At 37.9% G+C, this 72,089-nt stretch overlaps 1 protein-coding gene across 5 annotated transcripts; it reads right to left on the minus strand.

Annotated features, from left to right (window-relative positions):
• Positions 1-17,519: 17,519 nt before the first annotated feature.
• Positions 17,520-48,636, minus strand: CD36 (CD36 molecule). 5 transcript variants are annotated; one of them, XM_041405300.1, is made up of 14 exons: positions 48,503-48,636; positions 40,750-40,986; positions 32,891-33,051; positions 30,764-30,908; positions 29,447-29,629; positions 29,215-29,306; positions 28,733-28,779; positions 26,300-26,369; positions 24,484-24,671; positions 23,161-23,279; positions 21,783-21,856; positions 21,016-21,070; positions 20,647-20,811; positions 17,520-19,928 (listed from the first exon to the last, which is right to left on the minus strand). In XM_041405300.1, the coding sequence occupies exons 2-13, from the start codon at positions 40,867-40,869 to the stop codon at positions 20,647-20,649; spliced, it is 1,419 nt and encodes a 472-aa protein (XP_041261234.1). In that variant the 5' UTR covers positions 40,870-40,986; positions 48,503-48,636; the 3' UTR covers positions 17,520-19,928. The 5 variants fall into 5 exon arrangements, with proteins under 5 accessions (XP_041261234.1, XP_041261238.1, XP_041261235.1 ...); XM_041405304.1 differs by having other exon boundaries at positions 40,750-40,983; positions 48,503-48,525; XM_041405301.1 differs by lacking the exon at positions 48,503-48,636 and adding an exon at positions 44,151-44,308 and having other exon boundaries at positions 40,750-40,983.
• Positions 48,637-72,089: the final 23,453 nt, after the last annotated feature.

The following is a 72,089-nucleotide window of genomic DNA, read 5'->3' on the forward strand; positions in this document are numbered from 1 at the left end:
GTGGCTTGCTGAGCCCTTCTCATGCACCCCCAGTGAGTTCATGTGCTGTGAGCCCAAGTACAACCACACACAGACACTTACCAGTAGGTCCCAGATATGCAGGTGTGCACATACCTACCTGCATACAGAGGAGCTTTGCTTTCCATGCAGTACTTAGCTTTTTTTAACATTAATGTGTGTCCTCTACTGATTCCACGTGGGCAGAATCAGTCCTCACAGTCCCAAGACATCAACAGCTTGTAGGTATTGCCATTACCAACTCTGAGAGCATTTTAAAGACAAGTAATTAGTCAACAAAAACTCTTCTATTCACTCTCCTTTCCAACTTACCTTGTTCTGTACCAAGAACTTCCTTTTAGCATCAGGAGACTAGCACAGTGTAAGTAATGTGCTGCCATTTAACATGTCTAATCTAAACTAAAGAGATTTAAAGATGCCTTGGCATTCTGAACACACCAAGAAGGAAATTCAACACAGCTGGCTCAGCAGTCAACAAATAATTACTCTACAGTGATAGACTGTCCTACATCCCAGGATTCATTATTGAATTCCATATACAGCTTTACAAAGCAAACAGCATTTGTGTATTCTTAGCACTCTATCAGCTTCATTATTCCTGATTTGAATGCCTGATAAACAAACAGCCTCATATGCTGGCCTTATAAATGAACCTGAATGTTTGCTGAGCTCCACATTCAAGGCAGTTTAGGCAAAGGGATTTCAACATATCCAACATTTTATAGAGCCATATTTTTTTTCCAAAGGATTTTAGAAAAAAAAAAAAAAAAAAAAGCCAAATTAAAAAATGGTCATTATTGTTTTCTGTGGTAAATGAGAGTGGGAAAAAAAGGTTTGTTTTCTAGCTTGTACAGCAACATGCAGTGTGGGGAAGGAGTAAGAAAAATGCATTTGCTTAACCTTGGGTTCACAACCCTTTGGATAGTTGTTGCTCCTTGGCTCTTTGCAGTAGTCCTTTTTCCAGTATCTGCTCTCACTGTCTGCATTTCAAGGCCCCTAAGAGCTATGCAGTTTTTACTTTTTTTTCAAACTGACAACTTAGGACATCATGTCCAGGGCATTCTTTCAGGCTTTTTTGTATAATAAAACCTCAGTAAAAGCTGTATTACATACAGGTTTGCCTATGATATTTGCCTACGAAATTTCATTATTTGATGCAATATTTGGAAAAAAAACTTGTAGTATTTGTGAGGCTTTGCTGAAAATGGCACAGAGAGAAGGAGAGGACCCCGGAAATAAACAGAGCAATGGAACATGCCATGGTCTTTTCATGAACACTGTGAACATTTCCTCACTGCTGCATGCTGTTATATGATGGACAAATATTATTTTTATATTAGCCTAGAAAGTCCAATTTTCCCGTAGGTTAAAGCTCACCAAAACTAAGGTCCTTTCACTGCTCACAATGACATTCTGGTTAAGAACTTTGAAGAGCTTTTATGCCCCCCTTAATTTTGGTTAAAAATTAGGCCATTTCCTCCTGCAAAACTCTTCTTCCTGTAGGGTTCTATTCCTCCTTCTCTCTATGGGCTCTTCTTTATTCCTTTTCTTTTCCTCAGCTAAACTCATGCTAATAGTCCCACTTTAACTCTTTTCATTATAACCCTTTCTTACACCAATACTCCAAAATGTATTACCTTTTATAATCTTCAAATGATGCCACACTTTATTTGTTTCATCAAGTTTTTTTTTGCTTTGTAGTGTCAGCAAACAAAATATAAAAAGTATGAAACCCCTCCAAGGTGTTTGTAGCCTTTGAGCTTAAGAAGAAAGATTGGAACTAAACTACTAGCTACATGTATATGTTCACACTCAAGAAACATTAAAATAATATTTTGTTCTATTATTTTCAGCACTAAATTCAGTTTGCAGAGTGTTCTTTATTCCATACCTGACAATAAAATATCCTATTTAAAGGACTTCGTTTTGGGGAACTTGAGATAATAGTTAAGGATATAGATTTAAAATATCAATAGATTATATTATACAGGTCTATTTTTCAGATTGCCAGTCTTAAACACCTTCAGTTAAATTACTTGTAGGAGAAATTATTTTGTAACTCAGGTTAATAATGAAGATAATTAGTCCAAGCTATCCAAACCAGTGAGCACAAAAATTGTCCGTAAGACTGTGTTCTTTGGAGGGGTAAAAGCTTTTGCCACAGAAGAGAAAGTTCACTTTTATTCTTACAGCAGCAAATCCAAGTGCCTTCTTCACATATATGGGACAATAAGGAGCTTACAAGTTTTCTTCCCTTTGCAAGTTTTTTAAGAATTAGAAAGATTAATATTTGCCTATAAATGGGTTTCTCCTGTGCATGGATCTGTCCTGTGCTGTGCCTTCCAGCTAGAGATGTCTGAGCTATGAGGAAATGGTTAAAGCAGAGAATACCATGCCTGCTGAGCTATCCAGGGCTCCAGAAGTAAGGAATAATATTTGGTGCCATTTGGTAACCACCTGGCCCTCTGGAGAAAGCTAGCCATCCCCCTCCCTGCAGAGGGGCTGTTGTGGTGCAGTACACACAGGCCAGGGAGCCCCACATGGAGGTAGAGACAGTTCATTTGCTAGTGTTGCTGGAGACCAGCTAGAGATTAACAAAGAAAGAACTGCCTTGCCAGTTTATTCGTTCCTGTCAAGAAGGCAAGCTGTTATTTTGAAAGGAGCTAACGACACGATGGCGAAAACCATATAAGCTGAACAGAAACTTCCCCTGTATCCTCCAGCCAACTGTAAATTCAGCCAGCAGAAATCTTGGAAATGGTACAAGCTTTCCTGCTTTGAGAGCACTCAGGTTGGGGTGCCAAGAATAAATCTCCCTCTGAGGGAAACCTCTGAAGTAACTGCTGTTGACTGAGCTGTTCCTGGCTGTGAAGGCAGAGATGAGTGTGGCAGACAGTGTCATGCCATGCCAGATGCTGCATCCCCCAGGCTCTGTTTACACCAGATTTTGCCTTACTTGTCAGTGCAGGAAGAGAAGGAAATGCTGTAGTCCCCCTTCCTTTGCCTCAGACTGGCAGCTCTGGGCCTCTCCTTCAATTTGCTCCAGCTACTCTGTGCTGTCCCAGAAAGCTGAGACAGTCATAAGCATCATTTAACTGCTTGATTAAGTCAATTCATGGCTGCTTTTCATCACCAGAATTTTGCAAAACAACCATTGGGCCTCGGCCATTACTTTGAGTCCCACTATAAGGACAGAGCACTAAGTTGCACAAAGACAGTGTTGGGTCATGCCAGCATCCCAAAGAAGGGTACGTGCAGCAAGCAGGAGCTCTGACTTTAAAATAATTCTTGGCAGTGACCTTTTTCAGATGTAAGATGGGAGAATAGTTTCTTAAATGTTTACAGCATGCTGTTCACTTGTATTTTACTAAACAAGATGCAATATACTTTCAACTTGAAATTTAGATACCGGAAAAAAAGCAGAAAATATGTAATTCATGAAAGTACCAGAATTTAAGTCAAGGCAGTTCATGCTAAAATACCCTGAGTCTTAAGCAATGTCATAAACTCCTTGGCTAATGCATTCATAATCTAGCAATTCCTATCCACAGATCCTAGGAAAGATCCAGCAAACATTTCCTTGAAGACTTATTAAATTGCAGCCCAGTCCAATGCAGTCCCTTTCTCAGTTCCTTAAGCCAGGCTCCTCGTGAAAACTCCTACTGACGTTACTCAGCTTGGATGAGTGAGGGTTGAATAAGGCCTGTGGGATTTAGCTTTCTAAGAACCATGCTCAGTCTCCTTTTCCTTTGTCCAGGGTCTTCTGAATTGGAAATCTTTCTCACCACCTGGTCAAGGGTGATCTATAAACTCTCTTCATAAATTCATTCTAAATCATTGAGAAGACCATTTATTTTTTGTGTTATTTATTTCAGGTTACTATGGTCATAGTTACCATACACAAATTTAGATTATTGCAAACACACAGTAATGAGAAAATATTCAGAATATATGGAAAAAAAAAAAAAAAGGACAAAAATGGTCTCAGTAACATTAAGAAAAAATCAAACCCCAAAATTAGAATTAAATTATCCCCTACATATTCTGGCATTACGTAGAAACTAAAATGCACTCTGATGCTGATTTTTTTTGACAGATCTCTGTCATAACTGCAATAATTTTATTCCTTTCCATCATCTCCACACCCCAAAGCCCTGGATTATTTTCTCTCCTCTGGGTGATTAGTAAGGTTGCTAAACAGTTTCTTCACTAGGTGTTCTCCCTTGTAGGGAGAACCACATTTTTTCAGGAGTGAATGCAGTCCTAAACCAAACGGAGATACATGGATGAATTTGTAACCCTGGCTGTCCTGTGACTGTGCTGTTTAGTTCAACAACTCCAACAACACCATTGCTGCCAGTCTGATGAATTGTGGTATTTGGGACCTGTTTTCTGCCTTGAAGTTGCCTTTAAAGCTGGCTAGATGGTGCTAGAACACGCTGCATTACATTAACAAGCATATGGCTCACATTCTTCTTACTGCTGATCAGAGACTGCTTAAAACTTGGGTTTACAATGTGCCTCCACACTTAAAAATTGTAAAATGAGCCAGTTCTGCAGTTCAGTCCTGGACTAGAAACTATTAGCAGTGCACTGCTAACTAAATAGTGTTTCGGTTTTAAAGATGAATTTTTTCGTAATGTAAATTTAAACATGCCTTCCATTGCCATAGGTAACAGCTGCTTGGCCTTGTAATAGGGCTTTGTACCTGTGAAGATTTGCCTTCCTTAATAAAGGCATTTCTACCAGTTGTGCAGCTTAATTTTTCTTGCTGCCACAAATCTTGACCCTTGATCTCTCTAACTGTCTTTTTAGGGTGGTTCTGTGTTTTTCTTTGCTTGTTTGCCTGCAACCCACTTGGGTCCATATGTAATTTAATTAATATGGCAGAGCTGCAGACACAGTTGAGCACAGCCTGAATTTATATTTTCATTTGGCTGGTCAGAAAATTGGTTGCAATTCAAAAGGAGTATGTCATTCCAGATCTCACACTCTGGTCTGTGGACAGCTACACACACATAGCAATAGCTAAAATGAAAATGCAAGTCTCAAAGGACATTTAACCTCCAATTTTTTCAGCTTCTCTTATCACTACTGACCCCACATTGCATACTGGCCTTTCCACAAAGATAAAAAATGGGTTCAAGCTGATGAAAAAGGAGATATAGCAAATAAACACAATGTATATCTATACAGCCCTCATATTCTCCTTGTAAGCAAACAACTGCTGATATTTTATAACTAGCTTTGGGAGGATGATTTGGACCTTTGCTGGTGTGTGCTAGCTGAGTGCTGTAAAGCCTGCAGGAGCATCCTACCCCTGCACGGTGATTTCCAGGCACATGAGCAACCTGACCAGAGCTCAGCCACTGCCATGGATGTAGCTCCATGTTTGTAAAATAACAGCAGGTTCCCTTTCACCTCCAGTTTTAAATCTGAATTTACAAAGAGATTTTTTTTTGCAATCCATGTACTGGAGAAAACACACAGAAAAAGAAGAGAACTGACACAGAGAAAACACTTTTCTGTTAAGGTAATATTGATACAGCTGTTTATTGCCCAGCACACTGAGGGAAACAATACCTCGATGAGGTCAAAGGGCTTTCAAATAAACATTAACACACTTTCTGCAGGAGTAAGTTTCAAATTATTGCAGAAGGATGTGTCACATGAATTCAGATCTCACTGATCCATTCATTCAGGATTTGCTGCTGTCAGCCCTCCTTCCTGAGCAAGAGGTGTTGAGCAAGTCTCAGGCCACAGCATTGGGCTGCTCTGTGTAGTATGAACTAGGAGAAAGCTCTGGGCTGGATTTCAGAGCAATCAGAACAAGAGGGAAGTTTAAATGCTCAAAGAGAAGAGAGTGTTGGTTTGTCAGGTGACAGTCCTGAGCAATTTGCTACTGAGGCTTGTGAGGTTTCTTTTTTCCTTTTTTTTTTTTTTTTTCATGCAAAGCCAAACAACAGTGGCACGAGATACTTAGATACCCCTGCTCAAGATGCAACAAGAGAGCTCATCTCAAACTGATTGAGACAAGAAAATAAAATCTCTTCTGGCAATTGGCATTTGAGTTAGGCCATGACCTGTGACTGAAATGGGAGCAAGAGAAGATTCTTCCTCTGGATGTGTTTATCTGGGCTTGTACATCATCTGAGAACAGCTGGAGATTCATGCTTTTTAATCAGAATAATACCTGCTATGGAAAGCCTCAAAACTTCTAAGAGCTTAGGTGACTGCTGTGCTCACTTGTGGGCAGATAACACTTATCTGATTGTGACCAGAAAGTAGGTCAAGTGGGAGTTTTGATTTAGGCACCCAGAGAGAGAGAGATGTGACATATTGAAGAGACAGTTCTCCTGAAGATAGGTCCCATGATCAGCACAAAAGGTTAATTCCAAGAACTTTCTGTCTAGTGTTGGGCAAAAACCCAAAACTTTCTCTATAGTGCTGGGCAGCCTTAAACACAGCAAATATTGTGAATGGAGCTACTTCTTTCATATTGCAGTGTGACAGTCCCAGGCCAGGCCTCTGCTCTTGACCCTGGTCAGATAACAAAAGTGATGGCCTCCTTCTGGGTCAGCAAGGCAGGACAGCTGAAAGGCTGCAGCAGTAACTAAGTTGCTCAGCAGATAACACATGAATGATCAATGACCTCTCTGTTGCTGGGGATCTGCTCTCAGGAACTGCTTCCTCCACCTTATCCAGCTTCCAGACCACTGCAACAGGAGAGATACACAAACTTAATGTTCTTTCTGAAAAGTAACTCAGACTACCCACCACACCTCTGTGACCACAGCACCTGATCAAACTTGATTTTAAATTACCTAATTTAATTGTAGGAAATGGCCTTTGGCCTTATGCCACTGCTTTTAAAAGGATTGCTTCAGCTCCAGTCATTATATTTATGCATGAACCACCCACTTTGATATGGAAATTGTTGCAGCCCAAGGGGATTTCATTAAGTAATTAGGGAGGAGAGCATATAATGTCATTTGCTGTAACTGGATCTACAGAGTCAATCAATAAGTGACCATATGTGCAAGAGCCTGGAGCATTTCAATACCCTTAGCATCCTTGTGAAAAAGAAAAACAATGCAAGAGGGATTTCCTTTATCTGTGACACAATCTTGCAGTATAGGGCGTATTTTCATTACTTAAAAGAATTGCACGAGCCATGCTGTCATATCAGACTGCACAAACCAGCCAGATTTATTGTCTGCCTGGAAATGCTCTGCAAGCAAAGAGCTTTGTGGTTCCAAGTCCAAAGCTTGACAAGTACTGTAAGAATAAAACCTGCTTTCTATCAGAGCTTTCAGAATCAGGCCATGTTTTGCATTTATATTCCAAGTCTGATACTCTTAAAGGTCAGTTTTGTTCTTGAGTCTGAAAGAAGTTCATGTTATTAAGTGTTAATGCAGCTGTAAATACAGCTTTCTATCTTTTTTTTTAATCATTATTTGTTCTCCTGTTCTGTTGGCTAAAACCCTAGACAGCTGGTGTTTGCTACATTGCATTCTTAGGGTTTGTCCTGCATACACAGAATGTGTTCATTCCTCAGGAATCAAGTGACCACACCAGAGCTAAACAATACATAAAGCATACAATTTCTTTTGGACTATGATATCTCCAGATGCTTAAAGCTGGTACATTTATTAACTTTTGACTACAAACCACTGATTTTCAGCAGAAAAATGCATAAAAGAAAGAGCAAAATCCTTTACTGGGAGGCATTATTTGGAACTTTGCTAAATTCTTGCTGCTTCTCATTTGCAGTAAAATCTCTGGACATAGAAACAAGACAAAGTGGATGAATTTTCATTTGCAAGAAACCTGTCAGTAAGGCAAATATCTTGGGCTGACACTGACTGCACTAAAGGAAGAATTTCCATTGGATTTTTGGGAACTGGAGTGGGCCATCTACTTGAAGGCAGAGTAGGTTATCACATGCAGCAGTTAATGGCTGGTTTGCCATCCAAGCCTGTGCTGTTTAAATGGTAGGTAGGTTTGGGTTCTACTCCTCAGCTGCTCTTTGTGTTGCGTGGGTGTCTGTAGGCATTGTGATCCATTGCCTTGGGCTCACATTTTCATGGTTCATTACAACCAGAGCAACCCGAGCCTTGGGCCTGAGGTCTAGGGGTCCAGGGGTAGCTGACTGACTGTTGTTACAGGTCCACTGAAATTGTTAGGAGTCATAAATGCAAGCAGTGCTGCAGTGGTTGGATCTCTGGGAACATTTGGGTGTGAACACTCTGCCCGTGGAGGTTTTAGCTGCAGAAGACAGAACTGAGGCCTGAGGGAAGTCCCTCTCTGAGTCCCACCTGCAACGACCACGAGCAGGGACCATGGCCTGGAAAAGGGTTTTATCCTTTGGTAGCACAGTTATAAAACACCTCAGGTCCTGCCAAGAAACCTGTGACTCTTTTCCAATCCTTTTCCTAATCCTGTAGTGTTCAGAAATTGATGATGCCAGGAAATGGCTGTGCTTTTTGCCATCAGACTGCCAGCACGAGGCTGCCCATCTCAGACCCTGCAGCTCTCTCTGCTGAAATGTTGCCCCATGCTCTAGCTACACTGTTGGCACACACTGAATAAAACCCTAATACTCCATGTGGAAAAGCCCTGGACACACATATTTTCACTGAAACCAAGGGTTTTTTAGGCAGAGGGGATGGTGGGAACTTAAAGACATTATCAGTCTTGTGTATGGGGCTGCATTATGCAGGGAAAATATAGATCATGTCCAAAACCATATTTGTTCATATTTTCCTCTACTGAATTCAGTTTAATTTTGTTTATTTATGATGGTAAAGTTGCTCAGAAATGTGAGGCCACACCTAACTAAAGGGACAGAATACATTTTTTTCTTTCTAAATGTGTTTCTGTTATCTCACTGCCATCTGACTTTGAATGTCCAATCCTGATTAACTGGGGATTCCAGGTAAGGTTGTGCAGGGAGCTGGAGAAATTATCAAAGCAATGGGTGGTTATCAATTAAAAAAAAAATGGGTGAGAAGAGTGTGATGTAGCCCAGGATGTCATGGGTATGTTTGCAGACAGTGAGATGGAGAGTTCAGCCTCATACAAGGTGAAGCAATTTTACTTTTTGTTCTTGTTTATGAGGGTATGCAGTAACGATGTCATGTGTGCAGTGACTTCTCCTTCACAGTATGTCTTTTTTTTGCTGGTTATCAGTGCCTGGCTGGAGGATCCCATGGCAGCCACTCCTGAGGGCTGGAGGAAGCAGAGTAACGGGACAGAAGCCCCAAAAGAGTATTCTGTACATCAGCAGCTGTGTGTGCTCCCTCGGGAGCCAGCAGCTGGAGATGAATTCACACCATGGCAGCTGCCCATGAAATCTCCTTTGGCAAAGTCAGTAATGGAGAAAGTTTAATGCACATTGTAAATCTGTCATTTTAAAACGCTTCCACTACCTCCTCAAACCTGGGAATGCTCTCCCTGCCCTCCAGGCGATAAACTACCATGTGCTGAGCTTCCATCAGGGAAGGCTTGCTGCAAAGCTCATTTGTGGAGCTGATTTGGATAATGGATACAAGTTTCTAAATCATTTAATGCACAACAGCACAAAAGTCTTCTCTGTGGTTGGTACCAGGTTCCCCACAGGATTATCTCTGTGCCAAGTTCAGCTTGTATGGGTAAAGATATTTAACTTCTCTTCAGTGAAAGGCAGGTGTGACAAAAACTAATTTTATAAATAAAGGAGACTGGTATGCTATCTCCATAACTCTGTGAAATACCTAAATGTTAGGTTTAAAAAATATACAAAGAGGGATTGGTAAATACATTATTTCTGTAAATAATGGACACAGGTGAACAGTAGTCTAATCTTAATTTCAACTAGACCTGTACAGCTTGCTGAGGTGCTGCTTCTCACCAGGGCTTTAACTGTTGCTTTGACAACAAGGGTCAGAAATGGCTCATAGACTGCTTACTCTGAAAACCCTACAGAACATTCTCTAGACATAGTTTTGAAGGCAGACTAAAAGTAAAGTTTGCAATGTACATAGTTTTTTGTTGTTGTTGTTGTTTGTTTGGTGTTTTTTTTTTTTTTTTTTTTTTTTTTTTTTTTTTTTTTTTTTTTTTTTTATTCCAGTCATTCATGACTGCTGTCATGGGCGTCTTATTAACTGGATATTGTTGTCATAATTTTTCCCAACTTATAACTATCTAGCCATTTATTTTTTTGCAAATATGTTTGTTCTTCCCATATATAAAATATAGAAACACAACCTCCTTGCACTGCAACCAAACATGTTCTGCAGTAAAGGCAATATATCATTTAATAATTAGAGCTTTGATTTACAACAGAATATCTGAGCAGGATATTGTATCCATATTTAAGCAAATATCTTAAATACAAAATTACATACATCCATATAGAGCCATTTCTAGACACAACAGCATTTCTAGCAAAACTAAGATAAAATGCTTGTGATCATAGTCAGGTGTCCTTATAGCCCCAGGAAGCAGGAAAAATCACAGCAGGTGAGTTTTTTTGGCTGGAGAAAAGAAGGAAAAGTGTGAGCTGATGCTCTGATGGTATGGTAAAGGCTCTATAATATCCGTATCATGGAAATGCTGCAACCATGCACACTGTGTGAGGCAGTGATGTGATGCATGGTTTTTATGCTCTGGATTAATGTGAAATAAAAGGGTTCTCAGCTGAAGGTTCAGTACATCCAAGTGTATCCGCCCAAAACCCGGTGCAGCATGAGCTGTTCTGTTCAGGATATTCCAGGATATTTGGAGAACTTGGGGTTGCCTAGATATTCCATTGCCATCTAGTGAACATCGCTGAAACTGCATGGTGAAACCGGGAAGTTGAGATTCCCAGCACTAAGCAAATGGAAAAAGAAGCAGAGGCTTCAGAAATGTTCGGTTGGCCGATCATTATGCAATGGCACAAAGAAAGTCTTATTAGAACTCCCCAGGCTCCTTCCTTCTTTTTCTGAAGGAGGACGAATCAATTTTTTGAGGGCACAGTAGGAGAAATTTGAAACTCTCAGCTCTTTCATTTTCCTTTCCTGGATATAGGAGAATTCAGGGAAGAGTCCTTGGTACTCCCTTCCTGTAAATACAGAAAGGACAAGCTGCAGGTGTTGCACATTTGCACAGTGTTTCCTCTTTCAGCTCAGTATTTCCTTGAAAATAGAAGGCAAATATGGAACTCTCATTTCTCATTCACAATTTTTCACTCTTTGCCTTTGGGAGTGCTCCACAGTTTGCACATTACTCCCACTCTGTGAGCTGTGACGCAGAGAGTTGCAAAGCATTGGTCTCTGCCACTTTCTGCTGGGTCTGTGGCATTCCCAAGCTTTGCTGCATGGATGCATGTGGACCATTGTGGCTGGATGTCACATGCCTACCAAAACCAGTGTATCCCTGTCCTGCCCAGCTGGGCAGGGGAGAGGAAATATGGAAAATGAAAGGCTTGAGTGTCAAAATAAGAATAGGGAGAGATCAGTCACCAGTTACTGTCCTGTGCAAAACAAAACTAACTTGAGGAAACCTATTTAATGTATTACCAAATAAATCAGAGTAGGGAAATAAGAAATAAGCCCAAATCTTAAAAATACCTGTCCCCCACCCCTCCCCTCTTGCTAACCATATCTTTATTCCCAACTCTCTACTTCAATCCTGCAAGTAGCAGAGGGGGACAGGGAGTGGAGGTTGTGGTCAGTTCCTTACACATTGCCTCTGCTGCCTCTTCCTCCTTGGGGGAAGGACTCCACAGAGTCTTCTCCTGCCCCAGGGTGGGCTCCATCCCATGGGAGACAGCCCTTCACAAAGTTCTCCAATGTGGAGGCTGCAGCTCTTTATGAACTGCTCCAGCATGTGCCTCTCCATGGTCTGAAGTCCTTCAGGAACTCAATGCTACAGCATGGCACAGGGTCACAAATCTGCTCCACTGTGGGCTTCCCACAGTGCCACAGCCTTCTTTGGGCATCCATGTGCTCTGGCACGAGTTCTTCTACACTGCAGGTGGATCTCTGCTCCACCATGGCCTTCCCTGGGCTGCAGGGGCACAGCTGCCCCAGCAGAAGCTGCCCAGGGGCTGCAGGGGAATCTGCTCTGACACCAGGAGCACCTCCTGCTCCACCTCCTGCACTGACCTGGGTGTCTGCAGGGCTGCTTCTCTCAGATATTCTCACTCCTCTCTCCAGCAGCAATTTCTTCTGCACAGCAACTTTCCCCCCTTCTTTGCTATGTTATCCTAGAGGCACTACCACTATCGTTGATGGCTTGGGCCTTGGCCAGAAGTGTGTCCACCTTGTGGTCATCAGGCTCTGTCTGACATGGGGAAAAAATACTCAGTCATTTCAAAACAGTAAAATATGCCTTTTTTTTTTTTAATGGCATTCAGAGTTTCAGGCTGCAAGAGAGCATTTATTCCAAAACACTGTTTTGGAATATCCAAGAAGTGACTGTGAAAAATAAAACAAAAAACTTAGAAGAGATTAGCAAGAGAAGTTAATAGAAAAATTCTCCTGAATTATTTAGTTGGGTATTCTTGCAATTAATTTCTTTTGCTTAGAAAGAAGAGTATGGGAGGTACCATAAAAGGGCTAAGGTCTGAATATAGAACAGGAAAGGATTTAAAATTTAAATACCTAGTCCCATACCAGTGAATAATGTAACTTAGCTGCTCATCAAGGGAGGACTGGGAAGAGTCCCTCTGACTTTTCTCAGAGGGACTCTGCCAAAGCTAGTCATATAGTCTCAGTAACTAACCTCCTGCATGACTTTTGTGGTTTCCTGCACTCATGACCTCCCTTTCTGCCTGGTTTTCAGCTCAATAACTGTGTTAAAAAGCCCAGTCCTGAAAATGCAGGTATAGAAAAAGATTGAAAAATTACCTAGCAAGGCTTCTCACAGGACATCCTCCAGGATATTTAAGGTATATGAATGACAAGTGGTATGATATGACCTCAGTGGGAGATCCATGACTTCCTAAACCAGATACTAATAAAAAATTATATATCCTGATATATTGCATTATACTGATAGGCAACTTAGACCCTTCTGAGCATTCCTGCTTTTCCTGGTTGTTTTGCACATGTTAGGCACACACCCACACTTGGTCAAGTATCAGTAGTGAGCAGTTTGGGGCTGGTGGGCTGCAAACTCACCAGTGGTACAAGGTTCATGGTGTCCCAACCTATGCAGTGCCCAAGGCTTTCTGTGATCAGCTTTCTAGTTCATCTTGTGAGCTCTTCACCCTGCCTTTCACCTTATAGTTATCAGCCTACAGATCCCTACCTACATCTGCAGCTATTCTTATCCTAGTGTTCCATAGTGCTGCTATTCTCATTATTTTGCAAGGGGGTACTCAAGAATTGCTAATATGGCTGTCCAGTTGGGTTTTGTCAAAAGTCATTCCCATCACATTTGAGATGCCCTTCATTCTTCACTACCTCTGCATTTCATTCCTACTTTGCAATTTTTACTTTAAAGCCATATATTAGGGAGGAGGTAGAGCACAGTAGATGAGTTACTGAAATAAACAATTAGCATTTCTCAGTAATGTACACACACAAGGTTCAGCAACCAATTCGAGCTGCAAAATCTATTCCAGACTGAAGCACATCTCAGTCAGCTCTTTTAGCACAATGGCACAATAGCAAGATAACATATAACAGCATTTACTTGGAAAATAGTATTTACAGGCAGTGCTTTACTGGAAAAGATATCCTGAAAAGGATATTCATCTGAAGGGAGCTCTGTCATTTCTTGTAGTCCCACCACCTCCTATACTTTTTTGGGTTTTGTTTCAGAAGAGTTACTGTTACACTTTCTGTATACTATGAGCCACAAATACATATTTCATGTAATACATGAAAATACATGAAAATAAATACCTATTGCCTGTAAACAAATTTCATCATCCTTTGTGCAATACTGAGAACTTCTGGTCTTCTAGAGTTGATGACCAAATAGGTGAATTTAACCCCTTGTCAAAAATGTAAGCACTCATAAAACTGTGTAACAGGTCTCAGTCAGATCTGATTGATCAGTGGTAGTTGCCGAAATTGTCTTCTCTGTATGCTGCATTAGAAAGATTTAAACACAATGTCAAATGTACTAATTCAAGGTAGAACCACTCATAGATGGCTTATACTCAGATAACTGTTTGACTTGTTGTGTCTCAATCCTTTGTGAGAATATTAGTAAGATTCAAATTTCAGATTTTAGTGAATAATGAAATATTAGATATTATGGAATAATGGCCTTAATTTGCTATCTGAGAGGCTTTGTTGTGTTGTGATCTAGCCTCTACCACCACAGCTAGGGCTGCTGACCATTCATGTTCCTGAAGCTGTGAAGTAAGGCTTGCAGGACTCTCTTACCAGATGAGTTTGAGACAAATACACTCTTGAACGTTTTCACAGCAGCATGAGGCATTGCCATGTGAAACTATCTGTGTATATTTGCCTTGCTTTATTTTTGTGTAAAATTTCAGGGGCCACCAGCCTCTTCACTCAGGAATTCCAGACAGAACACCTCCTTTGGGGTGAAAGCAGCCTTTAACAGAAGTACTTAAATGTTTTGATAGTTGGTTCTCCAATGCCTAGGGAATGCTTGGCTCCAGAAAGGAATTCAGGTGAAACACAGGGTAAAATCTGGCTTTTCATCTGGATTCATAAAATCTGGTGTTCTAAGAAACAGATCATCTAAACTCCAAAAACTGATCCAGCTTTCTCCTTCCTTGAGTAGAAGATGCATTTAGCACTTGTGTTAAGAGGTTTTGCAGCAGGATAGAAAGGGAGATCAAGTTTCTGGCTCTAGGTCTTTGACTACTTCTGAATCTTAATTAAATATAAATTATTTATTAAAGAATTAAAAATAGCAAAAAGAGTCCTCTATCTCTCAATCAGTAACCAAACAAAGCTAAAATCCCCTTCATCTTTGTGGATTAAAAGTCATCTTCCTTTAGGACTTTAGCTTCATGTGAAAGAATAACCTCAACCATAGCATATTCATCTAAGTTAGTGTAGTCCAAATGGATTCACATCAGAATAGGAGCTTTCGGAATGCACATATTCCACATTCTGGCTGATAACTCTGGCCATTAACTTATTCTTACTGCTAGAAAAATCATGTAAGTCTATTAGGCTTGTTCAGGACTGTACCAAGATGACATATATGTACATCCATTCAGCAAAGGAGGTGATGCTCCTGGGTGCTTAGGGAAGTCTTTGATGCCTGGAAGATTAGGTGTCTACTGGAATAGTTTCCTGAATTAAGCTCTTAACTGCACTGACTTGTCATTGAATTAAAGTATATGCTTTGCCAGAAGTGATTTCTTAATGCATTCCCACTACTCATAGGAAAAATGGAAATAATTAAGTGGCTTCTGGTAACCTTTTTCTCCTTGTTTTCTGTCAGAGTGACTCTGTGAATGTCAATAGTGTTCTTCATTTTCTCCTGCTGAAGACAAGCAGGCTGAGCTTGTCAAGGCTGCAGAATAAAATGTAGCTCCCACCACAACACAGTGCGTGTTTGTGGAGGGGGTGCGTTCATTGTAGTGATAACTTCTGAGTTTACAAAACAGACCCAGTGTTTGACCAGCACAAAGATAGTTACACCTGTGGAGTGAATGCATGGAAAAGGAATGCTTCCACATTTCTAGTAAAAACACAGGAAATGTCTGTATCCAAGAGTACCTGCACCTCCAGCAGACTTTTACCTTCTGCTGCTGAGTTTAGCTCCTACCATGAATGTATCAATCAAGAAATTTAACTTCAGAAGCGTTCACATGGAGGCTTTCAGCTGGAAAAATTATGAGGGCAAAGTAAGGGCAAAAACGTGACTTTCCCAGTCCTATGCACAGATCTTCTGGTAAAACAAATATTGCAAATCTAAGTCACATGAAAGAGCACAAACAGAGCTCTGTGTAACTCCTGATTCATCCACACATCCTTGGTGCTGCACAAAGGATGCTGGGCAAGAAGTAGAGTCCTGGAAACTTGGGGTGGGCTTACTTATATCAACCATGTATTCTGTAAAAACACCAATTTGCATAACTTAAAGGAAACCCTGGTCTTAGTAAAACACTACAGAATATTAATGGTCATTAAAATTTGTCTTAGAGCTGCATTCAAAAATCTGTCATCTAGCAGACACTTATGATGGACCTTTTGTTATACTGCTTTAAAAGTGTTGTAATTCTATCTGGTGATGTTAACTCGCAGAGGTAGCAACACTTCATTACAGCCAGCACAATTTTTAACTGCCTATGCTGAGGTGAAGCAAGAGAACTTGTGAAAACTTGGATGTCCTTTGGGTGGCGCCTGCTGCAAAGCATTTGTTTTCTCTTTAAAAATAGAAGTAAAAAAGGTCTCAGCCTGGTGTTGCCCGGGTGGGCTGTAAATCCCTTCCTGCTTCGGGTACTGCTGGGAGAGGGTGAAACCACTGAGCATCAGGGCCAACTGATAGGCAAAGAGGGAACAGAGAATGCAAAATAAATAGCATGTATTTATAAATGCAGTTTGCATTTGGTATGTACAAGTCATTTGTCTTTCTGGTTTCTGTTTTTATATGGCTACTGAGAAAAAAAAAAGGTGTAAGCATATTTTATTAGTTATTAAATTTATTTCTTTGTTATGCTGATGTGTAGACCTGTGACTAAAACAAGCCCTTCCCTACTTTCACAGTTAAAAGAACATAGAAGTCATTAATTTGCTTTCTTTTCCAGGGTATAGCACCATGTTTGTATTACCTTAACAGACAGTGTTAGACTAGGTGGGAAGAACAGGTTTTAACACATGCTTTGAATGCATAATTACAATTAGAGATCAGGAGCTGGCACACCTGCTCTGGGCTGTAAGTGCGTGGGCTGTTAGATCTTTGGCCAGATCTGACTTTCACGAGCAATTTTTGCACATAAGGACCTGGCGTGGGTGGGGAACGTGAGGAATGGGCATAGCCAGTCCTGCCTGACACCCAACCTGCTGGGCCAGCAGAGCCAGGAAACGCTGTTGTAATGTGCACATGGATGTGCAAACATCATCCTGCCAACACATCCAGCTCAAGGGATTTGAAAACAGGCCTCTCTCCGAGCTTGGATTCCTGGGTTTGTTTTAGAATTGCTTCAGTTTAGGTGTGCTGGTACTTACCTTGTTCCACAAAGTCTTCTTTTTGTGATCCAGAACATAAATCACAGAATCAGAATATACTGAGGTGGAAGGGACCCACAAGGATCGTTGAATCCATCTCTTAAGTGAATTGCCCACACGGGGATCAAATGCACAACATTGGTGTTATTAGCACTGGGTTCTGACCAACAGAGACAATGAATGCTGTATGCCACTGATATTTCTAATGTAGCACACAGCAACATGCCCTTCTAGGAAGCTGCAGTGTGCCTGAGTAAAATGATTTAACAAGGTTAGCCATAGCCTCAGTTATTCATCCATTTCCAAAAGAAGTTTTCTAGAAAAAGAAAAGATACCCCAAAATACGAAGAAAAGAGACACAAGAACTTCATTATTCAACACAGAAGGTTTTATTTACAATTAAACATAAGGATATCAGAAAAAAGATTTGAGCTTTATTTTATTTGCATTTTCATTAATGTTTCTAATGAAAGTTTACCCTGCACTGTTTGAACAAATGCAAATAGTTAACATTAGCCTTAGTATCATGAATTAGCACTAACTGTAACTGATGCTTTGGATGAAGTAACTACAAATTACAATTCAAGTGCAGTGTAGGTGCTGGACATAGCTTAAAAGCCCAAACCTGCATTGAGATCAGTGAGATTATGCATATGGACAAACCATATAAAATTTGGCCCTGAGACATTTAAAATCATGGCCAGACTTGCTGGATCATTTCTGCTGGAGCACCACACAGCACTAAATAACAATAGTAAAGCAAACACTAACTTACTGACAATGTACTTGAAGTCAAATAAAATGAAGTTGAAATGTTAGCATATCAAAAACTACAGAAGCACTTCTTTAATGTTAGACCCTGACACAAAAGACATTTTATTATAAAAAGTTGGTGTCAGGTCTTGAACCACAGCAGAGCTGTGTTTATCTCAGAGATGTGGCTTAAGGAATTCAGCTGCCCTCATACTTTTTTGACCAGTCCATAGGACTCTAGGGATAGCTTCAGTTAATGTCAAATTGTCCCCAGACTAATATGGGAACAGAGCATCACATATGACACCAGCAACAATGTGAATATGAGAAAAAGGTGTTTTTCATTGACTAGCTGGCACCATGAGTAATCAAATGCATGGGCTGAGAGCAGCCCTTCCCTCCAGTGTCACACCAGCTGCCCTGGGAGCTGGCAGTTCCAGCTCACAGCTGAAAGGAGAGCGCAGCCATCTACCTTACAGACCTCACTTTCAAGAATAATGTCTTGGGATTTATGTGACTCATCAGCTCTACTGATAGCTACAAAACTTTGTCCATGAGGAATAAAACACCTGCATTATAGTCAGTTGGATTTTCCCTTTATTTCCAAAGGTAGGAACACCTTACTAAAGATACCCAGCCAAAGACATCGTACTTTATCAGCAAGATGAACCCTTCTGGTTTGAAGTCCATTGTAGCATTGTTTCCAAACAGCAGGATGTGAGAGGCTGGCCATGTTTGATTTCCCTTTTTCTTTGCAGTTCTTAAACAAGGGGATAAAAGATCCAAAAAGAAATCTTAGAAAATGCTGAATGTAGGCTCTTGTTCTCAATTTATTGAATCCATGGAAAGAGACTTCACTCTGTATTTGCCCCATTTACTCTCATAATAAAATACAGCATTCAGATCAAATTCAAAAGTCAAGTATTTATGGAGATGTCAGTGTTTACTACCTGTCTACAAGCTGATGCACCTCATTAAACAAATGGTTGCACAAATTTCCTTGTGGCAGATGGTTTAGCAGTAAGTAATTGGGGCTTCCTGTTTTCATTTATGTGCTTCTATAGCAAGTGGAACCCTCTGATGTTTGATCAAAAATCATTATCTCGGTCTTTCCTGTCTCTGAAGCAGTTGGAATATTTTCTCTTGGCCTGTCAGATGACATATCAGATCATTCTCCAAGGGAGGCCTTGGGCCAGGTGGGCTTAGGGCAGTGCAGAGGCTGGTGTTCAAACAAGAAACAGAAATAAAAGCTCGCAGGAGACAACAGGAAGAGCAGTGGAGCAGCTTGGGAGTTAGGGAGTGGTTCAGATTAATAAACAGATGTGGAGCCAAATGCCAATGAGCTCCATCAACCTATGGATGACTGTGGTGTATCTATGAACCATCTCTATATAAAATGTATGAACCACATATTTTAGTAAGTCTCTTATAAACTTCATGTATTACAGTTAGTAACTTTACATAATAAACTTCACATTCAATACAATTCACATCCCTGAACAGAGGACAGAGAGCAGTTCTATTGCAGCAGCTTCTATTCCTTGAAGGAACAGAGAGAAATATTGCAATGAGAGCAGCTAGAGCACAGCATGGGCTCCAAATTGTTTTCATTCCCAGCCTGTGCTCAGAGACGGAACATCAGCAAGCGGCTTTCATTTTTCTTGCAAATCCAGAAGAAAATGAGTAGCAAGTTGCATAAATGGCAGAAGGCGGACTAAAATCCAACTGCACCTCAACTTCAGTCTGCTTGAATGCAATTTAAAATGTATAACAAGTTTCAAATAAAGTCTTTTGATAATGTAGTTTCCACAGTGGCCTCTTTAGTGGTGTCAGAAGTGTGGACCTTCGAAAACATCAGCTTATTTGGGTTAGCAAGCTGGTCTTCTCAAAATGGAAAAACATGTTGAATTCCATAGCACATGGATTGACTGTGCCTTGAATCATACCTTTTGTCTCTGAATTTTAACAAGCTGCTTAGCTGAAATTTCAATTAAACATTGACTGCCTCTGAGGTCTTTTCACCTGTTGTGAAATAAAATCAGAATTCAGCATATGGTGAGGCAAGTCTTCAGCTTAAGAATATGTCTCTAATACAGCATACTTTCCATCATAAAGTTCATGACTCTGCACTTCTTTTAAATAACTCCAAAAATGTGTTTGCCTCCCCAGGAATCAGCACATTAATCCACCACTTGGTTAGTCTGCCCTGGTGGGAGTATATTTGCCTTTGAGGGCTAGGTATGTCCAGGAGGTGCTCAGACTAGCATTACAGTGATGCACCACTGAGAGAAAGAAGCCAGCACTCAGTAGAAAGTGTCATTTACAGTGGCCTCTGAACCTCAGACAGGGGGATGTCCTGGGAGAGCACAGCAATCTGCAGCTGTGTGGCCTCTGTCTCAGGAAGGTGCTAGAGGACACTGCTCAGCAGTTTAACACTTAACACTAACTGGACAAAACGTTAATTTTAAAGAAATCCCAACAAAATCACAACAAACAAAAATGTTCCTCTTCTGATGCAGTTCCCGATGATCTCCCCTGAGTTAAGAGCATCCTGAAAGATTTAGGATGGGAAGAGAACTTAAAAATATTAGGCCAATTATCTGGATTATTTCCTACAGAACAACTACTGAATTTTCCAGCATGTAAAAAAATAAGAACAGCAAAATAGGTAATGATTCTGAACTCTTGAAACCCTGAGGAGAAGTCACTTCTGAGGACTGAGTGTTAAAGGCTTACTTACTTATTTTAATTTCTTTGACCTGCATATGAAATAGGAGCCCAAGAAGGCCAGGAACAGCACAGAGCCTCCGATCATTAATGCCATCTGCAGCGTGCTCAGCAGCTGGAGCCGACCGGAGATTTTAGTTCTGAACATTTCTGCTTTCTCATCCCCAATAACAGCAGACTGAAACAGTGCAAGAAAAACATCAGTGAAAGGTACATATGCAAGACCTTACTTGCTGAATATACTCTTGGTGTGGTGCAAATCACAGCATGAATTTAGTTACCCAGTTTCAGGGCACCAAGACTGAAAAAGCTGGGTGGGTTTTTTTTTTTTTCATTTATTTGTTTGTTTGTTTCAAATCAAAGAATATTAAAATATACTAACCTCATTTAGCCAAAGAACAGGAAACACATAGGGTTTTTTGACTTTTTTTAAAGGACTGAAATGAGAAAAAAGTACAGCATATTACTTTCAGTTTGCTACATAAGCCCACTCTCTACTTAAACTTTTTTTTTCTTCTCTATGTTTCTGTCTTCAAGATGCACCTCTTAAATATACTTTTGGAGTAAAAAAAAAGAAAAACCAACAAAACAAAACAAAACTACAATTAATGGCAGCCATTTTACATATTGGGCAACCATCATTTTCTGTCTAATCTTCTGTATGTAGGCAGTCAGACACAGAGAGGGATAAAGATCTGTGTGGTGTTTATATATACAAGATGCTTATCCATCATATGTGCAAGATGTTTATCCATGTATATCTGGGCCAATGAAGAGGGGAAAAAAAAAAAAAAACAACTAGAAACACATTTACCCTTGTGATAAAACCATCTAGTGGCAGGGAATTCATAAATTCTCATTGGATTTATTGCAGAAAATACAGTTTGTCTTTTTGTTCATCCTTATGGCCCCATTGGGTTTTATAAGAATGTTATTTTTAAGAAAATTTTGCCTTGTAAGCTTCTGTAGGGAAATCAAATGTGTGTTAAAACACCTGGGCAGTGTCCTGCTCAGGAAGATTTACTCTGAACAAACTTTGGGAAAGTATTTTTATTCCTTCTTCTCCAAGACATTTCTACTGATGCTCCCATAGACCAATCAGCCCACATAAAAGAATCTTTAAAAATAAAATAAAGAAGTAGCACTTACTCAATTCTTGCTGAAGGCCTCACAAGGAGGTTTACTTGCAGCCTTTTTGCAAATCGTAGTGTAAAACCAGTCACCTAAAACCAGTGAAAAACATCCAACAAGATATTAATTTAAATTTATTAATTAGATGCCAATTAATACAAATGGACTGTGTCAAAAAGCACTTTGGGATTATATTATCCTTATGTTTTGAAGGATTAATTTTTATGAAATGGTAACGTTTCTAAGGGTTTCTCATTTCTCAAAGAAGTTCTAATTTTGTAGCTTTACCATAGTTACTTTTGTAATTTACATTTAAACATGAAGACAAAGTTAAAAACTGCTAAATCACTCATGACATATTTAATATAAAGTTATGTCTCAGGGGGTTTTTTCCACCAAAAATCAGCTAAAATTTCTTTTTCAAAATGAACGATATTTAACTTGTATAGGGCTGAAAACAAACCTTTCATAACATGACAAACAGATGTATACAAAGGTCAAATCTTTTCTTCATATCTTTCTTCTACTCTCTTTCACAAAAAAAAGGCTGTGATTCTTGAAAATTTTGTGCAATATTTAGGAAAATCTGGTTGATGTCTCTATTTCAAATAAGGTGAAACAAAGATTTAACTTCATTTCTCCTCATTAAAGTTACATAGATTAATTGCCTAATTTTAGTGAGAAATTATTATTTAATTTTTTTGTTCAAAGTAAAAACAAAATAGAATTTTGGAACTTTTGAGTTCATAATACAATTCAGAAAACTTTGGTAAGTACACTTAAATATCTGAATCACTGAAACAGAAATAGAGATAAATTTTTAAGAAGTCAAAATAAATTCATTCTGTTTGGGAGATCTGCTGGACTATTCAAGTCACAAAGATTTAAATTAGGTTTATTTAAATCAGACTCTTCAGAGATCTAGCAATACGAAATAAACTCATCTATGTTTATTTAGTTTCAATTGAGATAGTAATCATCAAAAAATGGTTATATATATATATGTATATATGTATATAAATATATATATATATATATGTTTTTAAACTAAGTGTAGAGGAAAGAGAAGTTTCATAGAATATAATTTTCTCAAAGTACCTGAAGATCATAGAAAAGCTACAGAATAGTTCACAGTCTGCAGAATCTATTCAATCCCGTGTTCCCAATAAGTAAAAATCAAAACAGATTTTCCAAACTTTGAAGGTCAGAATGAGAGAAAGTTCTGCTCTAAATTTCCCCTGCTGAAATCACACCACTTTGAGAGCAGACCTTAGAAAAGCAAGCATGAAAATATTGCATTTTCTGCTTGTCCCTCTGGTAAAAGGCACACTCTACTACTATTAAATTTAAACATTGCAAGTTTCCCAAGGTACAAGTACTAAATACTTGGACTTACAGGCTCTATGTCTAGATAGGTCTCATGTTCCTTTTCATTTGGGCTCAGACCTTCCACATTATTTAATACAGATTCACTTGCATGAAGGAAATGAGGAAGAGAGATATATACCGGTCTTTCTATTAAAAAAAAAAAAAAAAAGAAAAAAGAAAAAAAGAAACTCTTGAATCATTAAGCCTTGCTTTTGCACTCATCTTCACAGGTCATTTTCCAAACATAGTTTTGCTACATAGATATACAATCCTGATAAAAATGTTTATAGTCTAGCCCCACCACCCAAAAAAAAACAACAACAACAACAACAAAAAAAAAAAAAAAAAAAAAAAAACCCAAAACCCCCCCCCCAAAAAAAAAAAAAAAACAAAAAAAAACAAAAAAAAAAAAAAAACAAAAAACCAAACCAAAAAGCCCCCACCCAAAAAAAAAAAAAAAAAAAAAAAAACCCAAAACCCCCCCCCCAAAAAAAAAAAAAAAACAAAAAAAAACAAAAAAAAAAAAAAAACAAAAAACCAAACCAAAAAGCCCCCACCCAAAAAAAAAAAAAAAAAAAAAAAAACCCAAAACCCCCCCCCCAAAAAAAAAAAAAAAAAAAAAAAAACCAAAAAAACAAAAAAACACAAAACCAAACCCAAAAGCCCTCACCCAAACAAAAAAAAAAAAAAAAAAAAAAAAAAAAAAAAAAAAACAAATAAAACCGAAATTTGAGTATTTTTGCCATTTGTTGTCATGAGGAAAATTTGCATAGCAAAATAAACTGCAGTTACAAATCCTGCTTGTCTTGTGTCTACACTGTGGAGCTGGCAGTGCTCCCAGTTTCATGCTGAGGTGAGGACATGACTGCCACTGTCCCTGCCCACCTTCATGATCTTGCATTAGCCTGAAGGGACCTCTCACAGTTTGCTCTGCACCAAATGCAGACTCGTATATATTTATTTTACCAACACCACACTATGGTCTGTGTACATACACACAATTGTGGACATTCCCACCCCTGCCGTGTGTGTGAATTGCCACAGACACAAGGTGCTGAACTATCTCTGGCTTTCACACAGTGCCCCTCCTTTCCTGTCTCTACCCACATTCCTGCAGTTTCAGTACTCAATCTATGGTAACCCAGCTTTACATAGCAGTATGCAAAATACAGAAATATCAGAGTGCTCATTCTGGGAAATAAGGCTGCAGAAATGTGAGGGGTCTCACAAGCAACCTGTGGAGGAATTCACAGACAAACATCCTGGATATCAGAGTAACACCTCAGCTACAGGACAAGTGTCTTGTCCCCGGTTAAATGGCTTGTGTGGCAGTACTGTGTCACCACCATACTTGCTTTGCAGGCACTGATGTCCAGGAGTCCAGCTAAGGTGCAGTTCTCTGATATTTCTCGATCCGTGCAGAAGCAATAATTGTCTGCTACTTCAGTTGGTGAGGCAAACGCTTCACGAGGAACTGTGAAACGATACAGCGTGATTCCCTTCACAACCTGCTGGCTGTGGAAAACTCCATAGATTGATCTGAACGCAAAAGAGGAGAAATGTGTTTCAGCCTTTTGGATTAAAAGTCTAAATTCCTGGTAATGCTCCTGAAGGATCCCCCCCCAGCTTCCTCTCTCTTAAAAGAAACAACCCCCTCAGGGACCCAATGTCCAGGCTCCTTCCACACTGTTCAGCAAATTGCAGGGGTGTTTCTCTGCAATGGAGAATATCCCACACCTTCACTAAAGGATGTACAAGCTCAGTGGTGAACATAAAAATACACAAAACAGACAGAATTTCAAATACAAATGATGAACAATATAGACAAAGCTAACAAATTAATTGAGATCTCTTTTTCCTACACACAGCTACACCCATAGTCATTGTGAGGTTTTTGAAAGTTTCTGGACTACAGTAGAGATGTTTATCCATATCAAGCATCTCTGATATAGTTTTTTGCTGGCCTTACGGTAATCTAAGCTTTATGATGCAGATAACATCTTGCATACAACCTCATTCTGTTGCTTATGAATCAGAATACTACTTAAGCTTCTTTTTGCTAATCCAGTATCAGCTGATACAGAGGTGTGGTTGCTACATGGTAATGTGACCAGGACATCAACACTTGGTGTTGCAGCCAAACAAAAAAAAGGTTTTGCAACATGGACAGAAAAATTTTTCCTGACCCTGCTTCTTCAGGACCTTTTGACAATTGTTATTTTTCTTTACTGTTCATGAATTGTGAGAATTAAATGGCCGGAGGGATCTCTCAAACTGTGTGTGCAATCAATCCAAAGAATTTTATCATTTCTCCCCTGCACAGAATTCTGTTTTCTATGAATTGGGAAATGTTTTCCAGTTTGTGGATGAAATTGCTTCACAAAAAAACCCTCATATGAAAACACTGGTCTTTAAAAAAAAACACTCTGCAAAGCAAATGACCCACTTTAAACCTAGTAAAAAACTAGCATCTGTTTCCAGGCAGCAAAATAAATAAAGGGTTTGAAGCTCCCAAAGTAAATACACTGTGATGCACTTTAAATCTTTTACATTTCTTTCAGTGATCCCACTGGAGAACCTGGGGATGCTGGATAGCCCAGCAGAAGCAGCAGACTTAAAAGTCATCAGCATGGGATGTATTAAGTAGGCTTATTTGTTTGTAAATACATAAAAATAAAATATGTAAAAATATCCTGTGAGAAAACAATTTTGAGTATCTATTGAATGACAGTAAACACTGTTCTGCATAAATGATTTTTTCCAGACGTGCCAAAGATGGATCTAACCCAACCCTGCTGTACCTGTTGCCTTCTCAGACCAAAAAGGCTGGATCCTAGTCTTAGAAGAAGTTCATGACTTTGAACCCTGTGGCCCTCAGTGTCTTTAAAAGACTTCTAACAGCTCACAATGTCACATTTTCCTGAATATACATCTGTAACTGGCTGAAATAAATTACATTGCATTAGTTTGCTACTTGAGATAAAAGTGATAGAATCAGGCTCTGAATCATGAGCACAACCCACAACTTGTGTTACAGATGAAAAGTTTATGTTGCAGTGCCCGGTTGACCTGAGCACAAGCACAGCCACTGCAGCCACCCTCTGAAAACAAAAAGCACTCAGAGGCACACTTGGGTGTGAACACACTCCAGTAAGGGAGCAGCCTACCTGCAAATGTCGGAGGAGAAGAAGCGTAGTACCTGATCCTTCTTAACAAATGGTGGGAAGGATGCTCCGTCTGTGAATAAAATAAAACAAGAGCTTGAAAGCAGTTTTGCTAAGAAGACATGATTTAATTTCTAGCTCAATACTCTGTTGTTACTTTCCTGTAAAGCTGTGACGAAAGTAAACAATAGGAGTCATTTGTGGGGAAAATGTTTTTGTAGGTTATTGCACATTGACAGGCACTTCACAGATAACATGTAATTGTTTTTGAAAGCGAGTCAAGATATAGCAGCTTTTTTTTTGCCCCCAGATTTGAAGCTATATGATCAAGCCCATTTAAAACAGAGGCTTCATACTAAGCAACAAAACTGCTTAGTATGAAGACAAAAACCTGTTGCCATTGCTTCGAGGTTTATGCACCTGGGTTTAGAGACCTGAACCTTCCTGAAGATGCCTGAGTCACTTGAAATTGTGACACTCAGTGCTTACAAGAAACACAGCTTTAGACTTCAACACTGTCTATTTAATAATAAACACTAAAACTTTTCCACTAAAGGTTGCTTAGGTGTGTCTCTAAGCTGAGGTCCTTCTAGAACTAATGGAGAGGAGAAAGCCACTTCTAGAGCACAATCCATCTCACTCCATGGTAGATATGCAAAATAAGTCAGAGGAGCAGCACTTTGGTGTTGTTTCCTTCCACTTGCTCTTAAAGAGTGCAGACATTCAGATTTGTATTTCTGCATTGCAAGCACACAGAGTTACGTAAGAGCAGCCTCTGCCATTTTCCCAATTAAGGTGTTGTAACAAACCTTTAACCAATACATTTGTTAGTTTTTGTGACAATTTCTGTTTAGTTTCTTAGGCAGCAGCCATAACCAAAAAATTGCAAACATTGGCAATATCTTTGAATCCAGCTGGCGAGAGCACGAGGGCTAAATTACATACTGCTGCTTGCCCACTGCTGACAGAAGCACTTTTTTTTCAAACATTCAAAATCATCCTAAACACACACTCTGTTTCTAAATCTTGGCATTCTTGTAAGGTTGGCAAACATGGAGTCATGTCAAGCCCCATACAAGTATACTGGCTTATATTTTTATCTGTGTATTTTCTTATGCTATACATGTTGAGCTTTCATGTAAAAGCATAAGGTAGAATTCTCATACTTACAAGTTTTTTAAACCTGTTGCATCTCCAAATACAGCAATGTCACACTGAATGACCTTGTGAACTGTGCAGCAATCTTTGCTCACAAGTAAAAGCTCATTTTCACTGTACTGGAGCATTTAATTAGTTAGAAGTGTATGTTTATTCCATCAGTTACAGAAGAAGAATAAACAAAAAGCTGACCCAGGCTAAAAAAAAAAAAAAAAAAAAAAACCGCCCCACGCAAAAAAAAAAAAAAAAAAAAAAAAAAAAAAAAAAAAAAAAGCCAGGCCCCATAAGAAAGAGGGGAAGTCCTAGAATGTAAGAAAATATTGTTTTTTATAAAATTAATTACATGGTTTAAAAAGGAACTAATCCTTCGTGGAGCACAGTGTTTTGGAAAGTCAGATTCTTGTGATATAGTTTAAATATTTCAAAATACCTTGATGAACTGTCTGGGTTAAAAGGAAAATTATCTATGCCAGGTAAAGCAGAATGGAAAATGGAGGGGAAAAAGTCCAAACAAAACAACCCGGCACAAAAGCCTTCATTTACTGAAGGTCTGGATCTTTCTGCAAAAGCCTCCACCAAGACACCTGCCAGCCTCAGCTCTACTGATTGTGGTGTCCTCACCACAATGCTTTCACTAATCAAAAAGAAAAATATCACCTTGAACAAATGCATCTTAAACAACTCAGCTGTTTACCTATGCATTCCACAAGAAAATTCAAAAATATTTGTCTATAGTCTGTTCATCCCAGTCTAAACTACTTTTCTTCTTCATCCCTTTTCATTTTCCAGTGATCTACAAGCCATTCATCTGACAGCCTCCTCCTTTGTTGCCTCAATTTCTTTTCATATATCAGGATATCCATTCTGGGCATTTAATTAAATTTTCAACAGTGTAAATGAATGTGCATTATTAAAATGCCAAGATAATTTTCAACTACTATAGCAAAGAAAAAGAATCTTAAATATATTATTCTATGAAAATAATGAGTAGAAACAAAAGAACTGGATAATTTTGTTTCTCTTCCACATTTACTCTAGATGTAGAGGTTGTGCACATGTATAGATAAAATTATGTGCAGTAATAAATAATTCACATTTTAATAAATACACACACATGCATATATCATAGTAGTAGTATGTCTGGACATATATAGATACTTAATATACAGAATACAGAACTGGCAAATCCCAGGGTAGTTAATTTAAATATTGTATCTCATTATTCCCTTGAAATACCAAGAAAAGTATTGAAATTTTAAAAAGCTTTAATATGCTCACCTGTGCCATTAACCATATCACAGTGACCTTTCCAGTACGAAAGAGTCCTGTAAGATAAAACAAAGGTCATGCTGCATGTGGTAGTTTCTACCATGTAAGTACTTTCATTATCTGCATTACCAAATGTAACTGTTCCTAGATATCCTGACCCATTAGCAAAGTCAAAGGATAGAGATGTTCATTAATTCAGATTAATTACAGGATCTATTAGAAGAGGTTGAAAGGAATCTATCTATTTAAGAATGCAAAACAGAAGTAAATGCTTGTATCAAAGAATCAATAACTGTCTTAAGTCCAAGCTCCTAACAGAACTATTGATAGCTAAAAGAAAGTGATGGTTTTGCTAAGCCCAAGGCCTGATCCTGTTTCCTTTGAATCATTTAAGTTTTTTCTGTTTATCTATAGCTCCTAGTGAAATCAAGTATTAAAAGCCATATCTTGAAAACGTTTTTTTTTTTTTTTACTCTACAATGTTATGATACCTTTCATTTTTATAGCTTTCAATTATTGCTGTTTTTGTAATATCTTCTGTCCCAGTATACACACTGTAAGGTCCATCGGTTGTCCCATTATACTGTAACAGATGCAACAAGAAGAAATAACAATTAGAAATATTGAACAAATTTACAGAATTTTCTTCCTCAGAGCAGCTTTCTTAAGTTTTATTCACAGAAGGATAACTGAAGGCATTGCCTCCTCATTGGTTTCACTTACCGGGTAGAAGACTCCCACAAATGACTTCACACCAGGGAAGGGGATACTGTGTAGGAAGGGATCTGTGTATCCCCACAGTATTTCTTTGACTGTTCTGTTCTGCAGTATGGCTGCATTGGATGATTTAACCCAAGTGTTTATTAATGATTGCATTATGGTGCTTGGGTACACAGAAGGTACAGCCTACAATGGCAAAAAAATATCAATGTTTAGTATAAAATTCTTCATGTGCTTTGAATTAAAATCAGAGACTGACTCCAAGAAATGTCTGCCAAAGCCAGTTCCCAGATTTACAACTCCCTTGAAGTTAAGTTTCTACATAAAACTGACACTTCTTAACAAAACAATTGCTGGCCATAAGTTACACAGAAGCAGAAATTTTTTCTTGACTGATTACATGAGTTCACTAGATCAGCCCTAATCACAGAATGACAGAACAGCTGAAGTTCAGAGGGGGCCCTGGAGACTGTCTGGTCCAACCCCTGCTCAAGAAGGACCATTGAGAGCCAGGTGCCCAGGACCATGGCCAGATGGGCTTCTGAATAGCTGCAAGTAATGAATTCACTAGAGCTGTGATCAGATGATCCTCCAAAGTGCCTTCCAGCATGGGCTCTTCTGTGATTCTGTGACTGCTCCTATGGCTCTATTTTGTATTTGCACCAATAATCTTCATACTCTGCCCCTTGTAGACACCTTCTCACAGCAATCCTGAGCATTCATGCAAACACCAGAAAGCTGGTGCAACACAACCAGGGCTGAATATAAGTAGGAAAACTGTAAATATTAGTCAAAGGCAAACATTCTCAGCCTGTGATAAGACAAAAACACCTGGACTAGAAGGGGTCTAGCAGCACTCTAGGTGAAGATCCCTGTGTTCTTTGAGTAACTAAATGCTTAGTAGGACAGGAGAGCTCCAGGACTGCACCATGGGGCCCAGGCTCTGTGGTGGTGAGGCCATGCAGACACTGGCTGTGGGAAGCAATACAGCCTCCCCTGCCAAGCAGACCTGAGGGTATTATGGAAAGAGCATGGCCAATCCACCCTGTACTGTTCATGCTGTGCATGAACATGCTCATACTCACACACAAAGGGAGCCCATCCACAAACCCTTGATTTATTCCCATGTCAAAATTAGCTAGGAGGATGTTTTTTGAGTTTTGAACACACTGTGGTGAAAGGTGACCCTGTCCATAACAGGAGGGCTGGAACTAAATTGTCTTTGAAGGTCCCTTCAAACTCAAACCATTTTGTGATTCTATGAACTTCTCTTCCCTCAACATTTGTATCTGGACACTATGGCTTTTTTTCTTGACTTACCACAACAGCGAGGTTGAGGATGGTCAAGGTGTCATTTTCTGTCCCAACAGACATATCAGGTTCAAAATTAGCAATGTTAGGCAACATGTATGATATTGTGCCATTCTCTGTTTCCGTGACATTTTCTTTGGGTAAATATCTCACCCTAGAAATACAAAACAAACAGAGAATATTTTTAATCTTTGTCTTTTGAGAAAACACATAACCATGCCTGACTGTTTTTGAAAAGTTGATGAACATTTTAGTAAAATTAATGTTGAACATTTTATAAACAATAAAATGTTTATAAACTTTTAAAAACATTTAAAATTCAATTTTCTGCAAATATCGTTCTTTTGAAAATATTTCCTTATTGACAAATGGAATAGTCTTTCTTGATATTAAAATAAAATCAAGCATTTCCTTTGTATTTTTATGTCATTAATGTACCTTATAATTTTTTAATGAATTATGATTTGTCATATTTCATAATCTATCTCATGGTTGCATGTAATTAGAAGGGGGTGACACAGACATAAAAACTCAGATATTTAATCTGACAGACATGTCTTGCAATGAAACAGGTTAAACCCATAATGTTACTTTGATAATATTTAATACGATGTAGAGGTTTGTAAGCAATCTTTCAGTCCCGCTGACGTTCTGCCAGTCATGCCCTGTCAGCAGATCTCTAAGGTACAAATTTCTGCTCCAGTTCTAGTTCAGCTCCACTCTTCCTGTCCCACCCTCTTGCTGACCCCTCTGTGGGGACAGCAGCCAGCAGGGATCAAATAACAGTCTGTGCTGTAGGTCCAGAGAGCTTATCACAGCTCCACCCCAGAAGGGATCTTCAGGATACTTCAGAATCAGATCTTCCAGCATGAGTGTAGGGGTGTAAAGATAAAGAGAACATTTCCTCATGGTACAGAGGTAGCCAGTGCAGGTGGGTCTTATCTGAAGAGCACCTGGGTCTTGGCTTCTTGGAATTGGTTTGTATATCCGTAATTTTAATTACTGGCGTAAAGTGTAGAGCACCTACCTGAAAGTTGGGAGATTTTTTTTCTAATTAATGTCTTTTCAAGTTGTTCTACACTGTAATAAATGTTTAACTATGAAAAGGGAGATTGAGAGAGACTCAATGTCACAGTTACTCAGGTAGACTAAATATCCCAGGAAGATATGAGTGCAGCAGTGAGAGGAGCCTTCATTTCATAGTCATCATTTCATTAGTCTTATTTAGGCTTCTGTCTGAGATTTGTCCTTGAGAAAAAAAGGCATCAGCAGCAGCACCAGAGTAAATTTTTTCTGTTTGGTGGGAATTCACCTTCTGCAGTATTTCTTAACCATCCTTCTCCTGATTCCTCTGTAACCCTTTCCTCTGTCTTCCCAGGTACTCTGTGAAACAAAAGTTACCTCTTTCCATTGAGAAATAAGAAAGTGTTCAGGCATAAAGGCACTTTGGCTGAAGATGCTGAAATGGAAAACTACCTTGTGAATATAAAATACATCCTGAAAGTTATCGAGAAAGAAATATCCTATCGTCATAGGAAAGCAATTTCCTAACATGGGTGCCAGTGATAGCAAATATTTGGCTTAATAATTCAGGAAGCATCAGCTAGTCCTATGTCAATATCACATTTAACATTAAACAAATAATAAAACCTTCCTATCTATATCCTAGCTAGTCCACTCAGAAAAATGAATGTTTTTCCAAGCAAAATTTGAAAAAAAGAAAAGTTATTGATTAAAAAAGTGATAAAGGAGAAAAAACAAAACCAAACCACATTATTAAAACAAATTATTAGTGATGCATGGATGATAAAATAATCTCTTGGTTTTGGGGCATCTGGCACATTTTCTCCTATTATAAAGCTGGTGAAAACTGAACAGGAAGGAACACAACCATCTCTGTGAGATTGTGGCTGATGAATTATTGTTTTTTCTCAAGAGCAAGCAGCTTCACATCCTGTTACCCATCTCTATTTTTGTTTTCATTATGTTAGACACAATCCAGAAATTGTTTGGGATTGCTGTGTCTAGGTAAATTAGGCATTTTTGTCATGTCTAACTGAAGTATGATGCTGGAATTTCAAAAATAAATTTTATCTCAGTAGATATGATGTCACATATTAAAGGGTCTTTTCTTACCTGTATGTGTAAGGTCCTCTTTGTTCAAGTTTTGGTTGAGCTCCCTCCTCCATAACTTCTGAAGGATTTAACACATGGAAAATCCAAAATTCCCTGTAAACTGAGCTTCCTGGCACAAGCCAATTTTGAAAAGCAGTGGTACCATTGACAATGACAGCTTCCTGAAAGTACAAAAATCAAATTTAAAATTATCCACAAGAGAAACAAGTGAGAAGTTGCATTTACTTTTTAGGTGATAGTTGAAGATTTCAAAGCAAACAGAAAAAAACCACCATTTTAGCATCAGTATGAGATGTACAGCCCAGTTGGCCAATATCTGAGGCAGCTTGACATTCCTTCTCAGTGAGAGCGAAAGTGAGTCCCCCTAAAACAAATGAGTACAAAGGTGATACAATTGCTGATGCAGCCAGTAGCAAAGCTTTCCTATTGCTGTGGAGGGGCATTCCCTTACTTCTCAAACACTTGCCAAAACCACTGATCATATAAAAAGGGAAAATCTTTGGTGGCAATGATACCCAGCAGGTTACAGAATCCATAAACTGCTTCTCATATATTGCAAATAGCCCAAGGGAGGAAATAAGAGTTTTGTCTGAGAACTTTTCAGGTTCTAGATAATTTTGCACCCAGAGAAATCACATAGTGCTCTTGAAGGACTGTGTATTTGACAGAAAATCTTTTGCCACCAAAACTGAGACTTTCTAAAAAATCTCTCTAATTCTGATAACATTTTATTAGGGAATTTTCATCTAAGGAGGAAGGGACAAAAAAGTACATCTGGAGCTCCTCTAGAGGAATCCATAGCTTTAAGTCTGTGCCGCTCAGCCATATGGCAAATTCAGGCCTCAGGACTGTACACTGAGAAGGAGTTTTAAAGTAATCAGGGGAGTGCCTGCTTTGCCTGGTCTGTATCAGGTTTTTTTCTATGAGATTTTCCCAAACCTTGGGATAATGTAATTTTTCCCCTTGGTGGTAAAGATTCATGAAAATGTTTTTCAATAAGAAGAAAAATCTAGACTATGCATCTCCAACATAAAAGATTATTTTCTTTATTAGAGTGATTGTAGATGAATTAGCTAATTTGCACAACCCATGAAGTCCAGAAAGTAAAAGGCTCTAATTTCTCTGGAGAGCAAGGAAAGATATTTAAAATTAAAAGTTGCTAATTATTTTTTCTAGTTTAAGTTTGTGCTTCTAAATTCACTTGGCAATCACCAGGTAAACAAAATAGATACTGCCAGTTACTGGCTCCTGCAGTTAAAAATAAATATCTCATCTTGGAGAACTTGTAACACTGTCAGGATTCTGTCTGTGAAAAGCCTTTGTATGGTGAAGTTGCAAACACCTTTCTGATGGTGTAGAGCACTGAGCTTGCTGCCTGAATGTCTGCTGTAATTTATGTGCATTTGTGTGAGAGGGGAAGGAAACCTTGCTGCAGCAAGTGTGATATCATCTTGAGGCCTTGCACCCAAGCCTCAGAAGGTCAAACTGTCCCAGCTGTGGTTCAGCATGGGACAGACCACCTCCTGGATGAGGAGGGAAGAGCTTACATGGTTCAGAAATCTCCTTCCCAGTTTTCACAGAGAATTGCTCCAAGAATCTGGGAGAAACAGGATGATATAAAAAGTGCAATTCAGTCTGCCCAGAGTCTGCCAGTGATCTGTACTCAGCAGGGTCCTGAGATGGGGACAGATTTGACCACCCACTGAGTAACTGGTGTGGGCAAATTGTTAAATATCTAGCACAAATATGGTCAAGAAGACAAACTAATCTCTCTAGAAGACAATACTCCGGAACAGAAAATAGAGATGTTTCAACCTTGTGACAATAGATCTGTTTAACAGATCATCAAGCGGTGTTACATACATTTTAAAATTCTTCCCCTCCATCCATTCCCTTCTCCTTATAGCCCTCTGCCAGGGGTTAGAGTAGTGCAGATGATATGCCAGCTCTGCCACTGCACTCTGCCGGGTCACAAAGTGTGGATTTGCAGGCCAGCATTCACTGTGACACTAATGTCACTGTGGGCACCTTGGGGAACACTGCAAGGGTACAACTGATCAAACCTGGCAGTGAAAGGGACAACTGGGTCTGGCAGTCCACAGTTCCTGATCTATCTATTGCACCACCTCTTATGCCTCAGGGAGCTGTTTCTGCCTGCCAGACAGGAGGAACATAACTCCCTTATTTTTTTGCTTTCTGTGTTACCTTTCTACCCGTTAGCCATTTGGCTCAGGGGTCTGTGTAGAGGGAATTGGCATTAGAACATGGGAAGCAGCAGGACAAAAGAAGGAGGGGGAAGGAAGATAACAAGACCTTTACTTTCAGTGGCATTTAGCCATTATTGTTAGTAACATTTCTCCCACAAAAGAGGTGTGTATGATTCTCTGTCACATACTTTGAGAGTGCAAATGGTGGGTTAAAGTGGAATAAAAATCTGGAGCTGTTTTTCATGTCTTCAAACTAATACCCTCACACCAGCAAGCCCTTTGTTTTTGCTGTTTGATCACTGCTGATCTATCCCTAAATATTACCTCCCTTTCTGGCTGAGCATTTATACACTTCCCTAATAATACTGCTGTGCTTTGGGATGTTATAAGAGGAGGAGTAATTTTGGAAGCTAACATGCAACTGATAGTAGAAAACACTTCTCAGCTTCCTAGTCCATCTGCAGCAGCTCTAATATCTCAATATTTAATGCAATAGTTAATGCAATAGTTAACTACTGTCAGCAAAAGCAGCTACACAAATGCGATTGCTACACAGCCAAGTTCATACCACGACCCAGCTGCGCAAGATTGAGTGAAACCACTGGGAACTTTGACCCTTTTTCTTTCTGACAATTTCCCCCCACTAGAGGTGGCTCAACTTGCAATACATAAATTCAAGAAATGCTGAACAGCAATAGAAACTTGCTGTATTTCGTTGATTCAAAGTAAATGAAGCCATCGTGATTTCTGATGAAGAAACACAACATTTAAGACAAAGTTTCTGTCTTGACAAAGAATCTGGCCAGATGGACAAAAGATGCCACAGGGAACTGTGAAGTGTCACAAATACTTTTGACTGTAACAAAATTGTGTATGTTACCCTGCCTACATAAACTGGAGGAAACAAACAATACAATTCTGTAAAACTGAAAAAGTAAAGCTCAAGAAAAGCAAATAATCTTCTCCAATTTTGCAGCTGGAAGAATGACTCCTATTACTTGTTAAAGGATGATTATTAGCTTATTACTAGCCTTTCTACTCAGGCTTTTTTAGGTCATAACTTTTATTTCTTTTAAGACCTTGGTAACAGAATACTGGGTCTCAATAAAGCTTAAAATTGATAGTCTGGGAGTATGTGTGGTTAGATCATTTGTGTTCTGCTGAGAGCCAGCACTTGCTTTATCTTCATTAGTTTGTTTAAAGAAGGCATATGAATGTCACAAAGACAGTTTTAAATTAGAGGTGTTTCCAATGCTTCCAGTAGCTGAGGAGATATAATCTGGCCAATCACAGACCACAGATATGTAGAGACAAATGAATAAACATAATAATAGATACAATTGAAGGCCATATTCCTAAAAATAACTGAGACTAACCCGGTACAGCACAGAGGCATTGTGGCAAACCATTCACCATTTTGTATTATCAATTCCTCAAGAGTTCAATATATTAAATATTATTATGTGGCTTCTGTTCAGCTCCTGAGCATATGCACTCAGGTTGAAAGCAGAAGATCTTAGAGAAGTGGTGATAAAGGCTTTTCTAGCAAATGAATCCACTACCAATAGCATTGAGTGGTTAAGCCTAGCTGGGAAAAAAACCCCATAACTGAAGTGATGGGACATTTGCCTAAAAAGATAATATTAAGGAGGGAGAGATAAAAAGTAGAAATTGAGCCATGTCAAAATATTTTTTTCCAAAAATATCAGATAAAATCTTTCTGATTTGTTGTTTTAAATACTCATTTCCTTTCTTTTTTTTTAAATTTTATTTGAGACATGATTATATCTGGTATTAATGACAACAGACATGATAATGTTCAACTGAAATGTATAGAGTCACTGAAAAAGGTGTACTTTATAATCTTGAGCAAAGTATTTCTTTGTAGAGAACTCTGAAACTTCCATGTTTCACTCATAACTATACTAAGATCTATTTTCTAAACCCCTAAGACCTTCATGGAAAGTTCTCTCCCTTCTGGACAGATTCAGTGTTCGTAGAAATTAGGACAGGACTTTTGCCCTTTGGTCCTGAAATCAAAGGCACCTTTCTATGAATAGTATCAGAGCTGAAATAGTTCAGCACTGATCTCCTTTTGTGGATCCCTGCCAAGGTGCTGCTGCTGCTGGTGTCATTTTGAGTGCACTCTTCAAGTGACAGTTTCTTTAAAGAACCTTGAAAACAATTCAGAACATATATATGTATATATACATACACACACACACACATATATATATACACATACATACAGATGCACACACACACACATACACATATATATATATATAAAAATATAAATATAAATATATATATATATATATATATATATATATATATATATATACACACAAATTTTTTTAAACTCTGTCCTCTGCTGGACATCAGAGTTGAAACAACTTATCAAAATTATTAGACACATAGGTCTCATTCTGAGGCTACAAGACATAGCCATGTGCTCTGATCTGAAGCACAGACACCTGATAATAAATTAGAATAAATGAAGATGTGACATCTGGGTGTTTTATGCTACATGAATTTTGTTTGGTTTGTCCACTCATGGACTGCTCATGGGTGGAGCACAGCACCCACCCATCAGGAGATAACAGCCAGGAGACTCAGAGTCTCTGTCCAGTTCCTAAGGGCACCTGAGATTTTCTGTACACTTGCAGATGCTTTCATTTTGCTTCAAAAACAGTTTGCAGTCTTCCAGCACAATAAACCCTGCCGTGTTTACTCTGGCTAATCTCTCAATGACTGCAATAAAGGAGAAATGAGGCTGGTAAAGATGTGTGCTTAAGAGAAGCTTAAGAGAAGCATAGTTAGACTTCTGCTGCTAGCAGAAAAGGACCAAGAAACCCTACTGATTGCATTGATTTTTGAAATTAAAGTTCCTCCAATTCACTGGGACATGCTAGAGAAGTTCATCTGGACTTGATTCATCTTGCTTTAGAGTAAATTGACAGTAATGTTAGTTGACTAAACCTTGATAACAAGTTAATTTAGGACAATTTGTCTTGCTATAGTATGGAGTTTCCTAAAACTGTTCAACATGTGTTATTCTAATTCAGCAATAACATTTGATAGCAACTTGCATTTCCTCCAAAAATACAGAATTGGTCCTACTACTGTGCAATAGACTAGAATTTTTTATGAGATAGGATAGCCAGAGGAAAAACTAGGGGTCTTTTTTCAGACTTTGACTGTGAGGAATTTAAGACAAGATTTTGCCTTTACTGTTTGTGTCTGAAACAATTTCTTACCTTTCATTAGAAATATGGTACATTGAGTTTTGTTTTCACCCAGTGGGTGAGGACATCTTTTAAATTTTTCCTCATATGACTACAAATGGAAATAACGTAGATTCAATAAAGTTGAAGAAGTCCTCCAAGATCGTTCAGTGCAGTGCTCACTAAACCACATCTTGAAGTGCCATATCTACTAATTTTTTGAACACTGCCAGGGCTGGTGACCACAACATTTCCCTAGGCAATCTGCTCCATATAAATGCTTACAGGCCATATCTGAAAGAACATCTCACTCTTTGTTCTTTTCCTGTCCTATGGTCACTACTCTTAAGAAATTCCGAACATATTTGTCATGGAAGCTGATCTCTTTCTACCAAAGATTTTCCATAAAAATTACATTTCCAAAAGTGAAATAGTTCAGAAAAAAAAAGTGTTTTGAGCATTCTCTGCTTGGCAGATCTGTTTCCTTTGCAGTCAGCTCTATTTTATCTTAAATACAACTGCAATGAATAACAAATTTGCTTTTATTGACAGACCTTTCATCAACAGGGCAAAATAAGAATTAATTAAATTCAAGTCCCTCTGGAGGATCTGCTGAACTGATCACATGTTTCAGCCCATCTTGTCTGAAATGGAATTGTCTCAAAGTCTTATGGTGTCTCCGAATAGTCAGCACATTAAACAGAAAGACAATAGTCTGGTATGACTTGTGCTTCGGAAAAAACATATCCATTTACTTAAGTAAATAAAGCCTCTACAAATGTACTCTTTTATGTTGTATGTGATTACTGGTACATTTTTAACATATATATATACACCAAACAAGCTGCCTTGAAACAGGTACAAGCATCTGAAACATGATCACAATGAAGAAAATGAAAAAAGTTGTTGAGGGGAAATTACTCCCTCTAATGCTACCACTACAGACTCATGCAGGTATAATTGAGTATGTAGACATTTGCAAACCATGCTGTATAACTGGTTCATTACTGCTAGTAAATGGATGAACACATAACACTGCCAGCATTTGTAATTTGCTTTCAAAATATTGAATGGTATAAGACAACACTCAGGATTAATGTAAGTATGTATTTGATATAAGGAGATAGAGATTTTTAAATTTACATGATTTTTAGAAAACCCATTATTTCTTCAATATGGCAAACAATTAAAATTGTTTGTGACTTTTTTTTTGTAAAATGTTGCAAGGTGGTTGAGGCATTATCTAGTGAGATTCTTTTTTAGTCTCTATAAATCTTAAAATTCTTTAAATTCTTGAAAAATACAATACAATTTTCCAATAAGATTGGAAAATCCCAATACAGGCTGGTTTTAAATGGATTACCTGAAAAAATTAAGATATTTTATAGGAGCTGTTTTTTAAATTTTTTTTAAATTATATTATAATATAGCCAGGGCCTCAACAGTCAGTTCAGCATTTCCTGGCAGTTCATGTATCCACCTCCTCAACTGACTACAACAGCTATTGGGCTAAGGCTACTCTTCCAGAAGAGCCTTGGGATAAGCATCTCCAAGATGTCCACAATCTTCAGCACCACAACAGATAAATAGCAGGACTAAGCAATAGCCAAAATCTTAAGAATTTCTGATTTTTAATCATCAGAAAACCAACCCTGGGTGCAGTGACCCTAAGGCACCCGTAGTGGACATGCCAGGGCTTCTATTCCACATTACTCCATGATTTAAACCCCCAGTTATGTCCACTTTTCACCAAAGATCTAACAGATTAATTTTTTTCTGTTTTCTTTACATAAAATCTAGATTTTAGGGACAGCAAATAATCTAAAAATCGGAAAAAAACTGTGTCTGCCAGGTTTAAAACATTCTACTTCAATCAATCCTCACACTCAAAATGGAGTTATGCATTTTATTAGATCCTCCAGTCATGTAGAGAACATCGACTTAGATCATACAATCACAGAATGTGAGGTGAATACATTAAGTGTAGGATTAGATTCTGCAGCAGAAGACTGTTTAGATTATTTGCAGTATATAAATATAACTGCATAGATTGAGTATCAAAGTATGAAAATAAAATTTTTAAAAAAGGAAAAATAAAGAAACATGAAAATATCATAAATAAAATAAAAATAAAACCCACTTGCTTCTAAATTGAATTCTGAAAACACAATAATTTTAGCTTCTAATGTGAAGCACAAGAGAGAGCAAACAAGTGAATGTGGAAATATAATTAATATATATATTTTAAATGTTGCTGTTGCATGTATATCCAGGGAAGTTTGGAGCACCTAATTTATAAAAATAATGTTTTACAAAGAAATGAAAAAAAAAGGAAAGAAACAGAACCAGAACATAGGATTAAAAATAACGAGTATTCAATAACCACAAACCATATATCCTGGGGAAGTAAAAAAAAAATAAGTACCTTTTGTACTGCTTTGCCTATAAGATTATCTCCAACTGGTATTAGAATTCCTCCGAAGATAGCCAGTACACCACCGATGATGGCCCCAGTGAGGAGCCCACAGTTTCTGTTACAGCCCATTCCTCTTTCTTGTTAGGGTACGGGCAAACAGTGTACAAATATTCTTGCTGTAAGGCTTGATGGTTTTTCGTCTCTTCTTGGTCTGAACAAATGCTCTGATCTTCTTCAGAGAAGCTGCTAATATAAGCAGAAAGTGAACAAAAATCAAATTCCAAAGCTCGAAGTACAAAGTACACAAGATGAAGCAGGTAGGAAGATAACAAGGCAAAAACAGCCAGGCAGAGGCCAGCCACTGGCAAAAATAAACCAAAAAAAAAAAATCCAAACAGACTAAACAAACAAACAAAGTTGCAGGTACTTTTGGCTTATTGCCAATTGCTTATTACATATGATTATCTTCATTCCAGGTGCCTAAACAAACTGGTGAGTTTTTTTCATTAGTCTTTTTTTTTTTTTTTTTTTTTTTGGCTCTGTTGCATTAGGGCAAGCTGACATTGTTATTACTCATATGACATTCTTCCTGATGTAGACATCTTTAAATCTCCCTCTGCCAAAGAAGGAGGCTATAGATAGCTCTGCTTTTATCTCAGCCTGCCATGCCCATGGCTCCCGCTTCAGGAAGAAGCAGGAGTTACACTGCTCTGGCATCAGCTCCCCTGGCTCTTTCTGCCTTGTGCCAGTAAGAAAGTCATCAATCACAGTTCTTAAAGCAAGACTAGAGCTTGATCCTTGAAAGAGGTAATACATGTAATTTCAAGATTATTCAGCCTCAGAAGAAAACTGTCTTCTGAGAAGATAAGATTTGCTATTCATAGATGTTAATATGTCTTACAAACTGGCCCCTAGTGAAAGGGGTTGTAAAGAAAATCAGAATGACACTAATGCTAAAGTGGTAAAATACAAATAAGCTCCCAGTGATATTTTTTTCAGACTTTTTCTTGTTTATGAATAATTGAGAGAAAGAGCTGCCTAATTTGCAATTTATTCTTTATGATTATGAATTAATCAAATACACCAAATTTGCAAGTCAGTTATTTGCCTTAGACCTCCAGTTAACAGAAAATCTGCCCTTTTCTGTTTTAGAAAATGTTTTCTGTTTTTCACTGTCCATGTCCTTTTTATTCTTACTAATTTCTGTTTATTGACATGTTGTGAACATCTCTAAATCAATTTTAATGCAGGTAATAGTTAATCACAGTTTCAGTTTCAAGAGTTAATTACACATTCAAGGTCAAACACAGAGAGAAGGAAAACAGAAAAACAGAAAGATGAAGTGGAAGAACAACTCAACCAGTTTGCTCATGAAGACTGACAGTACCACAAAGACTTCATTACTTCCTAAATAGTAAAGCAGCTATAGGAACAGTGTGTGTTCTGTTTCCCTAATGAGTTACGTGATCCTTTTATCACATAAATGATGTACAACATGCCCTAACAGATTAGGTACCATGGTCAGCAGGCCACTCCCTTGTCATCCCAAAGTCACAGAGATGTCACACCTCTCCCTGGCACCAGACCCCTCCCTTTAACTGCATTGGAAACCTTCCACCTTCTCTTGAGCACGTCATGGCTCCCTTGCCTTTAACAATGTCTATTTCTGTACTTTTGAAATCATTTGGTATGTTAAGAATTTCTCCATGGATATTTTCAAGCAGAATGACCAAAAGACTCTTTGCAGTCTTGGGAAAATATCCCTAGTATCCTTACTATAAAAGTCAGCCTGTCCATCCACCTGCCACAAGGTCATTCCATGTAGTTCCCACTCCAAAGGCATTAAAGGCTTTTTGATGTGGATGTGTTTAACCACAAATTTCAAAGCATATTTAAGTTAGAAATTTATTAGACTTGAGGAACTTTGAAGTGGAAATCACTAGGAGCAAATCTCTTATAGTTGTAGCTGGGCTGAGATCAGGATCTTCAGTTTGGCAAAGACAGAACGATAAAAGGCAACTAATTGGGTAGGTGGTGTGGGCATTTGAAAATCTGATTGCTTTTAAATATTGTAGCAAATCTGAGGAAAAGCAGAGATCCTCAATAAAATCAAAATCTGAAAAATTGCTAACTCCATTTGATTCTTCCCCCACTACAAGATTTTTTTTCCAGTCCGGAAACATTTTAAAATTTAAAATGAAAATTAGTACTATCAGAAATATTTAAGGGGGGCTTTTTATATAGCATCAGACTTTTTTTCTTGACTTGTGTGCTGAAGATTTTCAAATTCCACAGTAATACACATTTCACCAAAATCCATTTCCACCTAAGTTTCTACAAGCTTTTCCAGTGATTTTTTTTTTTTGGCAGACTGGACATCTCTCATGAGCACTAATAATAAACAGCTAGAAAGCGTCTGCTAACAACTTGTGTCTATTCCAAGCTCCTGCAAATTGAAAAATATTCACCCTTCTCCCACCAAAAACAATGTAATAGCAGTCTAGACATCCCAATTTATGCAATTCAAATGATACATTACACAACTGTGAGTGAAGAGCACTCACACCATAACACTCAATTCATATAGAAGTCAACATACTATTCTCATCTATCAGAACTGAATTGAAAATATGAAGATTAAGGTAGAAATTTCCAAGAATGGACTTTGTGGGAATTTATATTCAAGTGAAAATTATATACCTTAAGAAGAATAGAAAATACCATAAGAAAATTAGCTATGGTCTGTGAGGGTGTTGTATCATTAAGTCTCTGATTTGACTACAGGATTAATAAGATTATTCACTTCATTCTAGAGTGTTGGGTATGTACTTTTTAATATTGTTTCAAAGATCCTTAACAGAATTTTAATTAATAACAATGAAAATGGTCCATTCAAATCTCTGAAAGACAATTTATAGGCAACTGCATGAAAGGAAAGATGAAAAAGAACATTAAATTCTTTCTTCACTATTTAACTTAGACTTCTGTATATGTCAGCTTAAAGCAAGCCCTTATAAAATACAAATAATCTCATTATGTATTTGACGTTTTTGAAATTATAGTTTCAAGCTTTTTAACTGCAATACTGAATGCTGGAAAGTTTTCTTTAAAATACGCATTTTTTTATAAATTCATGTAACTCTGGGACTATTTTCAAGAATATTAAATATGAAAAAACAGAATGCAATTGGGAAAGCCAGCCTTATTGAAGACAAAACACTGCCATTACAGTAGCAAAGCATTTCACTAATCCATGTAAAATGTCACTTTTCCTTGCAAGCAGCTCTGTAAAATCCTTCCATTTTATTTTGCATTAAAAAGAAATATTTTCAAGAGCTTCCACCCGACTGACCTTAAAAGTGTTCCTGAGGAAAACCCTCTGATTTCAAATGTTGTATCGTATGACTCACCTTGAATAAGGGCGACTGATTTTTCAGCTGAACACACAAGTACTTAGCACATGACTTGCATCAAGTTACCAGCAGACAGGCAGCTAAACCTCCCCACCAAGCACATAGGCTGTGCACTGGGGGGGAGTGTTTATATATTCCAAGAGACGTCAGTTCCCTCTTTATCTTTTTTTGCCAGAAGAAAAAGTTAAGTTGTACTGCTGCTGGGGGAAGGGGTTATTTTTGCAGCCTGACTAAAAGCCACTACCTACATCTCGTGGTAGGATACTTAGCGACTGCAATCTTTATCCAAGTTTGATCCAAGTGAGTCAAAGGTCAAGGAGACAAAAGGGTAACTTACTTACTTGGTTTCTGGTCACTTCTTCTTTCATATCTGCATATTTGTATTTTACTCATCGTGATAGTGTATTTTCAAGTAAGAAAAAATCAGGAAATTTCAGAATATTTTGAAGAGGATTTTTTTTTCAGGTATCAGATACAATGTTTCCTTGCCAAGTGCTAAGGCTTTTCCTATTTTACTAGAAGTTCAATTAACATCATCCCAAAAGCTGCTTTTTCTGAATGTATCTAAAAACTATTTACTTTTACACTGACCTCTCTATCAACCAACGTGTTACTCCATCATATGTCCATTACTAAATAATAACAGTTTGACAAACTTTTGCAGAAATATTTTATAAATACCTCTTTATCTCACGTTGTTTAAAACAAATTGATTGTTTTAAAAGATTCTTCTGGCAGTAGCAAGAGAAAGTGACTTTTATTTGACTTAATTTTGAGAGAGAAAAAATATTCCTAGAAATAGATTCTTAGGTCCAGATTTTCATGGTACTGCACTGAATAGTTTGTAAGTCACAGGTTTAGTATTTTCGCTCTGTTTTGATGGACTGCTTTTTTGTTATTTTATGTTGCTCTATTTGGAAGCTTAGCTTCTGCGGGAAAATCTCCCTTTTTCTAATCTATTTCTGCTAAGTAAATCTAAGGTGGATGAAAATTAATAAATTTGAGGTTTTTACCTCCTAGTAGTGAAGGCAAGCCTGAAATTGAGCCTGGTCATTTGAAAACAACTTTTTGTGCAGTTTTCAGTACAAGGCTTGCTGCCAGGGCAAGCTTGTGACCCTGAATGACTCCAGCTTCTCATCCTTGAAAAGTGCAGAAATTTTGTTTTCCTCTATCTTGTACTTAAAGAGGGATGCTTGACTGCTGAAAGTTAAGCAGTCTTCCACACTGTGCTTGCCATAAACTACTTTTATTGTTATTAATTGTTTCTATTGTACATGTCCTCCTCGGACAGTCTCCTGAGGATGTTCTTGTTTGGGACCCTCCTTCACTGCTGCCTGTGGAGAGGTTCCCTACCATGCTCATTTTCTCTGCTTGCAGAGTGTGGGAGTCAGCGTGCACCCTTCATGAGGAAAATATCTACTGGGTTTTTTTGTTGGAATCTGCTACTGTCAATGTAATGATGTTCAGTTTTCAACATATGCATGCTGAGCTGTACCACCTAATGTTATGATTTAAAATATCCTACTATCATCCTGCACAGCCAAAATCTCTTCCAGCAGCTGTCCTTGGCAGTGAAATGAGGACTGCCTGGTTCAACTGCAGAAACAAGCTAAAAGGACAGGAATCTGAGAGAGAAGCTGTAAATTTTGGATGTCAGTCATTTCTGTTTCTTAAAAACAAACTGAAATAAACCGTAAGTATTTTATGGCCCTGTGCCCTCTGACTTCATATCAGAGTTCAGAGGCTGCAGAGGAGAAAGAAGAGACATACAGCAACAGAAGGAGGACACAAAAAGCAAGGAGTTGTGTACTTCATCAGAGTCCCCAGTGGTGCAACAACAGACAAACTGTCCCACAAGGAAAAGCTGTCAAAAAGGAGAAACAGTAAATGACACTCACATGCCTCATGAAGACACAGAAAACTGCAGGAGGCAGAAAATGGGAATGCTGTTGTTATTTCCAAATTAAGTTCACATACATTTTCTATAGTAAACATACTACTGACAAGAAAATGCTGAAGACATGAGTGTTATTCATGGCTTTTATACATATCTCATAGTGGCCCTTTGGAAAACACTTTCTTTGGGGTGCTTTCCTATACGCCTTCAGATCTTCAAATTCCTAAATAGGTTATGTCTCCCTCCTTTTTTTTTTTTTTTTTTTTTTTTTAAATATTAAGGTCCGTTCTATCAGACATACCTTTATGGTACATACAGTTTAAATTTTCAGGATGATTACGTAAACATTCCCACATTCCTGTAGGAATTCTTTGCTGTACAGTATAGCACAGCGTGAATTTATATTCCTGTGTTTCCCAGTTATTACACTCAGAATTTTTCTGCAACTGTCTATCATGAACCTTAAAGAAACTAGTGTTAACATTAATTCTTGTTCAGATGTGGAAATGTTTCGTATGTTAGATTATATTGGGAAGCAAATTAGAAAGCTCCAGGAAAGTCCTGCTTCTACTTTTGCACCCTCTGAACAGTTTAAGAACATTAACTGTTAAAAACACCAAACAAAATCTACTTTGTAGTTGTTAGGTAAAATGTCAGCCCCTGGGGCAAATGATTAGGCTAATATTTTCAGTATCTAAAACATGATTTTCTATAAGCTTTTTTTGGGTACTCTCCCTGGTTCTGAGACAAATTCTTCTTTCCATGGTAAGTTAATGCACAAATTTACTCTTTATCCAGGTTATTGTATTAGCATCATTTTATGTGTCTTCTATTGTCTCTACTGAAAATCCTGTTGTCACCACTCAGTGGCCCTCTGGCTTCTTCACAGGAAGTGGGAAAGTCCCACAGGAAGGGTTGTACCTTGCTCAGTAGTGAAAGATTAAATCATTAAACCTGCCCCCCTCAAAAGAAAACATGCCATACACACACAAAAAAAAAAAAAAAAAAAAAAAAAAAAAAAAAGAAAGAAAGAAAAAAAAAAGAACCTATGGCTTTTGTCCCCAAACAAGCTCCTTCTGATTCAACACACTCGTGTTCACCCATGTGCCCTTAGTTCTACTGAGACGGAGAGTGATGAAAATTAATCATCTGGAGAAGAAAAAGGAAAATATGCAATATGCCACAGCTGGGTGAGATTTCTTCCTCTCTCTGTGTACTGGAGATACTATGAGGTATTACTTTATAGGGAGTGATATTTTGTATTCATGAAAGATAATTTGATTTCCTAAGGAAATTAAAACCTTCTGTGTATCACATCATCACATAGTACACGAGAAGCAGCACATGAGTTATCCATTCAGGCCAGCTTCAACAATTCACTGCACTTCCGCTTCACAAGAGCCATCCTCGGGTGAACATGGCCTATCCTCATTGCACATAAAGAACATGAATATATAACACACAAATTATTATATAAAATAACGAATATAATTCCCAAATTCACTATTTCTGTCTCATCTGTTCTCACAGTGACTGCTATTTTGTATAAACTGATTTTCCAAAAGCCACGGGATAGAACAGAGTTTTATAGGTCAGGTCACTTCACATAGAAGAAGGAAGAACAGAGATATCTTATTTGTTTCATTTTTCCTCTTACTATCTTATCTATACAGCTCTAAAATAAAAGAAAGGCATAGCTTCATGTTATTTTTTTTCTTGTTTAAGTCAGTTACAAATATTTGTTACTGATAAACTTATCCAGCTAAAAGCGGGCATCCGGAGACAAATTGATTTCTTTTCCTCTCACTAGAGATGAGTGAGCAAAATTCATCTCAAGCGCTCAAAATCTTTTCTTAGACAAGACTATATAGAATCATAGAATCATACAATCATTAGGATTGGAAAAGATCTCCAACCTTTGACTAAATACCACCATGTTCACTAAACCATATGACAAAGTGCTACAGCTAATTATTTTTGAACAGTTCCAGGGAGTGCATATCTTCTAGAGGTACTGATGTTTTGCCTTTAACTGCAAACTATCTAAACAATGGACTTAAGTTAGGCATCTAATGATTAGAATTATAATGTTGGAACAATTCCACTCAAAGTCCCCAAAAAGGTCTTTGATTTCCTCTCCATGTCAGTGCACTATACTGATGGTACCAAAACACTTGCACAAGGTTCTGGTAAGTGCATGCAGATTATGAAAAAGATAGAAAATTCAAGAAGAAAACTCCAAAATATTTACCAGCTGGCATTAATGGAAAGTTTGGACAAAGATTGCAGACATGGTATCACACTTTTTTGCTCAGCTCACATCACAGATTTTACTGCAGGTGTGTTGGCCTTCAAGGATTGCCAGTGCATGCCCTGACTCATACTCCAACCACTCATACCAAGCATTATTCAACCTCCTGAAAAAAATATCCTCCCCAACATGCATTAATACCTTCTTTCTCCTCACAAGAGCTTGGAAGACTCTTATCAAACTGCTGTGTAGCTCCTTCATTACCCACTAGAGACTCCCAGCCGTAGCTTTCCCAGCTCTGTTAAGTGTTAGGTCCTAAGGTGCTGTCCCTTGTGGTTCCCAATGTGTCCTGACGATATGGAAAAACATCCTAAAATACCAGTGGCTCAAGCCAACTTGGCAGCAGTACAGTGGAAACAGTGTGATATATTTGGCTCCTGCCACTGATGTGCTCCTCTGTCAAACTGCAATGAAGCTCTTTAAGGGGAAAATGGGTGATGGAAAACCCAGCAATTGCTCCAGGTTTTCCCCCTACATAGATTGGTTTTGGGCTCTTCTTCACTGATTGTGGCATGCATTAGCTGCCACCTTTCTCAGTCCTCAAAATCACTTTTTAAATTTGTTTGCAATTGATTCTAGCAGGGGCATTAGGTGAAGAAATCCCAAGAGTGACAGGGATAGACCACACTCCGATTCTTCCACTCCCGTGGGCTCATGTGAGAGTAACTCAGAATATAGATAGGAGGGAACCTAGCAAAACAGAATCCAATAGAGAAACTGTAATATTATAACATAGATTCTTGTGAGTCTGGAACAATGAAGAGCTATGAAAATCTCTTACTGAAAGGGTTGGGTTGGTCTATTAATGCTAGTGAACCCTAGGTGTTGCGCCAAAAATTATAATTCATCACCCAGTGTGCAGTGAGCCAATCACACCAGAGCCAAAGATTTTGTTATTTCATATTTGCACAAAGATGGGTATTGTGTGTTGAATCCACCAAGTAAATCTACTATCACCCTAAGTAAAAACAATAAGGACTCTTTATATGCTGTTAATTTTTGTATGTTCTGCTTATCTAATATATTCAGTGTTTATTATTTGACTATTTCTGAGTTGTGGTGAGCTGGCTTCTTATCTTGGATAGCCTGGTGCTCATCAGTTGTAGAACTTACAATTCTATTACTGTCAGGCTGGCTTTCTTAGTCTTCTTATCTTGGGTGTCCTGCAATAGCAGATTCTTCCTTCCAGTCTTTTTTACTCCTCTGGATCTGTGACATTTGAAGTGGGTCAGGCCCTGAAATGTAATAAGGTAATGCTACTGAGAAAAAAAAAAAAAAAAAGTCTTAGACATCACAGGGAGGGCACCAGAGAGGAGACTCCAACACCAGGAGACAAAAAATTTTAAAGCAAACATCTTCTGAAAGTCTGGAGAAATTTAATAAAACTTGTCCCTACTTGGATATATTCCACTTCTTGCAAAACTCTTCTCCTTAGATCAGAAGTCACAGAATAATGGAGTAATTCTAAAATCTTTCACTAGTGCAATACCTGGTTGAGAAATAGTCATCATAGTGAATCATCCCAGACAATGTCAGTGGTTTTGAAGAATGACTGGGTAGTACTTATGTTAATTTTTGCCTAACAGCTACACTGTAATTTTGTCTCTGTAATAATTAGGAGCAATGTATGTACAGGGGATTTTTCCAATTGTGAAGACCTAAGTTTAAGGTCAACTTCTTGGTGACTTCTCAAGTATTGAAGACCTGTCAAATGACTGACACCCTTATCTTTCAGTTTACATGTTCCAGACCTGGAGACATGTCCTTGGTCTGACTGATGTACAGAAGTTCTTCCCTGGACCTTCAGTCCAGTTTCAAACACCAAAGCCAAACCATCAGTCTACTGCTGGGGAAAGCCCTGCTCCCCATCAGACCAGCAGGAGAAGAAAGTTTTACTGAAGCTACCCCTGGGGCAGCTGCCAACTCCACTTAGGGAATCAGAATCGGTGGCTGGAATCTAGAAAAGCCTCTTGTGAAACGAAAAAGGATAATTTTTTTCCCCTTTTCTTCATATTTTTCTTGAGAAGATATTTAATTACCTCAGTAAATGAATCGTACATAATTCACACACACAGACAAAAACCAAAAACCCTGACACCGAAAAATAAAATTACCCTTGCCATAGGAGATTCCTTGGCAGCAGCTGAAGATATAAAGAGATTATGAAAAATTGTGTAATATCACAGTGTATTGAGAAATATTAACACTATGAAGAACAGAGCAGTAGAAAAAGTACTAGCAGTGATTTCTGTGCACTAGCAGTAAATTGATGAGGGAACTAATAGATACCCTGAACTTCTCAGATCATGTAATTTTCAGTCATAAGATATGGCATTATTATTTCAGATGAAAACATGCTACAGAAATATGCATATAACTATCAGTTACAGAAAAAAAAAAAAAAGTAGTTGCAAAATACAGTAATTTAACTCAAACCCCTTACATTTCTATTCATTTTCCTGGTTGTCCCAATTATACACATGTTTTTGAAGTCTCACTTGAGGACAGAAAAAAAAAGAACTAAGCAACTAAGCAACTAGAGACTACACATTTTTTATGAGTAGGATATTTTTGCCAAGTTAAAAAAAATCATTGAGTAATTATACCTATTGTATCAATTGTCAAGAAAATAAATCACTAAAATAACATATGATTATGCTATATTTATTGGGCTGATCTCAGGACTTCCATATATAAATTGTGTTACATCAGCATATTTATTATATATTATATTGTGGAACACTTCCCCCCCCGAGGATCCCCCTGATGGGGACACCCCTAAAATTTCTGTGCCAGGAATGAAAGACAAATGGGACTTTTGGTTTTTTTTTGATTTTCAGGTTGCTGTTTATTTTTCTCTTATCAAAAGTTCAGCACGCCATCTACATTTCAGAGAGAAGGCAAGAAGGCACCAAAATTCACAAGACACACAGGTTCAAGGTCTTTTAAAGCTATTTTGTCCAATTAACTGTTAGAATGTATTTTATTTCTACCTTTCTACCAGTAATTAATTATTTGTCTGTCCACACAACATCTGCATTGAGGTTCTTTCTAACTAACCACCCTGTGCTACCAAAACTGCAGAAAATGGAGTAGATGAAGCACAAGAAGGAGATAAAACAATGCCCAAAGTCCTCCATCTTGTCTTCTATCTAACTCCATACTAAAAACACAAAACTCTACATTTTTCCCCCTGTGATAAACTACATTAGTATCTATTTCACACACTCATAGATTCCAGTTCAACTAAAGTCTTGGAAGTTTTCTCCATGGACGAAGGTTAAAAACAGTATTCCCCTGGGGGTCAGGAATTCTCAGGACAGGCAGAGAAATATTTCCTGTGCCCTGGTTCTAGCATTATATAATATTATATATTTATATATATGCACATAAATTATAGTTTTAAAACTACACAGAAATGCATATATATGCTTTTTTCCTCTAATTAATGATAATTAGATAATAATAATGATACAACTCCCATAATTAATAATCATTAGAGTAGTTTTCCTATATTATTTTATATCACAGTTATTAAAAGTATACACAGCCACAAACTTGATATATCTGCTCATATTTTTAACATATACAATTATGTTATAATTATAATATATATAATATATAATAGACTTATATAATAGACTTTCATATACAAGATAATGATCAACAGGCAAATTATTAATACATTTTTTGCAGTTAAAGTTTCATTATATTTATTTCTAATTGCAATGTACAGTGAAATATTAGCAATATACGCAATACATAAATTAAATAATTTGATTACCAGTATATTTAGTCTTCATAAATTTTAGTGAATTGACTTTTCTTGGATTTATGAACAGTCAATAAATAGAGGCTAAATAACAACTCTCTTTGTTTTCAATAACTAGCAATTAGAAGCATTTTGCAAGTTATAGGATGCAATAATACACTTAAAGTTTATAGAATATCCAGCTGTGTGTTAAGACTCTGCCTCTAGCCCAGGAGCAGGGTCACGTACCTGTAGGGAGGGAGAGCTGCTCTGACAACTCTTGTCACAAGGAAGTGCAGAGGTGCAGAAGAGCATGCAAACTTACCTCCTTATTTAGAGAAAATCAGAGTTGCTGTAGCACCCCTAAGAAACCCTGCTGCCCAGTACCCCACCACCCAGCTGATCTTGTGTCAGCCACAAACAGTTGCACAGACCTTTTAAACTCCCTTGTAGGTGAGCTGTCTCAAGTGATAAGGAATTATGAAACCTCTGAGCCCAAGATATTTACCCTCTCAACACTTATGCTTACAAGGGAGAACAGTTCTAAGAAATCCTTTTGGGACCAGCCTTTGCCTCTGGTCCCTTCAGCCTCTGCAATAGCCCAGAATTTGGAGGCAATGTGTCAGGTCCTGTTGCCAATCCAGAACAAATTTCATTGACTTTGCAGTAACTCTGCAAACATGGACTAATCCCATTTAATCCCCACAAAGTACTAGAAGCCAAATAATACGTGTCATATCAGAGATAATTCTTCAGATTTGGGTTTATTGTATTTATTTACACCAAGCATAGAGACAGGCCAAGATGAGGGATCCCAGCTGTGAGTACAGCTGTCCAAATTCATAGGACACTCAATAATATTTCCACAGGCTTTGATTCACAATTGGGTTGTCTAAATAAACATCTGAGCCAAGTGGCAGGGCTATTGCCTCCTCTGCCTGTCTTTTTTGGATCTTTGCTAAATCCTTTTATCATAGCAGGGCTGATACTTTTCTAAAATTTTAAAATCGTTAATAATTAAGCGTGGTGGTATTATTTTTTTATTTGAACAACCTATAGAGGACCTCCTTTGAGAAAGTTACAGCAAATAGCAACAGTTATCAGCCTGTCTGCCAAGTCATATTCAAGATAATAGCTGTCTCAGAGGATTATCAGGAACCTGGAGGTGAGTCATTATGACAGGTGCTATAAAACTCCATATGTACTAACTCAAGGGACACTCCATGGCATAAACCTCTTAACTGATGAAATTTCTGCTTCTCTAAAGTTAGACAGAAAATCAAGTGACAAGGAAAAGTTAAGAATTAAAAAATATTCCTGAAATTTTCATTAATCTGGATATTTTCTGATCTATCCTGTTATGCTGTAAATGCTGTTGTTCTACCTTTGATCTTCTTGGAGTCCTGTTGATTGCTTCCTGTGTGCCTTTCACAGCTGCAGCCTCCAGCTTGTTGCCAGACTTCTGCCTTCCTTTCTGCATATGCTTCCTTTTACCCCTGTTTCTTTCTCTGAGAATCTCCTCCCACCTCCAGCTCTATGCATGTCTCTCACCTTCCACCCTATCATCTCAGCAGTCACTCCTCCACCAAGCACCTAGCTTGTCTCCTCCCTCCTTGGATTATTCCCTAGGTTTTTTTCCTGCTCTTCCAGAATTTACTGCTTTCCATAAATTCTGTCCTTGTTCCTCCTATAAATGTCTTTAACATTTTATATTTCCCCAATCTCCCATTATACTTTTTTCTCTCTCTCTTATTTCTCTTCTTCTTCCTCTGTATTAAGTTCAGGTATATAACCTTCTCACACCATCAGTTAATAAAAAAGCTGTTTGCAAATGAAAACCACATTTATCAGTGCTCTTTGGTGCACAGAGAAGTCTTACCTGAAAAGGCTAATTATAAATAATAATTTAAGTTTGGTGACTTAGTACTGAATTCTTGTTTGTGTTCCCTCCTAAAGCCTCAGAAGAGCAAAGCCCACAGTATTTCTACCCATTATCTATTTTCTGCCCAGCTGCCATTCAACACTCTTTTTGAAGTCCTCCCACTTCTAAGAAACTGAATACTGAGCAGCTTCAGCCATACAGAAAAAGAAAAGAAGAAAGAAAAAAAGAGAAAAGAAAAAAGAAAAGAAAAGAAAAGAAAAGAAAAGAAAAGAAAAGAAAAGAGAGAGAGAAGAGAAGAGAAGAGAAGAGAAGAGAAGAGAAGAGAAGAGAAGAGAAGAGAAAATTTAACCCTCTCTTACCTGTGCTAGAACTGGAAGAGGATCTGAGATGAGGCTGGGAAAAGCTCAGAGTTTTCTGAATACAGTGCCAGGCAGGTTCAGTGGCAAAGCAGGCATACTGGGCTACCAAAAACAGTGCAGTGCTGTTCCAACCCACAACAGCCAGAAAGGAAATGGAATGTATCATTCATCTCTTTCTTATGATTTGAGCAGTCAGAGCACTCGTTAGTGTTTAGCATTAAAAAAAAAAAAATCCTTAAAATTATATAGGATGAAGATTACAGAATTGTAAACATGTCGTCACAACATGAAACACCCCAGGCATGTTTGTGGCAAAGCACACACCCTCTGCATAATTATACTCGGGCTTCTCTGTTTTAGGCAAAAAGTAACAATAGTCACTTATCAGATTCTCAAAATGGTATTGGAGAGGATTCAGCAGGACACTCCCAAGACTTTCTGGGTAGTAGCAGCCATAGGTTTGCAGACACATAAATGCTTAGTCCCTCCAGTTTCTGGAAACTATTTCATCCATGCTGCACTCTGCTCTATTAGTGTTTTTCTAGTTAGTTTTTTGCCAATCTATCTCTCACAATTCCTTTTCTCACTCTGCAATTCTAGCTCAGATTTCTCCTCCTTTCCTCAAATCTCACAACCAGACTGTCTACCCACCTCTTCTCAGAGGATAAATATTGACCATATCGGAATAATATCTCTAAAAGTCTTGTGTGCTCAATTCAGCATTGCACATTCATGCAGCAAGGAAGCTTTATTTCTGTTGTACTTCTGCATGCGAGATTGTTTTAACAATAGTTACACATTCCAGGTCTTACTGAACATTGTATTTTCTGAAGTCTGTGTGCCCAAGGGAGCATTCTGGTATCTTGGTCAAACAAACACCATGGACGTCTATCAGCTGATATCTGTAAGAATATCTGTGATGCCTCTGACTACAGTTTAATGTGCCTGTGGTTCTAATGCACACATGCCTAAAGATCCATGTATGGATCTTCTTAAAAGAGACAGAAACAACTGCAGTAGAGATGATTTCTCACAACTTCCCGACAGCGTTCATGCAGACAGCTTCCAACAACTGGTCTTATGAAAAACCTACTAAAAGACACTTAGACCCAGCAGATCCTGGTATTCTGATTCATCATCTGCATGTAATAGGAAGAATTTTTTGTCTTGGCATGACAGGCATATGTTGACTCGAGCTGGTGAGGCTTGTGAGAAGATATTTTCTTGAATAGTAGACATGAGGGCATATTTTCCTGTGGATAATTTACTTTCCTTTGACCTAGTAAAATGTGAAGGCCCTCCTCTGTGAGGTCAGTAATATTCCATTTTTGACCAACTAAGTATGTTACACATGCTTTCATGTTCACATGAACATGCTGGTGCCTTGTTTCAATTTCAAAGAATATACGTGAAGCTTAGCAGCAAGCTGAGCGTTTTTTTGCCTCTTGCAACCTTGCCTATTGCATTTTCCACCATGCAAGCACCCTGCAAAACACTACCTTTTACATTGGAAAATTCCATGTGTGGCTCACTGAAATGCATGTGGCTGGGAGGACTTGTGCCTACCTTTGAAACTGTGTTGTGATTCCTTGTAGTGTCATACTTGTCATACCATCCAGGTTCCTCACCGGAAGAACACAGCAGGAATACAGACCTGATTCTTTGGCATGTTGCCACGCTTGGTGTACTGATTAAAGTGAGGCACTCTCTGAGGCGCTACAGATCTTTTGATGTGGCTACTGCATTTCTATGTAATCTTCACTGTCTTAGGATCAAATTCATCCATGAACAGCTTCCCACTTTTACAGCTATCCTTCCTCTAAATGCCACTTCCATACTTCATGTTTAATTCATGTTGTATACCGGGTGTGTATCGAGTGAATTCAGTTTTGAAGGAATTTCATGATTTCAGAAATATCTCCTACTCAAACTCACGAGGCCTTAGAAAGGAGCAGAAACAAAATTATAATATAAGCTTTGTCTGACTTGTTCTAAATCCTCATTTTGTAATTCAGGCTTATTTGATTTGGGGATTTATTTCTCTGAAAAGAGTTTAGTCCTGAAAAAGTGTCTGTAGTTAGTGAGACTTGATACAATGACTAGAATTTAAGCAGCCTTTGAGCATCGTCCCCGGGTTTTACTCAGGGTGAATTTCATCACAGTTCAAAGAGCTCATATGACCCTTTATTAAATAATCACAGCATAAATTGTCATAGTCTACCTAATTCATTAAGTTTTTAGTCCCATTTATTTTTATGTTCTTCATTCCACCATGTTGCAATTAGTAAAAATTAATTTAGTACACAATTGATTAAAAATTAGAACTTTTCAAACATTCTGTTCTTCCAATGAAACCTAAGCTTCATGGAGTGCAGCACAGAGTGCAGATGGAATTCCAACCAGTCGTTTGTGTCTAGTGGTTTTATCGACACATAATGGAGCCATCACATAAATTAAACATTTATGAGTCAAAATCAATTAGTGACTAAGACATAAATTAGTTCACTATTAAGGTTTAGCAAGGAGCATGCTAGCCTAGACAGACCATATTAATGAATAAATATTACAGTAACAAATATTTGACATTTATATCAGTCACAACATATGTCTTATAAAATAAAAAAATGGGATATATTTGGTATGTCATAATCCTTTTCAGACACAACAGCATTATGCTGTATGTTACATGAGTAATTGATATTTCAAGTAAAACAGTGGGATAGCAAGATTATTTTTCTAAGGGAAAAATCAAAATAGTTAATTGAAAGTTCAGTGGGTCAGTCTCTGACATGACAAATAGATTTTTATAGAGTTTATCAAGTTTGGAGCCCTTGGAAGTAGTGTTCTACCTGCTTAATGTCGACTGAGAGAGTAACAAAGTAATGAATAAAAATGTAAAAAGAAATCTATGCACTGTTACACCTTTTATACATGTTCTAAAGTTAAAAGTTCCTTTGAGCTTAGAAACTACCGAGTGGTGTACTTCCTTGTTTAAAGACAGCCCGTCCCTGCCGGATTTACTTGGGTAATTAATTGAGTGTTCCCAGAGATTCCCCGCAGAGCCTGGGGGAAGCCTGTGCCAAGTAGAGGTGGTGAGACTGGAAACTCCTGTGGCACAAAGCAAAATGTCAGGGGAGGATTTTGGCTCATCCTGTTGCCTAGCCTGCTGCCTGCACGCCTGGAATTAGTGACAGCTGTTGTCCCTTTGACTGAGTCTGGATGTACTCAGAGCCATTCAGATGTAGAAGCCAGACAAAATGACGGGTCACAGGAATCCAGAACTATTTACATTATTGAAGTAACTAATTTACATAAATCTAAGGCAGTGGAAGAGCAGAACCTCCATGGTTTTATTTAAAGTTTCAGAGATAAAACCTGTTTATTTCCATACATTATTTTAGTCTCAGCATGTTTGAAAACAACTTTTCTGCTCTATTTCTGAAAACCAAACCCTGCAACATGCTAACATACATAAATCCGAAAATTGTTATTCTCAGAAGTCACAAATTGTACTGGATGCCTTGAAATTTATATTGCTGATTTAAGAAGGTTGCTGTTTGTCCTTTGAAAAATCAGATACCTTGCAACTGAAATTTGCATGTTCCTCAAAACAGAGAAATTTGCCAAAAAATTTTTGATTTAGATTTGCCAAAAAACTTTTAAAATAAGAAATTGCTGGTTACTTAAATAATGAGAGTGTTGTGTTTGTTTACACAGTGTTCACACAGTGAAAAATAAAGTTGTTTTAGATTATTTCAGTCTTGCCAAGTAGCAATTGCTGTAGTCATTATGAAAAAACAAAACAAGCAAAAACCCAAACCCCTTTGATCTAGATTGTTCAGGTGGATAGTTCTCTGCTATCTCTTAAAACATAAGTAAGATTTTTTTTCCATCAGAATCAGCTGGATTGTTCCTAGCAGAACATTCACAGTGCCTACTCCTCTGCAAAGGAGGAGTGCTCCTCACAGTGCTCCTCTCCTACTGCAAAGATTTTTAAGGTTTGTTTTTCATCTCAGGAGACCTTAATTAGCTTTCATTTCTTTGGCCTCTCACTTGTATTTTCCAAACAAAAGTGCTGTGTCTGCAAAACACCTTCTGATGAAAATGTAAGACTGAACATGTCTTATGTCTTTTGAACAAGTACTGTCTTCCAGTTTATTGTCTTCCAAGTTTTCCTCAGCACAGCTTCCTGGGAGCACCTGTTTGGGAGTTCTTAAAAATCAGGCCAGGTCTGTCATCAGAGAATACTATTAACACTAATACCTTAATTAATTAATTTACTATTTAAAACTCTTAAGCTTTTATGTAAAGGCTGTCATCTTCACCAACCTAGTTGTTAACTCTTCTGAAATAAAGGATCCTTTTTTAAGGTGCTTGAATGCCTGGACTGCTCTTCCTTCCTTGGCACAGTGTTCCCCTGTGAATCTTTTTTTTTTTTTTTCCCAGCATTTTCAAACTTAAACAGTTAATTGAACTTTTTTTTTTCTATGCCATATGCAGTCTTTTTAATTAATAAGTGAAATGACCCTAAGTAAAAACTTGTGTTCAAAATCAACTGATATTTGTTTAATTGTTAAGATCAGAATGCAGAATATGGTGTGAAGACTGAAAATGTATCTTGTTCTCAAGGATCTCCTGAGAAGCTGTAACAAAAAATAATCTCTGTTAAATTATGAAGATACTGAACAAAATGCCACAAGAATGTTTCTTGCACTTTGTGAGGACTTGGAATCACTCATGCACTTTGGGTCTCTAATGGTTCTGGCAGTAATTGTGGGAAGAATAGCAGCTATGCCAGAAAATAAGAACACAAGAGCAAGAAACATATTGGGACTGAGACAGAACTTGACATTGCACAAGCCATTCTTAGATGAGTGCCAAGAATGACTACTCGGAGGCCAGTAGCCCAAAGATACTTGGCTTCTCTTCTCACTTTTAATCATTCTGTTCCAGACACCTATAAACAATACCTAATTGTAGGAAAGCTGGGAGGCAATTTTTAAATCCAAGGAGTATGTAAAAGGGCAAAGGAAACTCTGATGTCAATAATGGAGAACGGGACTCTAGAAGTACTATCTGAACAGCCTCAAGGGACTTGACAGCAAATTGACTAACAACTCTCAAGCATGAGTGTGCTGTGGAGGGAAAGTAGGAGAAAAGTAAAGGTTCAAAAGAGATGCTTAAAATAACTAAGAAAAGAAAAAGCTAGAGAAGTGTGGTAGGTTGACTCTAGCTGGACACTGTGTGCCCAAGTTGCTCTATCACTCCCCTCCTCAACTGGACAGGTGAATAAAATGCATTAAAAACTCATGCTTTGACATAAGGACAGTGAAAGATCACTCACCAGTTACTGTCACAGACAAAATAGATTCGTTTTAGGGAAATTAATTCACTTTACTGCCAATTAGGCAGAGTAGGATAATGAGAAACAATTAACACATCTGAAACCAACTTCCTACACACACCTTTCTTCTGGGACCTGCTTCACTCCAAACTTTTCTACCTCCTCCTCCTCCTCCTCAGTAGCACAGGGGGATGGAATGGGATCAGTTCATCACAGGCTGTCTCTCCAACTCCCTCCTCTGCAAGAGAAGGACACCCCACACTCTTCCCCTGCTCCAGCATGGGATCCCTCCCATGGCAGAGAGTCCTCCATGAACTTCTCCAATGTGAAGAAGGAAATCCTGCCTCACCATGGTCTTCATCACAGGCTTCAAGCAAATCTCTTCTCCACCATTTGGAGGACATCCTCACCCTTCTTCTGCACTGACCCCAGTGTCTGCAGAGTTTCTCTCTCACATGTTGTCATGTGAGATATGGCATCATGATATGGGGACAACTCCTGACAGCTTTTCAGAGAAGCTACACTTGCAGCCTTCACCCCCTGGCTACCAAAACCTCGCCATATAATCCCAATATAGGGAGGGAAAAAAATAGTATTGTGAACTCATGAAATAATAAAACATCAGGAATACTTCAGGTGGTTGACTCTTACAAAATCAGCATTAGCCAACAGGCTCATCATTTCCTTGTTAAGCTTACAATATTTGGGATGGTATGACTCTAAATTGTAGTCTCAAGCTTTAGTAAAAGCACCTCAGATTTCATTTCTGAGGAAAAGTTTCTCAGTAGTAGTAGATCTATAGCAAAAACCTGGAGGAAAAAAAATTGCACTGAATCCAGTCTCCTTAATTCTAACAAGGTTAATTTATTATTCGCAAGGGCTGTGGTGGGCTTGTGGTGGGCTTCTAATTTTGTGAGAATTCTAATGGCTGCATTTTAAATATTGGAATACATAATTACTCCAAAATTCTTGAGGGTAAATAATATTTTTAAAAGATATTTTCTTTCCTTAATTCTGGCACATTGGTAAAAATTTAAGAACTGTACTCAGAAAGGAATCCATTTACAGCTTTTTCGTAAAGACATAAAAAAGAAATTACAAGAGTCAGTGCTGTCCCAGGAGTTTTCAAATAAGGCATATATTTTTACTCAAAATACATTATTACAGACTTCCAAAAAGTGCCTGGAGAGGCAGATTTCCTCCTTTGGTTTTGTTAATGATCTGTTACATTTCACTGGTGGGTTCTGTGTTTCAACTCTATTTTTTTGAACTCAGAATACATTTGGACACCACTTCTGAATGTCCTCGAAAATGAACTCCTTTTCCTACTGTTTCTAAACTCACAAATGCAGGAAATTGCTATAAGAAATGTTCTATAAACAGCATTCTTTTAATGGATTAACATTTCTGATTCTTCTAACCCTGCACTGATTTTCAAGCAATAATCTATCAGAAAAAGTAAGGAAATATTCTGGAATAGGCAGCTGTACTAATAGCATCTAAGGAACCAGTTATTCTTTTAAAAGAATCTGAATAAAAAAGTAAGTGAATTAAGTGAAAAACCCCCATTGCTTACAAGGAAAATGCCCTGTAGTGGTTCCCCAGTGTCTCAGGGTATCTCTGCACAGAAAATACGTGAACAAAACAAGGAAGACAACCCTTAATTATGATTCTGACAGGCCTGACCTTGTATGCGTCGTTAGGATGAGGTCAAGTCTAAGAGAGGATTTCTCAATTGCTTTGTTTCATGCATTGCTATTTTGGTGTCTCATCATCCATCTAGCAATTACAAATTCTGTCACTTACAATGCTGCCTAAATCAGTAATTACTTCATACCACATAGGTGCTTTAATACTGGCCTATTTAAAAAGAATACTTCAACAGTAACTGAAGGCTTGATGAAAACAAATCTATAAATGTTGCAGTCGAGTAGTATAAGTGTAGTATATTAGCCCTTCTAATAGCAATAAAGCTGCTTTCAACAAGTATTTAATTATATTCTATTAAGCAAGAGCATAGATTTATTACCACAAGGCAGTTCATAATGCTTTTTCTGACAATACAATGGATTGAAAGCTCTTGAAAGGTGAGGTTGCATTCATGTGTGATAAATATATTCATGTAGGTTTTCATTGTAAATCCTGTTTTTTTGCTAAGGGACAAGGCAATCAACAGGATTTTAAGGTTAAATTTTGCCATATCATGACAGCTTCCAAGAGTATCTATTTTCATGGCATGCCACAGTTATCATCACTTTTTTCAGTCTTCCTATTTTGTTTGTTTAATTAAAAAAAGGCTTATCTGAACTGCTTAATGTTATTAAATATCTAACTCTGCTCCAAGGTTACCACATTGGTAATTTTTCCTCTTATCCCAAGTCATGCCTTCATTTAAACAAAAAATTTGGGCTGAACTAACTGACTGACTGACGACTGCAGAGCCTGACCTTCCTTCCTTGCCTCCCACTTCAGCACACCTGCTTTCAGTGATTGATTTCCTGATAGCTGCTGGGAAGAAACCACTGGAGTAAGTGAGGCTGAGCTGATGGGGCTGAAAGCTGACTCAATAAGATTGTTTTGCTATTCTGTGTACTTTATTAATGTTTGGAGAGAGCTGAAAGCTCAGTTATATGACCCATGGTTAAAGAGTCTGTTCTGTGTTCAGATGTGATTGGTAAAGAGAAGCAGAGGCGTTTTTTTTTTACTTCAGCAAGAATTTTGGGCAATTGCTGAAACTAAATTTTTTATCAGGGGTGTTTAAGTTGCAATTTCTGTGCTAAATTATACAAAACAAAATCCAATCCCTGTTTATATAGATCAAAATTAATACAATAAATGCAATCACTTTTTGAGAAGTATATGTCTTTCTGTGTAGGAAATTATTTTTTAGCTGGGATAGAAGTTTTAATCTACAATAGTAAGTCCAACACTCAGTGCAGCTGGTTGGGATTTTCCCAATTCAGTCAGCATACCAAATGAATACACTTGCACACATCCTCACTTTATTTGCATAAAAAAAATCAATTGTAAGGCAAAGTGCTGAAATCCTCTCTGGCGCCAGGAATTTATCTGAAAGAAGATACAATAAAAAGTGTTCAAAGTCTGTCCGAAACATAGCCTACAAAAACATAAACACAAATGATTAAGTGAAAAATTCCTTATCAGAGGCAGGACGCATAGATGTCATCTTATAGTATTCCATGTCATTATGAAGAGCTTTTAGCGTATTCTCCTTTACATGGAGTGTTAAAAATGCAGGGCAGAAAAGGCTGTTTATTATAGCTATCTTAGAAATAAATCAAAACAGTAGAGGATTAATCCATTGCTTAGAATTCAGTCCAAATTATTCAGGTAGAGAATTAAGATTATATTGTCCTACTTTAAAAAGTGAGAAAAAATATATAGTAATTTTATCAAGAACTGAAAATTCTAAAATCATAACATAATAATCATAAATCATAACATTAGAGCTCCAGTTAGAATCATTGAGCAGATCTCTTCTGGCTGATGTTGTCTGCCAGGTTCCCTGGTGGAGATGAGTAACAATCAAGGAAATTCCATGAGCAGCACTGACAGTCTAGGACATATTTCAACAATAATTAAGTGCTGCTGGCTGCAGGTGGGAGGGAGGAAAGAAAGAGATTTATGCAGAGGACAGGTCCAGCTACAAAGCAAGATATAACAAATTCAATGGGAAACTACTGTACTTCGACTCTATTAGAGTAATATGCACACACAAGCATGGATCTTTAAAGAACCTTAACTAAACAAAAAATAAAAGAATCTTCAAGTTTTACACATAAGCTCAGTGGTTTTTCAGTGAAAGAAGATGGCTGCTACGAGCAGAGATCTGGGAGGGAAGAGTCCACAAAAAAAATTGAGAGGGAAGGAAGCTCACAGCAATGTGAACATGGAAAAAGATTGATAAGGTGGTACAAAGTCAGTAATCTGTCAGTAACCACATAGTCTTCTGCCAAGGTGAAGTCCTTCACAGCTATTCTAAAACCTTGTATTCTTGTCATCAGTACAATTTGAGGTGAATGTACGATGGTTAAGTCCTGTCTTCCTCTCTGCTGTTCCTCTGTGTGGTGTTTTGAACAGCAAAGATGTGAAATGAGACTGGATGGGAGAGAATCTGAGCCCTGCTCTCCAGCCCCTAGCTCTGCATTCTTAACCACAGACTCCTGCACGAAATGAAAGTACTTTTGCCAAGAATGCATCACCCATCACCTGTGCTTGCATTCATCGTATTCACTAAAGGTGTATGTGCCAGCATAATGAATCCCACTCCTACAGCCTCTTCTGGAGCCTGGAAACATCAACATTTTTTTAATAATCTAATCCTATGTCAAAATAGGAGGAACTGCTTCTCAGACTACTTATGTTTCTTAATTTCTCACCTAAAATTTAAGTAGCTGAAGTAGAGAACTGTACTTCCAGTGTTAAATTGTTTGAATTTTTTAGAAGTATGACCATGTTTTTGAATATCCAGTCTTCCAGGTCCACATGCAAGCATTAACCCCATAGTCTGAAATCAGTCTTAGCACATAGAAAATATCTTTGTTAATTTGAAGCTGGGAGGTGATATGAACTTGGTTCTGACATAACTCAAGGAACTAGGTAAGTCTCAGGGAAAAAATAACAAATGCCTCCCTTTTGTCAAGGAAAGTCATGCCTCAGAGTTTTCTTTGAAGAAGCAAGCAAGAGTGGGAATGGGAAACCTGCATGTCAATTACTTCAGTTTGAAAAAGTTGTTTAAATCAGCCATTCACCAAATACTGTTGAAGAAAATAAAGTGGAAAAGCACAAGAAGGAAAATCCTTAAATAACAAAGAACTGTACAAAAGGTGGGCAACAGACCTCATGTAGATCTAATACCAAGGAAACTGACTAATTCTGGCCCCTGAAATGAAACTGAGCAAAATGAGATTTCTGTTCCTCCGTTATGTTGCTCTCCTGGTTATTTTGAGTGAACTGGCATGGTTCTGGGGAACAGATTCTAGGGGTAGACAGGAGACAGGTAATAGCAAGATGACCTTTAGAAAAGCTTTGTCCCTTTTGCTCACTTGTTCCACTGCAGACAATTTGTTTCTTCTGCAGGTATTTTTTTTTTCTTTTGTAATTTCAACTCATTTCACTTCGGGCAGTCTGAAGAGTAGTTTGACTAGCCAAAATTGTGAGATACAAATATTTGGCAGGACAGGACTTGTATGCAGATGTTCTTATTGCTGCTAGCTGTTTGGCACTCTGATGTTGATTTGTTGTGTAGGTGTATTTCTTTTCATGCGTGTAGTGAATAAGGAATTTCTATCCCCAGAGGTTGTGTCAGAGATATTCAAACTGAGTGGATTAATTAAAGGAGTCACAAAGAGTTTCTTCATGAACACAGTTGAATGAAAGTTGAGTATCCTCCTTGTTTGAATATCTATTTGAATTTGAATTTCAGAACAAACTGTAGGATTATCTTAATAGTGGAATCATTTTTTTCACTTTTAAATGTTGTTTGTTTTCTTTTTTTAAAGGGACACACAATTATAATTACTCAACAATCTTGAAGCTCTGAGAATGTGGCTTTTGTGATTAATTTTACATTTTATTTCCTATTTAGACTTTCTTAGAAGGGGAAGAGAAAAATCATACAAAAAAAGAGTGAAGCATTCAGAAAATATTCTGGCAGCATTCCAACAACCATTAAGATTTATAAACAACTCCCAGTAATTTATTTTCCAATCTATTGTTCTATTTTCTACTATTATTTTACCCTTTAAGGGTAAAAAGATCTTTAATTTAAAACAGATCCCTCTTCTATGCAACTAGGATCTCTTCCTGTACCCAGCTATTAGTTTTGTCTCGTACTAATAACCATTCATATTGCCTTTTCTATCAGCCCTGAGCTTTCAGATTTCTTTCGACAAAGAAATCTGTGTTTCCCCAAGGTAATTCTTATTTTCAGCTCAATAGCATGTTTTTCTAATATTTTCCATATCCTCTTTTGCATTGCAGTACTAGTCCCCTTGTCCTCTTTGTCTCCTTGCTGGTATGGTATTTTATTACTTGTTTACACTGACTTCAGCAAATCACTGAGTTCCCACAGTCATGCTTCCCTTACTTCTAGTTCTCCCCCCCCCAAAAAAAAAGAAAGATTGCAGGATTTCTGACCAAGATAACGGAGATATCAAGCCTTGAAATGAAGAGTGCAGATAATACAGCACTGATATTAAAAATGCAGTGTGGTGACAGGATCACCAGAAGCTTTTTCAGACCCTGGTCGTGTAAAAATCCTCTGGACCTTTCCCACTAGAACATCTCACACTTGTCATCCTCTTGCCTTTGTGCTGCCTGTTGCCCAATACTCTGATTCTTAATCTGATCCCAGAAGTGTCAAATAAGCATCAGAAGGATCAAAGAGGGGAAAGAACCACTGAAGAAGGGAGTGACAGTGTGAGGTACATAAGAAGTTACAAAATTGGCTCAGTTTTAGGAAAGGCTTCCCTAAGCTCCAGATTTTCCACTGATTTCTTAATTGTCACTTTCAAGTTTCTTAACTCCATTCCTTCATAACTCCCCTAAGTGTTGCAAGGCTTTGAAACAGTTTTTAACATCTCACTTAGTTCCTAATGTGAGCTATTTGTCCTTCATACAAAGCACAAACAAGGGAACACCTGCATAACCTAGCCAGAGAGGAAAAGCAAAGCAAGGGTGTATATGTTAGATACATTCCTCTTTCATCTCAGGATGTTTAGCTATGAACTCTCAGCTAAGGAGATGGAATTCTCCATGGGCAGTTCCTCCTAAGTGAGATTATTGGACAGATCACCCCCATTTCAATATTTGAATCAATTCCCATTTTCCCACCTACCTTTGAAGGACAGATCTTTTTCCATAATGCTGCTCAGGGGACACTGAAAGGATCAAGGTGTTGATGTTTTTTTCCTACCTGATTCACCAAGCATGGCTCCACCTTCTGTCTCAGCTGCTTTTAGTATTTTCACTGACATCCTGTATGTCTATTTAGAGAAGCAGTGGTAACCTGGGTTGCCATGAGTGTGAGCACTGCCTGTCCATGTGTAGCACTTCACTGTTCCTTGACCATTTTGAACCACTCCAACCAACTCTAGCGCTCTGGACACAGGAGAATCAGTGCCACTCAGCCTCACATTCCCCACTTGGTTAGTGTACCTTTTTATTTTGCAGCATCAACGGAGTACTAGAATTAGATGAATGGCTTTTTTTTTGGATGCTTGTAATGTCCAAATACTGGTTGAAGGTACCTAAAGTATCTCTAGCTCAGCTAAATTTATCTCCCTCTTATCTCTTTAAAGAAAGTCAGGAGAAACAATTCAGATCTTTGGAAATTAGTGCTCTTCTGCTTTCTCTGTAGTGCAGTGGGAAGCTGAACTGACTACCCCTCTAATCTCACTGAATCTACTAAATAACTGGATTTGTTCCCCAAATTCTCTTGGGTGTAAATTTCTAGCCAGCACTGAAGATAAATGTATATGTAGGTATAACAAGCAGAGTGACTGGGACCAGAGCAAAGAGTCTTATGTGTGTGTAGGTAAGGCTGAGATATTGTAAATGCTGTCAGTGAGGCCAGGGCTCTTACTCTGTGCCTTCACCAAGGGGAAAAGCCATTGGGATTTTCTTGTGAGGGCCTCATCATAATATCCCTTTCTAGAGTCTTCCATTTCATTTACTTCAGTGCTGAAAACATCTCTTTCCCTTCACAGAGCTGGAACACAAGATCCTCTTTTTTCTCTTAAAGCATGTATGACCTAAATGGTTCTTACAACATATAATAATGATAGTTAAAAACAAAAGAAAAGAATTAGCAGTGTAATCCCACTAATTAAAAATTAGTACTTACTATAATTATTCCTTAAGAAAAAACCCTTAAATGCTCCTAGTTTGCATAAATGTTGGTTGCACCATGTTTGCATAAATATTCTTTAATTAGCACAATGCTCCCTAATCCAGAATTGCAGGGTGTGGACCAAATATTCCACACCACCCTGGTGAAGGTCCAGAACACCCAGGCTGCGTGTTCTGGACTTTCACCACATTCAAAGCATTGTCTTGGAAAATGGTGCAGAATCTGCAATCCTGATTCAGCTCTTAGGAGGACTGTGGTGAAAATCCCCACTGTTTTCTTGAGGGTTTTTTGTTTTGTTTTAATTTCTGAGATTTTTCCTTTGCATGTTTTATGAACTGCACCAATGCCTACAGCTAAAGACAAAAATGGCAACCTGCAACCTAGTACTTTTTAAGGCAACGCTTAAGCCTTGGAAGTCTTGGAAGAGCACAGTAATTACCCGTGTCACAATTTCCAAGGAGGTGGCATCCCTAAGACCTCTTGTATGGATTGACTTTTCTATAAAGTTTCATGAGTTTTGTCATTCTGACACAGAGTTTTAAAACAGAAAGTTTCATAAATCAAAGAACAATATTTAACCACTGAAGCCGAAAATCTTCTACCTCCAGAACAGTGCCAATGATTCTAATTTGTCTTGACTTTTGAGAGTCAAAAATATTTTTCCATAAAATTTTCTGATATTTATAAACAAAACCATCATATTCTGAGGAGGGTCAGAAAAGTTCACTGGCTTGACACAGACACTATGTAAATTGTTCTGTTTCATAATTACTTATCTGTTATTACCCATATACATAAAATGCAATATTTGTGATCCCCAAAATACTTCAAATCATAACCAATATAAATTATTTTGCACTGCCTGTTTTAAAATGTATTTTGAGTGCTTATGGATCATCCCAGAGTTTCTGCTAGATTAAATAGATAAGACATTTAAATCCTGCACGCTGTTGCCATGACTGTTTCATCTGTGCTGTTAGCAAATATGGGACTTAAGTTCCAAAGCTAAAAAATAATAATAACAATATTTAGTGTACAGCAAGCATGCAGCATGGCTTAAGCTACATTCAAATCCTGTTTTCAGGACACATGGACTTACTCCTAAGTCACTGCAACAGCCTGTGACTTTCCAAATTTGATTTACAGTATCACAAAGCACAGGAGAGGATCTGTACCAACCACATCATGGGGATCCTCAGGGGACAGATTTTAGTTTAATCTTTGGAAGAACGTATAAAGAAAACTGGTCCAGTTAAACAGTCTCTAGTGTAAACGAACAAAGAACTATTTGCAAGAGGAAGTATCAGAAAAGACACAAAAATAGCTTGTGCATTATGAGTAGGAGTCATGACAGGAAAGCCACAAGTGTAGAGTCACATGAAAAATCTACTTACATACACAGTTAAGGAAATCCTTCACCCAGAGATGACAATTTAGGTGTCCTGACTTAACCACTGAAAGAATATAAGCTTAGACCAAGCAAAAATTACTTTTAGGGATCAAGGTATACCTAGTGTTGACTTCCAGTCAGATGGGCCGTGTCAGAAAGTAGCCAATAGCCACAGTGGTGGTTAATAGTTGTATACATTTCTATAACCAGAGAACAAACCCACTCTGGTACTTGTGCATGACAGCTAATTAAACCAAAGAAAAGTCTTCTCACTCCAAGAGTCCTTTAAGTGTTAGCAGGACCAGAAATCTTGTTCTACAGCACATTCCTGACAGCAGAGAAGGTCAAACTTTTCTAAACCACTAAATTCACATTTGCAGTCAGCATCTTCTCATGAGGAACTTGTTCTCTGTATATTGAGACTCACTCAAAGTTCATTTGATGGAAGAACCACCCTAAATCGGATTATTGTTTTTGGTGTTACATAATTCTACAGCTTTGTGCATTGCACAGTTCTACAGCTATCTGTACTCAAAGATCAAGACTGTGGTCCTAAGAGAAAGACTTGAATGCATCTTTCCAACTCTTTTTCTATTTTTCTGAAAAGTTATGATCAAATTACGAAGTCAGCCCCACTATGTTTACTGAACTTGCTCAACTAAATTAATTTCTATTGATATGAGCTCCAAATGGTCAAGATCATTGATTCTGATTGAACGCCAAAACCATAGTCAGCCAAAATTTGTTTCTGGACCTTAGACAAGGGATTTATTCCAAAAGCTTCATATTTTTAATATATATACATCCTCAGTCACAGTGATGTTCTAAAGATTAATTTCTTAAAAGCTCCTGTAACCTTCTCTGAGATCTTGAGGAAAGTCATGCTTAATTAATTGCTGTTATCATCACCTATTGTCCTGAAGGCTCAGTGGAGAATTTGTGTTTTTCGAAACAACCAGTTTCTTTGAAGGGAATAATGTTAATTTCTAATGTTAACTTCTAATTATAAATTCTGAGGGCTGATAGATGTAAAGAGGCCACAGCACAAAGGATTTGTCTAAGCAGCGGGTGGTAATATGCGTTACATAATTGTGTGTTACAAGCATTTTGATGGCGATGGCCACACATTTTTTAATTAAGTAGTGAGGCAACTTATGTCAGATGGTCAGCTTGGACACCATTCCTGCCTGATGAGAGTGTCCCTTCAGCAGACATACAGCTTACTGACCTCTGCAAGTCAGAACTGAAAAATGAATTCCTGGGAAGGGAATGGCTTCTGCACAGGAAGGAGAACCTTGAGCTTTCTCTTTTGTAGCAGAAGATCTCCTAGAAAAGCAGTTCAGCACTACAAAAGACTTGAACATTCACTTCTTCTTTTGCTGTGTTATTTTAAGCATTCCTCACCAAACACCAGGTTGTTGATCTCAGCCGTTGATCTGTTGTTCCTTCTTCTTGATCATTACAACTAAGCCCCTTTTTATTCCTTGATTAGTTTCCAGATGGATATGTTTCCTAATACAGCAGACCTTTTACCATTCTATTTAATAGAATGGTAAAAGTGTAGGAGTTGCATAATTATTTTAAATGCATATTTATGCCAAATATCTAAACATGGCATGTGGCAGCTGGAAGGCATAACCCCCTCCTCGTAGTTAAGTTTGCAACATGATCCAAACACTAGTGGGGCTTCTTTAGTGTCAAAAAAAAATCAATAAGGAGTACCTAGAAATCTCCTGGAAGGAAACCCATGTTCTAAAAATGCACATTTAATGGCTTAATCACTCACTGTTGATTAAAATGTAGTTTTTATCACAGCTCATATAAAGGGCAGCATTTCATTGCCCAGGGAAACAAAAAAAAAAAAAAAACAAGCAAAAAACCAAACATACAAACAAAAAGCCCACACCTGTATATGTTGTAGGTGATTGTCTGAAGGATCATTTTCACAAGGCCAAACTCCTGCTCATGGTGCCATGGTTAAACTCCCAGTTCACATTTCTCTAAATATGCCAGAATTCAGGATTCAACTGACTCAGCAGTAATTAGTCAGGTGAAATACAGCGGCATCATGGAGGCAAAGTTTGATTTACTAAAAATGAGAGTCCCCAAGAGTCTTAAAACTCTTATCTGAAAGAGCATTTATAGGAGAAAAAAAAAAAAAAAAAAAAAAAAAGAAAAAACCCCCAAACCTAAAGCGAAATAAGTAAGAATATATAAAAAAGCAATTCCTAATAATGCACTTTGTTTCTTCCACATCAGTATTAGGCATGTGAAACTGCCTTAGGTTTGAACAGGGAGAAGTTGCCACTGTGAATTTGCAATACTTTCTCACTACTGTCGGAGCCTTACATCTGCATGTACAAGTGCAAGTGTGTTCTTGGGTCACATAGCAAAGTGCATAAAAAAGTGGCAAGCTGAAGTCAGATATAAGTCATAGGACAATCTCATAACACCTGAAGTGAATTACTACTCCTTTTCTTTAGTGTAACTTCTTTAGATAAACCAAATGAATAGACATTCAATTGAACTTGAGCTGAATGAATATTCACTAGAGAAACTATTCACAGAAGTGTCGGCTGAAAATGGTATGTCCAGAGGTCTCAGATACAACTTTCTGCTTAAACCAAGAGTTTCACCAGCTACAGCTCTCATTAGCTATGCTTTTAAAATAGCATAGGACAGGTTATCCATAGTCTTCCAATGCTGCATTATCCTGCACCCAGTAAATAAAGAAGCTTTTACTATTGTCCAAAACTGTTAAGCCTCTGGCTCTCTTCTCATAGATCTGCCTCTATTGAGAAGATTTTGGCTTTCACTTTACAATTTCTTCTCAAGTACTTTTAGACTGCAGTTACATTTCCCCTTAGCCTCTAAAACCACATTTACCAGCAGGCTTTTTGTGGTCAGAAAGTCAAAGCTAATACAATTTCATACGATCAAGGAAATTCATGAAATTTTATAGTATAAAGACTAATTGATTCTACATTTAGGGAATAAGATTTTCTTTACATAGACTTGTCTGGATTCTCTGACTTATCAAAGAAAACAGTGCACTGGAACTAGTGCATTTGACCAACAGAATCTAAAGATGTCTTAGATTGTGTGCACAAACTTCCCCTCATACTAAAA

The sequence above is a fragment of the Onychostruthus taczanowskii genome, unplaced genomic scaffold (genome assembly GCF_017590055.1).
Source record: "Onychostruthus taczanowskii isolate IOZ18803 unplaced genomic scaffold, ASM1759005v1 scaffold23, whole genome shotgun sequence".
Lineage (NCBI taxonomy): Eukaryota > Metazoa > Chordata > Aves > Passeriformes > Passeridae > Onychostruthus > Onychostruthus taczanowskii.

Coding starts and splice junctions, on each gene's coding strand:
- CD36 (XM_041405300.1), bottom strand. CDS start 40,869: ATGGGCTGTAACAGAAACTGTGGGCTCCTCACTGGGGCCATCATCGGT. Junction 30,909..32,890: donor AGAGGACCTTACACATACAG/GTAAGAAAAGAC, acceptor TTGTATTTCTAG/GGTGAGATATTTACCCAAAG. Junction 21,071..21,782: donor AGGCCTTCAGCAAGAATTGA/GTAAGTGCTACT, acceptor TTCTCATTTCAG/TCCTTTAAAAAAAGTCAAAA.